This window comes from Triticum aestivum, chromosome 3A (genome assembly GCF_018294505.1).
Source record: "Triticum aestivum cultivar Chinese Spring chromosome 3A, IWGSC CS RefSeq v2.1, whole genome shotgun sequence".
NCBI lineage: Eukaryota > Viridiplantae > Streptophyta > Magnoliopsida > Poales > Poaceae > Triticum > Triticum aestivum.
This window is the reverse complement of record NC_057800.1, coordinates 86,012,300-86,084,388: the sequence shown is the minus strand read 5'-3', so window position 1 is coordinate 86,084,388 and position 72,089 is coordinate 86,012,300.

The window sequence follows — 72,089 nt, the reverse complement described above, 5'->3', positions numbered from 1 at the left end:
TCTTTTATTTTCTTTCGCTAACGGAGCTCACGAGATTTTCTACTTTAAGTTTTGTGTTGTGAAGTTTTCAAGTTTGGGGTAAAGATTTGATGGATTATGGAACAAGGAGTGGAAAGAGACTAAGCTTGGGGATTCCCATGGCACCCCCAAGATAATCTAAGGACACCTAAATGCCAAAGCTTGGGGATGCCCCGGAAGGCATCCCCTCTTTCGTCTACTTCTATCGGTAACTTTACTTGGAGCTATATTTTTATTGGCCACATGATATGTGTTTTTCTTGGAGCGTCTTGTATTATTTGAGTCTTTATTTGTTAGTTTACCACAATCATCCTTGCTGTACACACCTTTTGAGAGATCCATACATGATTTGAAATTTGCTAGAATACTCTATGTGCTTCGCTTATATCTTTTGAGTTATATAGTTTTGCTCTAGTACTTCACTTATATCTTTTAGATCATGGTGGTGGATTTGTTTTATAGAAACTATTGATATCTCATGCTTCAGTTAGATTATTTTGAGAGTCTTAAAAAGCATGGTAATTTGCTTAAAATCCTAATATGCTTGGTATACAAGATTAATAATAAAACTTTCTTATGAGTGTGTTTGAATAGAATACTATGAGAAGTTTGATACTTGATAATTGTTTTGAGCTATAAAGATGGTGATATTAAAGTTGTGATAGTTGAGTAGTTGTGAATTTGAGAAATACTTGTGTTAAAGTTTGTGATTCCCGTAGCATGCACGTATGGTGAACCGTTATGTGATGAAATTGGATCATGATTTATTTTTTGATTGTCTTCCTTATGAGTAGCGGTCAGGGACGAGCGATGGTCTTTTCCTACCAATCTATCCCCCTAGGAGCATGCGCGTAATACTCTGCTTTGATAACTTGTAGATTTTCGTGACAAGTATATGAGTTCTTTATGACTAATGTTGAGTCCATGGATCATATGCACTCTCACCCTTCCACCATTGCTAGCCTCTCTAATACCGCGCACCATTCACCGGTATCATACACCCACCATATACCTTCCTCAAAACAGCCACCATACCTACCTATCATGGCATTTCCATAGCCATTCCGAGATATATTGCCATGCAACTTTCCACGTTTCCGTTTATTATGACACACTCCATCATTGTCATATTGCTTAGCATGATCATCTAGTTGAAATTGTATTTGTGGCAAAGCCACAGTTCATAATTCTTTCATACTTGTCACTCATGAGTCATTGCATATCCCGGTACACCGCCGGAGGCATTCATATAGAGTCATATCTTGTTCTAAGTATCGAGTTGTAAGAAAATAAAAGTGTGATGATCACCATTATTAGAGCATTGTCCCAGTGAAGAAAGGATGATGGAGACTATGATTCCCCCCACAAGTCGGGATGAGACTCCGGACAGAAAAAAAGAGAGAAAAAAAGAGGACAAAAAAGAGAAAAGGCCCAAATAAAAAAATGAGAGAAAAAGAGAGAAGGGACAATGCTACTATCCTTTTACCACACTTGTGCGTCAAAGTAGCACCATGATATTCATAGTAGAGAGTCTCTAATGTTATCACTTTCATATACTAGTGGGAATCTTTCATTATAGAACTTGGCTTGTATATTCCAATGATGGGCTTCCCCAAAATGCCCTAGGTCTTCATGAGCAAGCAAGTTGGATGCACACCCACTTAGTTTCTTTTTGAGCTTTCATATACTTATAGCTCTAGTGCATCCGTTGCATGGCAATCCCTACTCACTCACACTCATATCTATTGATGGGCATCTCCATAGCCCGTTGATACGCCTAGTTGATGTGAGACTATCTTCTCCCTTTTTGTCTTCTCCACAACCACCACTCTATTCCACCTATAGTGCTATATCCATGGCTCACGCTCATGTATTGCGTGAAGATTGAAAAAGTTTGAGAATGACAAAAGTATGAAACAAGTCGCTTGGCTTGTCATCGGGGTTGTGCATGATTTAAATATTTTGTGTGGTGAATATAGAGCATAGCCAGACTATATGATTTTGTAGGGATAACTTTCTTTAGCCATGTTATTTTGAGAAGACATAATTGCTTTGTTAGTATGCTTGAAGTATTATTATTTTCCTGTCAATATTAAACTTTTGTCTTGAATCTTTCAGATCTGAATATTCATACCACAATTAAGAAGAATTACATTAAAATTATGCCAAGTAGCACTCCATATCAAAAATTCTGTTTTTATCATTTACCTACTAGAGGACGAGCAAGAATTAAGCTTGGGGATGCTTGATACGTCTCCAACGTATCTATAATTTTTGATTGCTCCATGCTATATTATCTACTGTTTTGGACATTATTGGGCTTTATTATCCACTTTTATATTATTTTTGGGACTAACCTATTAACCGGAGGCCCAGCCCAGAATTGCCGTTTTTGCCTGTTTTAGGGTTTCGAAGAAAAGGAATATCAAACGGAGTCCAAACAAAATGAAACCTTCGGGGACGTGATTTTCTCAACGGACAAGACCCGGGAGACTTGGACCCTACGTCAAGAAAGAAAAGAGGAGGCCACGAGGTAGGGGGCGCACCTACCCCCCCCCCCCAGGCGCGCCCTCCCCCCTCGTGGGCCCCCTGTTGCTCCACCGACGTACTACTTCCTCCTATATATACCTACATACCCCCAAACGATCAGATAAAGAGCCAAAAACCTAATTCCACCGCCGCAACTTTCTGTATCCACGAGATCCCATCTTGGGGCCTGTTTTGGAGCTCCGTCGGAGGGGGCATCGATCACGAAGGGCTTCTACATCAACACCATAGCCCTTCCGATGTAGTGTAAGTAGTTTACCTCAGACCTACGGGTCCATAGTTAGTAGCTAGATGGCTTCTTCTCTCTTTTGGGATATCAATACAATGTTCTCCCTGTCGGTGTCAAAACCGGCGGATCTCGGGTAGGGTGTCCCGAACTGTGCGTCTAGGCGGATCTTGGGGTAGGGGATGTATCGTTCGGGCCCTCTTGATGGAGGTAAAACCCTACGTCCTGCTTGATTGTTCTTGATAATATGAGTAGTCCAAGAGTTGATCTACCACGAGATCAGAGAGGCTAAACCCTAGAAGCTAGTCTATTGTATGATTGTATGTTGTCGGTCCTACGGACTAAACCCTCCGGTTTATATAGACAGCGGAGGGGGCTAGGGTTACACAGAGTCGGTTACAAGGAAGGAGATCTATGTATCCGTATTGCCAAGCTTGCCTTCCACGCCAAGGAGAGTCCCATCCGGACACGGGACAAAGTCTTCAATCTTGTATCTTCATAGTCCAACAGTCCGGCCAAAGGATATAGTCCGGCTGTCCGGATACCCCCTAATCCAGGACTCCCTCAGTAGCCCCTGAACCAGGCTTCAATGACGACGAGTCCTGCGCGCAGATTGTCTTCGGCATTGCAAGGCGGGTTGCTCCTCCGAATACTTCATCGAAGATTTTGAACACGAGGATCATGTCCGGCTCTGCAAAACAAGTTCCACATACCACCATAGAGAGAATAATATTTCCACAAATCTAATCTGCTGACGTACCCCGTAGCATGACATCACACCATAGCCAGGTCTTTATTCGAGTTGTTTTTCATAACCCATCTCAGCGTGTTTCGCGAGGCGGTTTCCTTGGCACGTCTTGTCGAAGCAGAGATCGTGTCCCCGTTATTACGGGATTCTCATCAATACGGACGTGGGTAACCCAACCATGCCTATTGGTAGGACTCCTAGATCTTAGGTAAGTCCCAAACGTCCACGAGGAGGACGCTTGATATTCACCCTCTTTATAAAGGGGACACGGCCTTTTTCTCTCGATCTTAATCGAATCCGCCTCCCGCTTAGAGTTCCAACACCCAAAGCTCAGGTTTAGGCACTTCGGACCTTGAACTATGTCCGGATCCAACCTTCAAGGTTGGTGGATGCCTTCCTCCGTCACGGAGGAGGACATCAAAAAGTTGAGAGAGGCTAGATATCTGACCGTCGAAATTTTGCATCGGCTGCCTGCCCGAGGGCAAGTCGTCCCTACTCCCGAACCCAACGAGAGTGTCGTGTTCATCTCCCACTTCCTCCGAGGACTAGGCCTCACTCTGGATCCCTTTGTTAGGGGTCTTATGTTCTATTACGGGCTAGATTTTCACGATCTGGCCCCGGATTCCCTTCTTCACATCTCGACATTTATTGTCGTATGTGAGGCCTTCCTCCGCATTACCCCTCACTTCGGCCTATGGCTCAAGACCTTCGATGTGAAGCCGAAGATGATCGAGGGGCAGCAGGCAGCATGCGGAGGCGCTTTAATAAGCAAAATCGCTGACGCTCCATGGCCTGAGGGCTTCTTCCCAGAGGTGTCTGGATTGTGGCAGCGGGAGTGGTTCTACATCACAGCTCCCCGAAGTGCCAAGTGGGTAGGTGCCCCCACCTTTCGCTTAGGCCCCCCACCACAACTGATGTCATGGATCAGCAGGGGGCTGAGCTGGGGTCCAGCCAAGGACGTGCCAATACTGCAAAGCCGCATTCGAGATCTCTTTGAGAGAGATTTCAGTCTGGTTATGGTAGTGCAAGTTATGTTAGTTCACCAAGTCCAGCCTTGCAAACGCTGGCCCATTCGCATGTGGGAATTCAACCCGGAAGGACCGCGAGCTATTCAACATTTCCTCGGCATGACGCACGGATAGATGTACAAATTGTTCTTCAGACCACTAATAATGTGTCCGGACATTACTGAGGATGCAGGTCTGAGCTGCAATCGCCCGGATACCCAAGTAAGTAGCCCCGCATCCGAACACACTGTCCGTTTATTTGTCGCAACATTGCCGTGAAAAAACCGCTCTTTGACCCAGGATTGGATAGCGAAGGCAAATTTGATCAGGTGTTCGGCCCCCCTCCTTGAGACCTCATCAAATCCCGTGCTAACCAGGATGCTGGAGATCGCGCCTTATCAAGCGCCCTCACGAGAAGATAAAGGGGGGAACAAGGAGGCCAGCGCCTCTGCGAAGGAGGTTAGCCGGGGAAGAGGAACTGAAACTTCCTCTCCCCAGGGAAGGAAGAGAACCTCCTATGAGGACCCGGAGACAAAGGTCTCCAAATGGGGGAAGAAATCTCCGCTGGAGGGTCCTCCCTGGGGGATACCCTGGCAGCACTATGCCCTCAAGGGGACCAGCCCTCAACCGAGCTGTAAGTAAAAGGGTACTTAATAATGAAAATATCTCTCTTTACCTCTAAGGAAAATAACCGAGGCATTTATCTTGCAGTTCGGATCTTAGCCCTTCTCGGCAGAGCTCGTCTTCAGGGGATCTTCTTCCAGAGATGATGTAGAGCGAAACGCCTCCCCCTGCCATACCGCCTCATGAGGTGGGCGACCAAGAGCTATCGTCGCTGAGGGTTTCTCTTGATCCGGCAAGGCCAGAAGGTAATCCTATGGCCACCCGAAGTCCTCAGTATCTAGCTCTTGAAGAGAGCAATCAAAAGAGTCCGGCACCATCTGGTGTGCGGTCTGACGTACTAAGGGATCTGCTAGAGCAAGCGGCTATCTCAGAAGAGCACCACACATTGATGGGTACGGTGATTGAAAGGATTTCGTCTGCCGAAAGCGGGTTGCATGAAGCCTTTATGAGTCTACTAACGGGTTTTGAGGTACACGAAATGATGTATATTTTTGACAGTACCACACATTTTTAGATGTGCCCTGTGTAGATAGTAGCCCCTGAGACTCTGGTTGTCGTTGAAAACGGCAGCAAACAGAGGATCATAGTCCCAGGTAATAACCAGACCGCCTTTATGTGCAGGTGGTCGAAGCTCCGGTGGCTAGCCGGACTGATGGGTTTGCCAAACTAAGGCGACAACTGGATGTGGCAAATGTCGACATCGTGCTTGTTAACAAGCGGCTTGACGAGGCACAGGGTAGGTGATTTTTCTGGTGATTGTCACATAGTAAGAGCAGCATGATGCCCGTATCATTAATATGTTGTGACTGCAGATGGAGCTGCCACCGTGGAGACCCTTCGGGCAGAGCTTGCCTGAGCCAAGGAGCAAGCAAGGAGTAGTAATGCGGCTGCTTTAAAGGCGGCCAAAGAGTTAAGGGCCGAACAGGCCGCGCATTGCGAGAGCAAAGAAAAAATAGCCAAGATGGCTGTAGAGTTAAAAGATGCTGCTGACCGTTAACGGCTTCTTGAAGAAGAAAACCGAGTGAAGGCGACAGACCTGGAGAAGGCCCGGGTGGCTGCCAAGGAAGCCCGCTCCAAAATTAGAGCGATGAACGAGGAGCTGAATCAAGTTGTGGATATCATTTCTGGGAAGCCCTTTTGTTGCGGACTAAGTTCGGAGATCCGAAATATGCTCCTCTGGACCGGCTATGGAGTTCTGCTGACGAGAACATGGATTTGGCTGGATGTGTTGCTGATGCGGCCGAGTAATTCAAGGATTAGAAAGGTCCTGAAGTGGAGAAGCTGTTCTGGTCACAGTTTCATGCCCCAGTCTGTCCGCTGTTGCTGAATGAGTGAATGACCGGTTGGGCCGAGCTTCATAGATTATCCAGACTTGCCATGAGGTCCATTGTGGATCATCTGTGGCCAGGAGGGCCAAGGCCGAATAACTACTTTAGCTCAGTGCAACAATTCCATGGTGCTGTGCCACGCATTGATGCTGTAAAGAGGTCGGCGTGCATAGAAGGCTCGCGGATGGCCCTTGCCCATGTCAAAACATACTGGGCGGAGATGGATGCCACCACTGTTGTGGCACAGGGTTCGGCCATAGGCCGAGTGGCTGTCGAGCACTACTTTGAAGAAGTTCTTCAAGGCGCTCGTTTGATAGAGGCTCATTGCTCGAAGAATATTATATTTAAGTGACAGGTATTCCCATTGTAAAAAACAATGTTTTATTGAGTTTATCATGGTTGTATTTATACTTTTGCCCAAAAGTACTATGATGCCTCTTGTGTGGCCGTTTATGTATATATGTATATAACCTGAAAAATGGCAGTCGTCGGCTTCAGCCCCCACGCATATAATGCGGGGGGGGGGGGTCGCAGAAAACGCATGTGCACACTTGATCCAACGTCGTGGTCCACTAAGTAGGTGATAGCGCATCAAACTAGGCAATCGGACTATAATGCTTTAACACTTTCACTTAGCCAGAGGAGTTTGACAGTGGGGCTACTATATAGCCCCTGGTGGCTCCGTGCTCATCCGAATTCGGGGCACGTACATGCCTAGCCGGGAAACGGCCCTTCGTTAAGGCGGAGGAATCCTGAAGATTCCGCTAGGTCATCCAGTGGTTGACCAGTCTCGCGCTATATCATGACAGTCAGTTTTCGGCTTTCTCTACTGAGGTGCTCGTCCGGATGAACCAGGGCACAATCGCAGTAGTTCTCCTGGTGCCGCCTTAGCCGATAGAGCGGAACGTAAGGCAGCAAAACACAGGAGCCGGGCAAACCCAACATTTGACCAAAGACATGATTCGGAGCTGATGCATATAAGGCAAAACTCGCGACGCCGAACACTTCCTAAGGTATTCGGTCTTTATGATGTAAACTGGGCTAAACGGTGCCCTTTCTAATAAGCCCCTGGTGTCCAGGTTCGTGCAATATTCTGACGTGGCCACATGCCAATACGTCAGCATCCTTCTCAATTGTACTGAGAATCCGAGGGATGTGTATCAACAAGAGAATGTAAAAAGGTTTACGCAGGGTCTTAATCTAAAAAGAATCCGTGGAACGGGTCCCTGCTGCACGTCTGTGCCTGTGTCTCCGTTGTGCCGTATCCTGGACGGGTGTTGCATGATGGTCATCTATAAAAGAGAGGAACTTAGCTAAAAAGTTGTTGGGCAAAAGGTAGGTTATACTAAATAAACCATGTACAGTTCAAGATGAGTAAAGTTGAGCCTAATTGTCACTTGTTTACACGCGTTGAACCCCTTGTATTGTTATAGGGGTATAGCCATCAAACCTGTATCAATTATATATAGTTGCACCGGACTCATCTAACCGCGTCAGTGGTCTTAAGGCAACCCCACGGTCTTCCGCGCACAAGGAGCACTCAATATTTCCATTTACTGTAATGATGCCACGTGGACCGGGCATCTTGAGCATGAGGGAAGCGTAATGCGGTATTGTGTTAAAGCAAGCGAAAGCTTCGCGTCCGAGTAGTGCTCGATAGCCACTTTGGAACGGAGCGATGTGGAAGGTTAACTTTTTGCTGCGGAAGTTATCGGGAAAGCCGGATATAACCTCTAGTAGCAGGGAGCCCGTGCAATGGGCTTCTGGGCCTGGCATTACTCCTCTAAAGGTAGTATTGTTATGGCTAATTTTTGTTGGGTCTATCCCTATTTTGCGGACTGTGTCCTGATATATCAAGTTTAAACTACTGCCGTCGTGTGAAATGGTATCCGTCAATTATCGGGTCTAACACCAAGGCAGCCCATCCTGCATGTCGGATACTTGCCGAGTAATCCTGATGATTAAAGGTAATTGATTGGGACGACCAGTGGTAGAACTCTGCGGTGATAGGCCCTGGGGCACGTGTCTCTAGGAGTGCCCCTTTGTTTCTCCCCTTTATCACGTGTAACACGTTTACTGTTTTGATTTCTGGTGGGAATTTCTTCTGTTCCCCAGTGCTTTGCTTGCGAGGCTCGTCCTCATCTTCGCTTGGTGTATCCTGCCCTTGTGTTCGGCGTTGAGCTTTCCGGACTGCTTGAAGACCCAACATTCTCTATGGGTATGATTTGCAGGTTTATCGGGGGTGCAGTGGATCTGGCATATTTTGTCCAGAATCTTCTTGAGGCTGGACAGTTCGTCTCTGTTGCCTTTGGAGGGCAGCTTTTGCAGACCTGGCCGAGAGCTTCTGAATCTGGCGTTGACCGCCGTGATCTTCGGGCTGTGTTCTTTATTCCGGTGCTTGTTTTTGCTGCGTCGTGGTTTCCCGTTTTCGTCCCTGAGTTCGGATGTACTTGGGTCGCTGGTGCTGCATCGGGCTAACCAGCTGTCCTCGCCCGCGCAAAAGCGGGTCATGAGGCTTGTTAATGCTGCCATTGTTCTCGGCTTTTCTTGGCCGAGGTGTCTGGCAAGCCATTCGTCTCGAACGCTATGCTTGAAAGCTGCTAAGGCTTCGGCGTCCGGATTATCGGCTATTTGGTTCTTTTTAGAGAGAAACCTGTTCCAAAGCTTTCGGGCTGACTCTCCGGGCTGTTGAGTTATATGACTTAAATCGTCTACATCCGGTGGTCGGACATAGGTCCCTTGAAATTTTTCCTGAAAAGCGTCTTCGAGCTCTTCCCTGCTTCCAATGGAGTTTTCGGGGAGGCTTTTAAGCCAGTGCCGAGCTGGCCCTTTGAGCTTGAGGGTTAAGTACTTGATGGCATGGATATTGTCTCCTTGAGCCATGTGGATATGGAGGATGTAGTCCTCAATCCAGACCCTAGGGTCTGTCATTCCGTCGTACGCCTCTATGTTTACGGGTTTGAATCCCTCTGGAAATTCATGGTCCAGCACCTCATCGGTGAAACATAGGGGGTGTGCGGCCACCCTGTATTTGGGTGTACCATGGTGTTCGGATTTTTGTTGTGTTGCATTGCGTGCTGGAGCGCGCTTGCTTGGCCCGTAGATGGATCTGGTTGCGCCATCCTTTTGATGCGAGCCCTCATGTGGATCACGTACTGGCTTGTGTGTGGCGCCGTTTGCCGCTCTATGTTGGCCACGAGGTCGTCTATCCGACCGGATGGCTGTTTTGTTTTTTGATTGCGGGGGATCTAAGGCCTCCTCATCGAATTCAGGTAGCAGCTTTCGCTTCGGGTAGCTCTTTGTGTGGTGAATACCGTCGTATTTTGCTACAGTGTTGAGTACTTTACTCCATCTAATTCTGAGTGTGTCTTGTGTAGCCCTGAGCCTTTGTTTCTGCTTTTTTAGACTCCTCGCAGTGGCAACAAGCCTTTGATGGGTATTCTGTTGCTCCGGGTGCTTTTCCAGTGTGATGTCATCCGGACTGTTATCTTCGCTGGAGTTGGGTTGTTCGGTTTGATTCTCCGTGTTGCCGTGGTCGGACGGTGGTTCAATGTCGTGTTTGTCGTCCGCTGGCTCACCCTGCTCTATCGTTGGGTCTATATGATCGATGTTTCTGCTGAGGCGGGATTTGGAGCGGCGCTTACGCTGCCGCTTTGACTGCTTCTCGAGGGAACGATCCTTCGCTGCGTCCTTCCGTTCCTTGTCATCATTTTCTTTCGGTGTGTCCACCATGTATACATCATATGATGAAGTGGGTGTCCAGTGCCCTGTGGGTAGTGGCTCCTGTTCGTCTCCTGCATCGTCGTCCATACCGTCGATGTCTTCGGATTCGAAGTCGAGCATGTCGGTCAAATCGTCGATAGTGGCTACTAAGTGGGTGGTGGGTGGGTGGCGAATTTCTTCATCATCCGCATCCAAATCCTTCCAGGCATAGTTCGGCCAGGACTCTCCTGACAAGGAGAGAGACTTTAATGAATTCAGTATGTCGTCGAAGGGCGAGTGCTGAAAGATATCCGTGGAGGTGAACTCCATGATCGGCGCCCAGTCGGATTCGATAGGCACGGGCGTGGGCGGTTTGGAGTCCGTGGCCGGGGAAGAGTCCGACAGTTCGGTGTCACGGCTCCCGTGAAGGGTAAGGTCGATACTCGGCTCGATCGCCGCTGAGAATGTGGCCTCCGTGGCGGGGTCTATCCACCCGTCCATGGATGGCGCAATTGGCTCAAACTGAGGGTCGTAGAGGTTGCCGGAGCGGTCTCCTGAACATTGTCCGATGGCAGAGCTAAATCATGCTCATCGTGATCGTGCGGCGCACTCGGCAGGGGATCGAATCCGTTGAAGATCAAGTCTCCGCAGATGTCGGCCGTGTATTTTAAGCTTCCAAACCTGACCTGGTGGCCAGGGGCATAACTCTCGATCTGCTCCAGATGGCCAAACGAGTTGGCCCGCAGTGCGGAGCCACTGGATACAAAGATCTGTCCGAGGAGAAAAGTCTCTCCCTGGACTGCATCGCTATCAATGATTGAAGGAGCCATCCAGCCTAATGCTGACGACACAGAGGAACTCTCAATGAAAGCACCAATGTCGGTGTCAAAACCGGCGGATCTCGGGTAGGGGGTCCCGAACTGTGCGTCTAGGCGGATGGTAATAGGAGGTAGGGGACACAATGTTTACCCAGGTTCAGGCCCTCTTGATGGAGGTAAAACCCTACGTCCTGCTTGATTGTTCTTGATAATATGAGTAGTGTAAGAGTTGATCTACCACGAGATTAGAGAGGCTAAACCCTAGAAGCTAGCCTATGGTATGATTGTATGTTGTCGGTCCTATGGACTAAACCCTCCGGTTTATATAGACACCGGAGGGGGCTAGGGTTACCCAGAGTCGGTTACAAGGAAGGAGATCTACATATACGAATTGCCAAGCTTGCCTTCCATGCCAAGGAGAGTCCCATCCGGACACGGGACAAAGTCTTCAATCTTGTATCTTCATAGTCCAACAGTCCGGCCAAAGGATATAGTCCGCCTGTCCGGATACCCCCTAATCCTGGACTCCCTCACTCCCCCTCTCTTGTGGAGAACTATTCTATGTAATCTTCTTTTTGTGGTGTGTTTGTTGAGACCGATGAATTGTGGGTTGAGGTAACATCCCAAATTTTCAATTTGGAATGTTATACACTAGATCATCATTGCATATCATATTTATTGCATTTTGGTTGATCCTAGAAATTTTTCGCAACTCAAGGACCCTCGGAGAGAGTTGGGGATATCGTTATTTTCATAATTGAGTTGTCTCCAATTTTGAAAATAGGATCATTTGATTTTATTTATTTTATCTTCAATAATTTCTACTACAAAAATATGAGAGAGGGAATAAAATGACTTTCCCAAAATATAGAAATATTGAGGGTTTAATAATAAAATCAAATAAGATTTTATCCCAGAATTTTTCGCTATTTTATTTGAATTCAGGAAAAATGCACGTTTTTCAAAATTGCATTTAGGCCCCAAATAAATGTTCACTTTATCCGGCTTGATTTTAGAAGTCGGGGAAAATTTATTTCGGGATTTTTGGAGTCCGTTTAGTATCTCTTTTATTTGTTTTTCTGCGCGTTATTATAAAAAAACGCGAACCGACTCCGGGCCGTACCCGAGCGGGCTCCGCCCGGGGAAGCCCTTATAAGCCGCCGCCCGGGGCCCGAGCCAGCCCAGCCCGAGCCGCCCCAAACCCTAGCGCCCGCCCGCGCCACCGCCGCCGCCCTCGCCGCCGCCTCGCCGCGCCGCCGCTGCCCCGCCCGCTCGCCGGAGCCGCCCTGCCGCCTCGCCGGACCCGCCGCACGAGGTAGCTGTCGTCGCCGGCTGTTTTCTTTAGAAAACTGCCCGGTTTTTTAAAGCCGCGGTTTATTTTTTTATCAGATCGGTTTTATTTTGGTTTATTCTATTTAGCAAGGGTTCGCTCGATTCGTGCGTTTTAACGAACGTGTTCGTCGTTTAGATCCAGTTAATGAACGTTCGTTCGTTAAACTGTTTGTCGTTTTTCTTTTTCTCGGATTTAATCCGCGATTTTTCTGATCGCGATTTCTGATCTGATTTTCGTTTTAGTTTATCTTTTCGCTCGTTTATCGGAATCAGGCGATTCAAGCGCCTGGAGTTTCGTCTCGAAACCCTTTTTCCGTTTAACCAACTTAAACAACTTTTTCTTCTGTAAAAAAATTTCCTTAGATCCAGAATAGTAAACGAAGCCTGTTTCTTTTGCCGTTTGTTTTTCGTTGCTTCGTTCGATTTGATTTTTTTGCCAACTGGAGTTCTTAAGTTGAACTTTCTGGTTAGATCTCTTATTTGAGTTTTACCTGTGGATTAGTTGAGTACTTATTGTATGCTTGTTTGTTTGCGATAGAGTACTCGGAGTGCGCCGCTTGTTACTTGGAATTGTTAGGTTTCCCGGATCATCGGCAAGGCAAGTAACACTTTGATCATACCTTCTACTACCCAGTTTTATTGCATTAGATCAATCCTTACACACTGCATGATTAGGATCTAATTAAATTGTGGGATTCGGAAGTAGTTGAGGTAGTACCTATTACCTGTTTATTATTAAACCTTTGGGAGTTACTTCTACGTTTGCTTATTATTGCTATGCTAGTAGACGTGGAATGGGTGAGTGATATCCATGACAGATGTGAGATTTTAAAATCAATGGTTTATATAAGGTGGCAACTTAAATACACATCTGGGTGGATTGAGGCACCTGGGTATTCCAGAATTGCCTGTCTTTTGGACCGCCACCCAGGTTCAAAGGGATCATGAGATTATTCATGCTAGAAACTTCTGTGTGCAGCCACAAGCTACGATGGGCTCTAGCATAGTTCACTAAGTCGTGTGAACTCTTACAGTGGTAGACTAGCAGATGTAGGGGATGTAGGTGGTACGGTCTACCCATCGTAAGGTGCTAGTGCTTCTAAAAGACTATGTCTCGGCCTTCCGTTTCTCAAACACCGTGTAGTGCGAGAAACCATATAAATCATCTGACTAACATGTCAGCCAAATAAACAACAAGAGACACCCGTGACAGTGTGGACACTCTATAAACAAAGAAAAAGTGAGGCCAAGCTAGTGGATCTATGACAGTTTTCGTGACGGTTCCTTGATGTCCATCATGAAGAGGCTACCGTTTTGGCGGTCGTCCGTCTCTTGCTGACCGGTGACGGTTTTCGTGACAGTTTTCAGGATCGGCATCAGAAATCCATCATGGATTAACAGATTTCTTGTAGTGTTTAACTGTGTCGTGTTTAATTATTTCAGTTATGCAAAAATGTATTGTTCAATAGGTCTACGTGAGGTTTAAGTATGAATTGTCCACTTCAGTTTCACGAATGGCTATATTGGGTTGTTTATATTGAGTAGATGCCTTGTTTATCTATATTTGGTTGTTAGGTTGGTTGGAGTGAGCATTTTTTTAGCTATCAAGTAGATGCCTTGTTTATCTGTATTTGGTTCTTAGTTTGGTTGCAGTGAGTATTTGTCAGTTATCAAGTAGATGTCTTGTTTATCTGTATTTGGTTGTTAGGTTGCTTTTCTAGCATTTGTCCAGTTATCAAGCAGATGCCTTGTTTATCTGTATTTGGTTGTTAGGTTGCTTTTTTAGCATTTGTCCAGTTATCAAGCAGATGCCTTGTTTATCTTTATCTGCTTGTTAGGTTGGTTGAAGTGAGCATTTGTCCGATTTTCAAGCATATGCCCTGTTTATCTGTATTTGCTTGTTAGGTTGGTTGAAGTGAGACTCTATCCAGTTTTCAATGGCTATATTTGGTTGTTATACTGGTCATTTATGCCTTGTTTATTTCAGTCATTCACAATGTGTTATTCATTATGTTCAAGTCGGAACTGTGCCGCTTGACTACATCAATACCAGTTTGAACGGCTATATTTGGTTCCAGTTATTCCTGGTTTAGTTAACAAATGCCCTTTATTTCAGTTTTACACATTTATCCAGTGTGATGTTCAAGCATTACCTACGTTCTAGTCATTTTCAACAATACTAGTTTGAATTGCAATATTTGATGGCTATTAAGCCTGCTGTCAGTAACATTGCCTTCCATTTTATATTTGCTTTAACAACATGCTGAAACCAACACATTCAAGCTATCATTTGGAGATGATGTTGTTTACCTTTGCTATATTTGCTTGATGTTAATATTTCTGTACTTAGCATGCCTTTCCACTACTTATGCAGGACAACAACGGGAGTGGCCACCATTTTCCGCCGAGGTTAGTTTCATCCCTCGGCTTGTAGCCCCCCCCGTCGTTCCATAATATAGTGCATATAGATCCAGGCCTGGACACTAGTTAGCTTTTAATATTGACTTGTTGCTTATAGGTACATATGCCCTTGGCAAGGATCCACGCATTGACCCTTTTTGCGTATGGGGCAATGAGATATTGATGAACAAGCATCAAGTGAGGAAACTGATAAGGATTATTAGCAAAAAGATACGAATGGTGGGAAGAAAATTATTTGTTTATGCTCTATCCAACACAACAGTGAGCTGTAGGATGGTAACTACAAACTCCGCAGCCTTCTCTTTTTACTGCCCATAATGAGTTGTTAGACAACAATGTCTGAATCTTTTTTTTCCCAGTAGTTCCTAATGTAGTTCACTCAAGATTACCTCGCAAAGTACATGATTGGTGGACACACAATGAAGGTTAAAGTATTTCATCCAGACTACAATGAGCATTGAGAAGTCCTAATGAAGACAGTGAAGGATGGACGGGCAGCCATCAAAAGGGGTTGGCCTAGAGTCGTGTGCGCATTACGCATGGAGGAGGGCACAATATGGGCATTCCTCTTCACCTTCTCCAGCAACTAGAATTTCTTTCGCATCTCTCTTTACAGTCTTTAGTACAATTGTGGTTCATCATTCTATATTTGCTGCTTCTGTTGTTCTTCAGTATATGTACCTGTGCATCGAATTATGGATTCGTGGTTGAACCTATATTTGTAATAAACATGATTGGATATGAAATAAGTGATTGCCTACTTTCAAATTCAAAACATGTGATTTTTAAATTAGGGATTAATTAGGGATTACATTGCACATGGTTTGCAAAAGAGAAACGTCTGCGATATATGTGGAGATCAGAAAATTTTCTAGGATCCACTATGTGTGCGATCAATCTCCACTACACACACGACTTTCTCTTGAAAATTCTTTGCGTTAGGCCACCTTGCGCAAACGTTTACCAAATAAAAAGTATGTGTGATGGACAACCTTTGCTACACAGATTCTTCTACCCATCGTGTGTGATGCATTCAATAACGCAAACGATAAAATTATTAATATCGTGTACAATGGCAATGCTATCACAAACGATTTAACAGGAAAAATTGTGTGTGATGTACCTGTGAACAGAAACGTTTTCCTTGGAGCGACTGTGTGGGATGTACATATGAACGGAAATGTTTAGCGGGGACTGACTGTGTGGGATGTACTTGCGACCGGAAACAATTTGTATTTTTTAGCTCTACTGTACGTATTTCCATATTTGAGCGCTCGCCGGTCCCATACGACCTCATTTTGTCGAGCGTGTGTGCCAGGAGGGCGTATCCCCGATGGTTTCTCGGTCGTGTGGGAAGGACCCGCCTATTGCCCACACTCACTTGGCGATGGTTCCAAATGCCGTCGCGGAAAGGGGTTAAAACCGTTTGTTTAGGACCACGCGTACGAGTGATAAACTTTCTTGAAAACTTACAAAGCATGTTCTTAGTCATCAAACAATTATTATTCATCTTATTTTCAGGAAGGGTCTATGTAAGAGATTTGATTTAGCAAATTCCACATAATCAACTATCATTTAATCTTTCACAATTGCTAACACCGACGTGATATTTATGGGTTCAAAGTTTCAATCGGACACAGAGAAAGATAGGCGCTTATAGTTTCACCTACCAACCTTTTACCTCAAGGGTAATGTCAACAACAATACTTGATGGAAACCAACATCTGAGTGGATATAAGTATCCAGATCGCTCCAACACATAGTGTTTGCCAAAAGAAAACGTGTAAAAAGGAAAGGTGATGATCACCATGACTCTATTATAGGGGTAGAAGATAAAAGTAAAAGATTGGACCTTCGCAGAGGGAAGCAAAGGTTGTCATGCGCTTTTATGGTTGGACGCACAAAATCTTAACTCAAAAGAACGTCACTTTATATTGCCGCTTGTGATAAAGACCTTTATTATGTAGTCCATCGCTTTTATTTCTTCCATATCATAAGTTCGTATAAAGCACATCTCTTCGCATTTTCTGGTTGTGCATGTTGGCCGAATCTTAGGCCATATAATACACGCAAGCTTGCATTTTGTTCAAAAAATATGTCTTTCTAGGATATAGCCCTATGCACCTAAGGGGTTAAGTGCCTTGACATCTCTATTGGCAGGGTCCACATCTCTAGAGATGTTAGCTTTGATGAATCAGTCTTCCCTTTTGAGTCTCTTCATCCTAATGCCGGTGCCCTTATTTGAAAATGAAATACTTCTTCTTTCGGATTTTGATCAAGGGGGTGATAATAATTATGCTAACCAATTTTGTAATATTCCTTCCTCTATTCCTAGTGTTATGCCTGTGCAGGTGCCTGGAGAAAACGGTGGCCAAAATGAGCAAAATCATGATATGGATGACCCATTATTTCATGTCAATGGAGAAGATAGGGCTAGCGCAGGACACGAGGAAGATCTGGCGCCTGACACGCCACCCGTGCGCGTACTAGCCTCGTATCATAGGGGAGAATCTCCCTCGGATTGCAACCCTGCAGGCAGCAGCAATCAGACTACCCATAGTGGGAGTAACATAGGTGGTAACATCACACTTATCTAGGCAAAATAGATGATGTGGCATGTAATTAATGAAGAAAGAGAGGAATGTGGTAACATAGCTAGTTACTGTAACATCACACATATCAAGAGAAGATGAGTCTACAATGTAATAAATGAAGTGATGCATGACACAACACATATGTTACTACCCAGTATGGAGGTAGTAACATAGACTAATAACATATGCATGTTACTACTCTAAGTTACTCCCCACTGTGACTAGTCTCAGGCGGGCCAGGCCGACCAGGCAGCAGCGGGCCACTCCGTGGGCACCGTGTCACTGCATGGGGTGCGCAGGCCACATGCCTACAGCCCAGGGCAGCGACAGCTGCGCCTGCGCACATGAAGTCGACAATGACCACACGGTCTTCTGCGGGATCTACTACGGGCAAATTTATTGTGGCCGAGGATAAAGCCATCTCAGGATCAGCCACACAAGTGATCACATGATCGTCTACATCCACCTAGTCTGCATGTTTGGACAGATCCTCTGTATCATCTGCGGACAATCAAACTGTTCAATCTCCTATGTGATCACAACGTCAACCTGCTGCTACTCCAAGGGCAATAACCCGACTACAACAAGGTATAAGAAATCCAAAATAAGGACGGATGGTACTATACCGTATGGCATGTTGTGTATTTCAGGTGAACCAACAAAATTAAGTGAAGCACTTGGAGACCCTAAATGGAAAAAGGCTATGGGTGAACAATATGGTGCACTCATGAGGAATAAAACTTGGCACTTGGTACCAAGTCAAAGAGGTAAAAATATTATTGACTGTAAATGGGTGTATAGAATCAAAAGAAAGCAGATGGCTCCATTGATAGTACAAGGCACGTCTAGTTGGTAAAGGATTCAAGCAACACTATGGTATTGATTATGAAGACACTTTTTAGTCCTGTTGTTAAAGCTGCTACCATAAGACTTGTGCTAGCCATTGCTATTTCCAGGGGATGGAGCCTTAGGTAGTTAGATGTTTAGAATGCATTTTTGCATGGTGTTCTGGAAGAGGAGGTCTATATGAGGCAAACACCAAGGTATGAAAACAAACAAGCACCTAACTATGTTTGCAAACTCGAGAAGGCTCTTTATGGTCTGAAACAGTCCCCTCGTGCATGGTTCTCAAAGCTGAGCTCACAATTGAAACATCTTGGTTTTGTGGCATCCAAAGCGGATACTTATCTCTTCATTTATAACAAGGCAAATACTATCATGTTTGTGCTCATTTATGTTGATGACATCATAGTTGGAAGCTCCTCACAAAATGCCACTAATGCTCTTTTGCATGACTTAAGTTCGGAATTTGCTTTGAAGGATCTCGCTAATTTACACTTCTTCCTAGGTATTAAAGTTAAAAAGATTCAAGATGGCATTGTGTTGAGTCAAGAACAATATGACATTAAACTTTTGGCTCGTATGGGAATGAAAGACTGCAAGTCATCTCCCACACCATTGTCTTCTTCAGAACAGTTTTCAGCACATGAAGGAGAATTACTTAAGGAGGAAGAGAGTACAAAGTATAGAAGCATTGTTGGAGCTCTACAGTACTTGACTTTGACGCGACCAGATATATCATTTGCTGTAAACAAGGTATGTCAATATTTGCATGCTCCTACCACCATTCATTGGATAGCTGCAAAAAGCATTGTACGATACATTAAGCACACTATGATTTTGGGACTTCAGTTCGGACGTTCTAGTTCTTCACTTGTTAGTGATTTATCTGATGCTGACTGGGCAGGATGTATGGATGACAGAAAGTCAACTGGAGGATTTGTGGTATTCTTTGGTTCAAACCTTATATCTTGGAGTGTTCGAAAACAAGCTATAGTATCAAGGTCAAGTACAGAGGCTGAGTACAAATCACTTGCAAATGCCACTCCTAAAATTATTTGGGTGGAATCATTGCTTAATGAGTTTGGAATTAAGCAACATCATGTCTCATGTTTATGGTGTGACAATTTGGGAGCCACATTTCTCTCTGCTAATCCAGTCTTTCATGGTAGAACTAAGCATATTGAAATTGATTTTCATTTTGTATGAGAAAGTGTGGCAGAGAAGAAGTTGGGCATAAGATTCATTCCATCCAAGGATAAAATAGCAGATGGATTCACTAAAGCCTTGCCGATTAAACCCTTTGAAGAATTCAAGAGAAATCTTAACATAGGATAGTTTCGATTAAGGGAGGGTATTAGAGTTTGAGAAATGTTCTCCATGTATTTTAACTATCTCAATATCTTATATCCTGTATCTACTTCTATCGGGAGCGGCTAGATGGCAGTCCACTGAAAACAATATTTAGGTCAGTCGACTGACCACATTTTGTTTCAGTCAATCTGTGTACTAGTGACGCTTTCCTTGGGTAGTAGTAGACCAGCTGGTGCATGCTTTAATATTGACAAAACTATAATGACATGCACCGCTAGGCTGCTAGCTGTGGTGTGGCTAGCGGTGGTAGTGAACCAGTCCAGTGGCGGCCATGCAGGCCAACTAATAGTAGTAAAGCTGACTCGTTGAATCTCTAATCTAGTTTCCGCAAAAAAAAGAATGTTTAATCTGGTACTATTTCATAAGCAAGCGGTGCTATGACGAGTTGTCCTACGTGTGTGTATAATGAGATGAGTTGAGCCCGACTGGACAAGACATGATTAGATCTAGCACCGATTGGTGCACGGTATGAGCTGATAATATGTATGTACAGGAAGATTGCTAGTACGATTGTTTACAATATGCAAGAATAAGCATATAATAGAGCAATTATTGCAAAATGAAATTTCTCTAGGATGGAATGAATTGATGCCATTAGTATTACCCATAAAGAAGTTTATTTTTTTAATAATACATTCATATCATTAGTATTACACTCTAAGAAGACAAAATTTAAAAAATGACAACATTTGCACACAATTTACACAGAAAATGCACTTTAAAAAATATGCAGGAATAATTATATACTAGTGGAATTTTGTGAAAAAAGGTATCTAAGAATGAATTGCTGACATTGGTACTAACCTTAAATATGACAGAAAGAGATAACTAAAACAAATAATGACAAAAATTGCAAACCATTTATAATGAAATTGCGCATTTTCATAAATGCTAAAATAAGCATGTAATAGTGGATTTTCTTGCAAATAAAAGTTTTTTAAAATGAAATGAATAAGTCCCATTAGTACTACCTTTTATAAGGCTTTTTTTGGAAGGTATCATTGGTATTACCCTTAAAGAAAAAAGGAAATGCAAACAATCAAAAAAATAATGATAAACTTTGCACACAATTTACACGGAAAATTGCACTCTTTAATATAGAAGAATAAGCATATAATAGTGAAATTTTTCTCAAAAGGAATTTCCAAACAAGTAATAAATAACTAGCATTGGTATTACCCATAATGAAGAATGAAAATGAAATAAAAACTCAAACAAAATCAAAATAATGAAGTATTCTAAGTAAGAATGAATTAGCGGCATTAGTATTACCCTCCAGAAAAAAGGAAATGAAAAAGAAACTCAAAGAAATAATAACCAAATTTGCACATAATTTACATAGAATTTGCATCTTTTGTAATATGCAAGAATAGCCATGTAAAAGTGCAACTTTCACAAAAAAAGTTTTCTAATATGAAATGAATTAGTGTCATTGGTATCACCCTTAAAAGAGAAAGAAAAATTAAAAAATGCACACAATTTACGCACGAATTGTGCTTCTTATAATATGCAAGAATAAGCATATAATAGTGGATTTTTTGCAAAAAAAAATTCTAGTAAGGAATGAATTTGTGGCATTAGTATTTATATATGCAAGAATAAGCATATAATATTACACACTAGAGAAAAATGAATATATATATACATATATATATACATCTGGGCTATTCTGTTACGCGTAACAGAATATTATTCTGTTACCCTTCTTGAACTGACGTGGTTTACAGGTTGGACTGGCATGGTTTTGTACTTGAACTAATCTTCCTGCGTGTACGATGGACGGAAACAGGGGATGCAACGTGGAGCTTCCGGGCGTTCTCCGACACGATGCTGCGGGCCATTCGTTGCTAGAGGAGACATGTAAGGGGTTCCACACGTGCGCGCGCTCACTTGGTTGTGTTTTGCAATCTGTAGTCACCGGAGGTGACGGCGTGGGCATTTGGTGGCGGACGTGTTTTGGGCGTTGGTGTTTACCGTGGTGTTCGTAGGCCTCAATTTACGTCATGTTTGTTGTTTTGGATGTGAGAATGATCTGTGGGTGAGAGTTTCACTACTAGAAAAAGGCCTGTTAGAGGTGCACCTATTTTTGCCATTAATGGCGCACTATAGGTGCGCCACTATTACCACGCCACTAGTAACAAATAGTAATGGCGCACATTTGGTGCGCCATTACTATCTGTGCGCCATTACTATGCCTAGAAGTGCGCCATTACTATCTGACTTAGTAATGGTGCACCACATAGAAGTGCGCCATTACTAACATTTTTTTTCAAAAAAAATCAGAAATTATTTTTTTCAAAAAAAAATTCAAGAAAATAATTTCATTTTTTTCTTAATCTCGGGTCACTATGGCTTAATCTCGGGTCAATATGCTTAATATCAAGTCAAATCGCACTAAGTGGTCAAACTTCCCGGAAGGTCACCCATCCTCACCTAGCAAATGATGCGCCATTACTAAGTTTGAAACTTTTTCCATTTTCCCCCTCTAGATCTTAAAAGCCCCGTATCTTTCGTTCTGTTAGGTTTTTGGGGATTTTGAAAATCTTCAACGGGGTTCCGAGTAGATGATATTTCATATAAAAAACTTTTTAATCCGAGTTCATATGCAAAAGTTATGCCCATTTTACTAAATTCCAGAGAGATTTTGCAAATAAAGTCAAAATTCATATTTGTAAATTTTCCCAACAACTAGACCACATATCACATGGGAAACTTATTTTCTTTTTATTTTTTGACATTTCCATCATTTTCTTTTATTTTTTACAAAACTGAAAAGGCAGTCCACTAGGGGGTGCATTTTGTCAAAGTTAGTAATGGCACACTTTGTGTATGTGCGCCATTACTAAGTCTGACATAGTAATGGTGCACCTATGCAAAGTGCCCCATTACTAAGTTTGACCAAGGTTTGACCCTAGTCATACACATAGTAATGGCGCACTTTGTACAGGTGCGCCATTACTATGTCAACTAGTAATGGCGCACTATCCCCTAGTGCACCACTGCTAACAATTTTTTTAATTTTTTTTCAAAACTAGTAATGGCGCACCACACACCAGGTGCGCCATTAGTAATATGTCAATAATGGCGTACCTGTATCTGGTGCGCCACTGCTATATAGCAGTGGCGCACCACATACATGGTGCGCCATTAATGTCCATATTAGCTATAGCCATTTTCCTAGTAGTGTTTTTCGAGATTATTTGACTGTGATTTCTGATTAGAAGTTTTGGTGTTCTTGGTTGTTGGCCATCGCCGCCATGGAAATGTGTTCTTCTTTTTTTGATGTTTTATTTTTGAATTGGCGTTGCAGGGAGATAGTTGAGGATTGTCTGATTAGATTTTTGTTGTCAACTTTGCTTCTTGAGTTGTTTCCACCCCGAATTCCCATGTGATTTGTTCGTTGGTGGAGGAGGTGTTTGGTGGCTGACTATAGCCTACGATTTTTTTGTAATCTAGTCAAATTGCGTAATTAAGTTGTGTGTTTTTCAGTGTTGTTTTGAATTGCTGCCGTATGTGTAGTTGGACTGCTCCGTGTCAAAGCTTGTATTACTGTGCGTTGACATCGGAGCAAGTATTTTGTACTGGCTGCCTACCCCATACCCTCTGCACTTTGAGTATAAAGCCCGAGCCCTCTGTCACTTTCGTTCCACCAGCTGCAACCAAAAGAAAAGCCAGATGGATCCTGAGCTAGGACAGGTCACATAGGAGGAGGGGGAAGCCGTCGATGTGAGGGCTGCAGCAGTGGAGCAGAGGAGGAGGAGGAGGCGCAGGCAGATGGCAGGACATGTTGCCGAGGAGGAAGTGGATGCAGAGTTCAACAAACGCCTTGCGCGCGAGGTGATGGATACTTGCAACTCCAATGAACTGGAGCTTCTTTTCCTAGATGGCAGGGGAAGGAACCATGTTCAGATCATCAGTTGGGCTAGGGCGAGAGTAGCCACGGCTCCACATCCATCCACCAGGGCTAAATGGCGTCATTTCTTTGATCGTTATGACTGAAGTAGTGAATGTTATGTTTTTAAGATTTATGTTGTGAGGGAGCAGATGTTTGAATGAATAAATGAATTCAACTGTATCCCTCTGAATGTGTTGTTTTATCTGCATATGGTTGTCATGTGCAGTTTTGAACTGCTGTTTTATCTTAAGTTGAACTGATTTGCGGTCAAAAGTTGCATGGCTTGTATAATAATTATTTTCTACCAGCTGGATGCCCACCTACCTATTTATTATCTTTATAATCAGCGAGTCTCCCTGGCTATAAATTCCATCCATCTATGTGTGGTGTGTGGCTCAGTCTCCCCATCCTTTTTCTTCCTTCTTCTAGAATTAGATCTAGGTTCCTCCCTCTTATCTCTGTTGTTTGCTTCCCTGTTCTTGTGTTTTTCAAGGAGGAGTGTTCATGCAGATGCCTGGCAAAGATGGCGCGCATAGCTGAAGGCTGTGTGTATGAATCTGGTTTGGAGCTCACCCAGAATCAGCGTCGTAGCCAACTTTCTTGTCTTATGTACAGCAACCATGGTTTTCGTGCACCCTATGTTTGTTGTCTGACGGTTGGTGACTTGAAGGAATCATGGGTATGTGTTTCTATTCGTTTTATTTTCTAATTTTTGTAGGTTTGTTTTTGAATTCCATGGAATAAATCTGTAGTTTAGTTTTATGAATAGTTTGTCTATATTTTTTATTTGGTTTTGTCAGAATTTAATAGTAGGGATTTATGTGTGTATTTGTTCATTACTTAACAGTATTTTATCCATTTTTGTATAATCCTTTATCTGTTTTTGTCAGATGTTTTTACTGTGGGGGTATTGATATGTATATTTCTTCAGTTTTAGTCAGTTCACATGACTAGTTAGTTTTGTGTTATTGTTTTGGTTCAGATTTTTTCTTTTCAGTTTTGTTATGCAAACCATTACTATATCTGTCTAAAAATTTAGTTATGTCAGATGTTCACTTTGTTTTGTACTCCCATGCTGATTTGCAGAAAATGTCACCCAGGATCAGGATTGTTGCTCCTAGTTCCGGTGTTCTGAAGATGGAGACTTCAGACAAAAATGGGTATCAGTTGATTGAAGTTGCCTACCACATCGACTTTGATGGTTGCATTAACCTAACTACTGGGTGGAAGGAGTTTGTGGCAGAGTCTGGATTTGAGGATGGTGATGTGGTTATGGTTATGTTCTCCAGGGAAGATGACTCTCTGACGTTCAGAATTTATGTGCTATAGGTTTAAATGTGGCAAATCACGCCGGTTGTGAGATTTGTGTGTGGTTGATTATGTTGCAGTATTTTTTCTTTAAAACATTTGCATGTGAGATGGTTGAATTCTATTGTATTATCAGATGGTTTGGAACAACATATGTAATGCTTTTCCTATTGTTTTGCTCAAGTATAATTGTTTTATTTATATATTCTTTATATTAGTACTGGAACAATTCAATTTTTGAACTGATGGGCATCCTTTGTTTTGACTGGTATATTTTCATGTACATAGCTCGCAGACGGAACTATACGTTGATGATGTTTGTAGAACCCCTTTTTGGGGTTTGAGTTTGCTGAACTTACATTCTGTTAATAATAGTACTAAACTATTTTAGGTTGTCAATTACCAATCAATTTTTGTTGTTTTATAACATTTTTTCTTACTTTTTTACATGAAATTTGAAGCACATTTTTCCTTTTTTATACTTGAATAATGATAGTTCTAGTATTTTTTAAAATTAAAAAAATTAATCTTTGCTGCCCAGTACTTTTTTTACTTGAAACTTATGAATTGTAGTAGTTGAACTTTTTATAAATTGGTTTCTGAAATTTTTATTTGCAATCGTAGTAGCTATATTTATTTACAATCGTAGTAGTTATATTTATTTATGAATTGGTTTCTGAAATTTTAATCTTTGCTACGTTTTATTTACAATCTTTGCTGCCCAGTTACACTTATTTCTTGTGAGGTTGTTTTCAAATTATCTGCATTTTTTGTCATGTGTGATCGACTGGAATTTTGTAATGGGGCAAAGTACTGTGTTGGGCCATCTGCCTGAGTCGTTGTTTTAGGCCCAGATAGCTCGTCCGCGCAGCTGTGCAGTGCAGCGTGCGCGTGCGCTATGGGTTTAGTCCCACCTCGGTAGTCGAGGGAGCTCTAGACCTGTTTATAAGCGCAACCAAGGCTCACCAGTCAAACTCCTCTGAACACTTACCTGAGTGCTTATACACGACGCTTTCTCTCTCTCATGACCTGTGGGCCCTGGTCGGCGGGCCCTGCATTGTGCGGATTACTAGGGATTCGCCAACGGGCTTGAGTTCAAGTATCTAGCATCATCAGGGCTTGCGCCTGTCCTTGGGAGGTCATTTTTTTTCTTTTTTTGTTATTTGAATCTAGTACTTGACTGTACCAGTAACTCGGACTGATACTTTTTTGTCCTTGGCCGGTCAATTTTTCCTTTTTTTGTTGTTTAAATCTAGTACTTGACTCCACCAGTAACTTGGACTGATACTTTTTTTGTTCTAGTTCTTGTGAGTTTTGTTCTAGGGATGAGCCGTAACATGACTTGCCCCCGCACCGCACCGCACCAAAGGGCATAGTTGTACTGACACATCTTCCTTGTATGGACTTGCCCCCATTATCTATCTTAGGGGTGTGTGGGGGTGGGGGGAACAGAATAACCGCACTGCACCTGTCGAACGAGCGCACTGTCGCGTTAGCGCAAGACCAAGCCGGGGGGAGGGGGTCGGGACCCCCCATCCCCCATCCCAGCGAGGCCGAGCCAGGAACGAGCCATAGCAGGCGACGAGGCGGTGTGCTGCAGTGTCGCATGCGGAGGCGAGTCCGTAACATGACTTGTCCCCATTATCTACCTTTAGGGGTGTGTGGGTTTGTGGGGGGGACAGAATAACCGCACTGCCCCTCGGTGCATAGTTGTACTAACACATCTTCCTTGTATGGACTTGCCCCATTATCTATCTTTTGAGGGGTGTGTGGGTGCATGTGGGGGGGGGGGGGACAGAATAACCGCACTGCTCCTCGGTGCATAGTTGTACTGACACGTCTTCCTTGCATGGACTTGCCCCCATTATCTCTCTTAGGGGTGTGTGGGTGCGTGTGGGGTGGGGGGAAACAGAATAACTGCATTGCGCATGTCAAACAAGTGTATTGTCGCGTTAGCGCGAGGCCGGGCCGGGGGGGTCGGCACCCCCCTCCCCCATCCCGGCGAGGCCGAGCCTGGAATGAGCCGTAGTAGGCGATGACACGGCGTGCCGCGGCGTCACATGCAGAGGCGAGTCTGTAACATGACTTGCCCCCAATTAACTATCTTTAGGGGTGTGTGGGTGCGTGTGTGGGGGGGGGGGACAGAATATCCGCACTGCCCCTCGGTGCATAGTTGTACTGACACATCTTCCTTGTATGGACTTGCCCCCATTATCTATCTTTTTAGGGGTGTGTGGGTGCATGTGGGGGGGGGGCAGAATAACTGCACTGCCCCTCGGTGCATAGTTGTACTGACACATCTTCCTTGTATGGACTTGCCCCCATTATATATCTTATTAGGGGTGTGTGGGTGCAGGTGGGGGGGGCAGAATAACCGCACTACCCCTCGGTGCATAGTAGTACTGACACATCTTCCTTGTATGGACTTGCCCCTATTATCTATCTTAGGGGTGTGTGGGTGCGTGTGGGTGGGGGGGGGAACAAACTAACCGCAATGCGCCTGTTAAACAATGTACTGACACATCATCTTCTTCTTCCAGCGCTAGGGATCGCGCCAGGCGGTCGATCCGATGGCAGGCGTCGTTCTCGCCGACTCCTTCACGGCGACCTAGCTGGCCGCTGAGAGTCGGATGCGCAACAGGCGGTGGGGTGGGATATCTCTCTCCATGGGGCCGAGGCGGAGGCGGGTTGCCCCGCCACTCCACGGCCCGGGGGTGGCCTTCTGCGTCTCGCTTGATGGAGATTCAGGTTCGGCTTCGGCTGGCAGCCGGCTCTTTCTCGCGGCGCACGCGGGTTTTACCCGTAGTCGGCGTCCGGGACGTCGCGCCATGATCTCGGCGCGGGGGAGGGCTTTCCGCGAAGGCGTCGGCTTCGTGCCGCTGCGTGGCTGCATCGATTAGCTGCTGGATGCGTCGGGTCATGTGGTGGAGTTCTTCAGCCCCCAGTCCGTCTAGCTCGTCTACGGCCGCCTGGGCGGCGCGCAGGTTCTCGAGTGGAGTGGCGTAGACTGGGCGGTCAACTCCTAACGTGTCGGCGACGACAGCGCCGCGCTGTCTGACAGCGTCGGCCCGGCTGGGCCCGCCTGGGGGCGGCGTGCCAAAGGCGGCGCGGTCGGCTTCGCGTCGGTGGGCCTCAGCGAGGCATCTCATGGAAACCAACTTCCGGCCCTCCGCGAGGAGGGCGAGGCGGCGAGCGTCCAGTGCTTCAGCGTCGGCATCGGCTGGGAGGGGGATGGACAAGTCGTGGATCATCGTGTGCGGGGCGTCGCGGGCGCTCTCGTCAGAAGCGCCGCCGTGGCCGATGACCATCGCCTCGGTGGTGACAGCGTCGCCGCCATCGGCCCGGGGAAGCGGGTCATTGTAGATCGTGACGTCGGTGGGGAAAGTGTCGAGTGAGGCCGTGTCGGAGTCGACAGGCTTCGGGTCGGTGGAGCCAACCGACTCCAAGTCCACAGCAGGCTCGTCGGAGACGTGGAGCTGGCCAAGGAGGTTGACGAGGTGGTCGGTGCCCGCGTCGGAGGCGAGCTCGTCGGAGATGAGGGTCTTGTCAAGGAGATCGGCGAGGCCGCTCGCTGTGCAGACATTGATGACGTCTTGCAGCGCGTCGTGGCAAGCGCCGTCGGGCGTGCCGGGCTGGCTACGCTTGCGGGGGAGGAAGAGGGTTCCCGTCCAGAACAGGTCTCCGGACGATGGTGCACCTGGCCCCATAGTGGGCGCCAAATGTCGGGTGGTAGGTGCGACATATGCCAACGGGTGGCTTATCATTGTGGGAGCCAATAAGACGTCGCCGGTGCCTGGAAGCGGGATGAGGCGAGGACATGCACGCCGGCGAATCTTACCCAGCTTGGGGGCTCTCCGTGGAGATAACACCCCTACTGCTGCTCTACGGGGTCTCCGCATGATCACTAGATGAACAAGTAGCTACACGATGCTTCGTGAGCTGTTTGGCGAGAGGAGGAAGAAGGGCACTACTCTCTCTCTTCTCCTCCCTATGTGGTGTCTAAAACTAGCAAGGATCAACCCTTTGCATGGGTGTCCCGAGGGGTTTCTATAGGCCTACCCCCCGGGGATACAATGGTAATCCGGCTGGGCGTGGGGCCCAGCCGTTTGTGTCTACACTCGCCGGCTTCTGCGCCAGCTGCTGGGGCCCGCCGGCTGGTGGGTCCCGCCGGCTGCCGGCTCCTTGGTCGACAGGCAGGCCCCACTGTCCAGGGCCTTGTCGGTGGCTGGTTACTGTTGCTCAATCCTGGTGACAAGGGCTTCGCCGAGGTGGGCGTGGCTACAGTGCCGCCGTCCAGTGGGTGATCGCTGTAGCCTCGCCGCGTCTTGTCTCCTTAATGGGGCATCTCCTTCGAGGGAGGTGGCAAGCCGGCTGTGGGGAGCCGGCTCTGTCTTGGGCCGACTGGGGGAGGCCTGGACGCCTTCGGGTGTCTCTCTGCCCGAAGGGGCCCACCGCCCGTGGGCCGCGCTGGCAGCCCGTCGTGGATGACATCAGGGTCAACGTGGCAACAGTGCCGCGCCGGACGGGTCATGGCCACCCGTACGGCGCACTGTGCCAGGCGTGCTCCGGGATTCAGGACTGGCAGGCTTTACTGTAGCCACGCCCCGTCACATCGCCGTTATGTGGATGCAGACTTCGAGGGTACGATCTTGACCGCTTTGTGGGAGCCGGTTTCTTAGAGTCGGCCTTTTCGCGGCCGGCTTCTCGGAAACGGCCCTCCCGCGGCTTTCTTCATGAGGGCTAAAGTCGAGTTGCCTTCCGATAGCCGGCCTCGGAGACAACCGGCAAGGGGAAGGCGGCCCCATGTCTTGGATTCTTGAGGGCCGGATCGGCTCGTAATTTTTTCAGAAGGGCCAGGGGGAGCCGGCTAGGCTACCCATGGTTATTTACTCCGACAATGGAGGCTTCAGTATCTTCTGGTCGTGGATCAGCAATGGCAGCTTCTGTAGTTGGATGAGAAGATTCTGGTTGTTCTTTCTCCGGTTCAGATGGATTGGCATCATCGACCGACTTATTCAGCTTTGCTTTCTTGCTGGGTTTGGCTTAGCCCCTGAAAACAGGAAGTAAAAAGAGGTCAGTATAATGATCAGGCATAAGATTTGAAAGCCGGAATTTGAGTTCCCATTGACTCGCTAGATGAGGAATGAGAAGTCCCCTGATAGTTTAAATCAGACGGGTTAAGAGGTTGTCAGAAATAACCCGCCTTGGGATAAAGTGTATCAGAAATATGTAAGACCTTTGGGCAGCGTTTGCGAACTGACATGTTTGTTAAGCCAAAGGAAGTAATTACACCACCACTATGTCGGGTGGTGCGGCGAGCTTCGCGTTGCTGTTTCTTCAAAAGAAAGTTGGGATCCAAGTGAGCTAGAGGGTGAGAAAAGCTTACTTTCTGGCTTGCTTGTTGGGTTTTCTATGTTGGCTGAGGTTCTGAGCCAGAGGAAAGAATAATTACCTCTACGTCTCCTGCATGGTTGGATTCGGCGTTAGCCTGATAACAATCATTGTCAATGAGATGTATAAAAAATGAGCCAAGTGAATCAAGTTCTACCTCTAATTCATCATCATCAGCGTCATCATCGATATTTAAGCCGGCTGTCTCAGCAGTCTTCTTCTTAGCAGGTCTTTTGGTGACATAGGTTTTTGTATGAGCCGGCTTGACCGGCTTGTCTTGAGGTTTCTTCTTCCAAAATGGGGAGTTGGCCTGTGGAAGTCAAAAAATATTATAAGTAGGCATAACTGTTGCAAACATGATGGAACGGAAGGTGTGCAACACTTACAGCTGGCGGCTTGTTGAAGGTACATAAATGACTAAGTCCTGTTTTACTGCATTCCTTTGCAGGCTCGTTCAACAATTTCTTGGTGGCTTTTGTAATTTCCATGTCAGTCAGTTGAATGTGGCAGTGGCGCTGGGGATCTTTTAAGTCACCGGTGTGTTCACACATTAAGCCGGGGCGACGGCTTAATGACAAGATGCTCCATGACACCCAGCACCGAACAAGGTCAATGCGAGTTAGGCCATTAGCAATGAAGGCCCTAAGCTTGGAGAAGGCTGGTGCATATTTGGCCCGCTCCTTTGCGTTCATTTTTTGGGGAAGTGGATGTGTGTTGCCAAGCCGGTGGACGCGGTAACCCAGCAGAGAATTCTCATCTGATGGAGAGGTGTCTTTGAATAAAACTAAGTTTGGTTTCAATCTTTGGGGTGACTCCGCGGCTTGGCATAGGGAAAGTTGACTTCTTTTCTCTTCTAAATGGAGATCCCATCAAGTTCCAAGTTGGGTCCGTCAGTAAACTCTGTCTGACGATTTAAGTAGTAAAATTCTCTGAACAATTCAACTGGGGGCTCTTCTTGAAGATAGGCTTCACAGAAGACTTGGAAATTGCAAATATTGGAGACAGAGTTAGCCCCAATATCTTGAGGGTGAAGTTGAAAGAAATGAAACACGTCACAGAAAAACTTTGAGCCGGGCGGGCTGAACCCCCGGCTCAGGTGGTCCATAAAAACAATCACTTCTCTGTCGTTGGGTGTAGGAGGGTTTTCTTCACCAGGGACCCTCCAATAGATATCCTCTTTCTTGGCTAGGGCGACAGTTGTAACAAAATTCTCCAGGTCATCTTCAGTGACCTAGGATTGGACCCAGTTGCAAGAGGTATATGTCTTGGCCATTTTTTCAATGATCTGAAAGGAAGATTTTGCCGGTTTAAGGTTATATGGTCAAGCAGGTTGTCGGCTTAAAAGCAAAAGTTAATGAAGCATGCATAGATGTTAAATCATAGGATGGTATTGACGGTACAAAGATAAGCTATTGGCGGCTTAAGATGGGACTAATGGTAGCTGTTGGGTTACGGTTTACGAATTAAGCCGCCCACATAATTAGTTGTCTACAGATCTGAGTGGAAAAATTGCTAAGTGCTGGAAAAACAGATTCCACAGATCAATGCTTTAATTTTGGATCTACGACACTTCAGATAATAGAAAAATATCTAGACCTAAATTGGTAGTGCTTGAGCAGTTCATGTATCCAGATTGGATTTTTTTACACAAAAGGAGATGCCCTAATAGCAAAAATGAGTACTATAGCTACCTCTACGCAGGAGAGGTATCAAAATGAGTCAAAAAATTGCAAGATATAGGGAAGGGCAAAGATGAACTCCGACGAACTCGTAAAAACCCTAAGTGAGATCTATGGGAAAAGGAAAGATTAGAAATTACCAGAGCTGTTGAACAGCGGAGGTGCATGAGCGAACTCTGATTGGTTCAGGTTGATGCAGCGGCCGTTGTAGAAGAAGGGGCAAAGGTCGATGGTGGCGGAGCTCGGGCTCTAAGGCGACGCGAGGAAGAAGAAAGAGACAAAGAGGCAAGTGGGGAAAGTGAAAGGGATCTCTGGCCCTATTTATATGGTCGAAAGGATAAGCAGCATGTGCGAGAATCGAGGAGGACAAAAAATGGATATGTGACAACACAGACGCCTCGATTTTCGAAGCTTATTAAAAGAGAAGATATATAAAGATTTGTGTCTTGTGTAATATTAATGACAGGTGACGTCACAGCGGGTTACGATGATCTGAGAAGATGATGTCACGGCGGCTTACAAGGCCTCTCATGAATAAATGAAGAAGGATTTTTCTAAGTGTTGAAGATTGATATGAACAAGTTCAAATCAACCTAGGCCTAATGTTGGGGATATAACTATTGGGTATGACCCGCCCAGGAGGGGCCGAGTTGTACCGCTGGTGTCTTGTTATAAAGCCCATGAAAATGGCAGTTCACGAAGCAGGCTTACCGGAGGCCCAAAACTCAAAGGTGACTTAAGGCACGAAGGTGTAAACCGCCATATATGTATGACTTGTAGTATAAGGCATGTGTAATTAGTCACCGAGCCGGACACGTTGTGTACAAACCAGCCGGGATTCTATGAGCCGCTGGGCGTCAACCTGTGTATATAAAGGGAAGACCCGGCGGCGGTTCCGTACAAGAAACAAGAGATCGAAAGCTAGGTCAAGCGTATTTGCTCCCTGGTAAACGAAACCCAACCAATACCACCTCCACTGGATTAGGCTTTTACTTTCTTAGCAAGGGGCTGAACCAGTATAAACTCATGTGTCCTTTGTCCCATTTAACCCCTTTAAGCTAACCTAGTTGTGATGGCTCCATGACTAAGTCCTTCTGCTAGGACATCTGCCGTGACAATTCCACGACACATCTGCTCTTCCAAGGGGAAAGCGCCCGTCTGCGACATCAGGGAGGGCACCCTACAGCCATGATCTTCCAAGGGGAAGGAGCCCATCTGCGACAACATGGAGCACATCCAGGGTCCGTCCTCTTCCCACGGGAACGAGCCCATCTGTGACAAGTGAGGAAACCCATGATTTGTTTTGCCGCCCCTCTTCACAGGAGGAAACCCATGATTTGTTTTGTCGAGTCCCTTTTGTAGTGTAGTGAGAATATGTCCAGTTTTAATTGCTATATCAGGTTGTTTGCAGTATGCCTTGTTTATTTCAGTTGTTCACAATGTGATGCTCTATATGTGCAATTATTTACTATGCAGTACATTTCATCAATCCAGTTTTAAACATACCGATATGGATGCATATATATGCTTGTTGTTAAGCCTATTATATCTAGCATATGCCTCTTTTAAAGTTATTTGATTGTTCGGTTGTTTGTAGTTAACATATGTCTAGTTTCAAATGCTATCATTGGTTGTTCGTAGTATGCCTTGTTTATTCCAGTTATTCACAACCTGATGTTCTATATGTGCAAGTATGAACTATGCAGTTCAATTTCATCAGTACCAGTTTTAACAATACCACTATGAATGACTACATTTGGTTGCTGCATCTTGTAGTTAACACACCTTTCCATTTTTATTTAACAATAACCAGTGTACTTAGACCGGCACAATACCAGTTTGAATGACTATGTTTCCTTGTTTTTAAATGTTAGGCCTGTTGTAGTTAGCACACCTTTCAACTTGTTTTGCTTTACTAGCTTGCTTAAACCTACACACTGAAGCTATCTTTTGGAGATTATTTTGTCTGCCTTGTATAATTTCGGTTGATGTTTAGCCTATTGTGCTTAACATGCTTCTCGATGTACCTACACAGGACAATTCTGGGAAGGACTATTGTTTTCCATCGAGGTTAGTTTCATCCCATCGCTTATATCCGCTCACTGTTCGGGATATCGGTAGCTGGTACCATATAGGTCGACGGCTGATTAGGGACTAATCGGTGAATCGGACTTTTAACTGAATATATCTGCAACCCATTTATTGTTAGGTTAACTAGGGCCATATGTAATATATCTGAGGCTACATAGCAACATGCACTGTACTTAATGTCTAAATATGCAATCCTAGGCTACATAACAATAAGGAAGAGTGTTACATTAATGTTCTAGTGATGTCTAGATATACGTAGAAGAGCAGCAACAGAAACAACAATAACACAACCCTATTTGGATAGTCAACTTAGCTAGAGGTTTGAGTTAGTTTCTAGCTCATTACTAACCCGTAACTAACTCGATCCAAAGAGTTGTTTGGATGGCAGGGTTAGATTGATAATAAATGCACTAGGAGCTAGTTCAGCTCCAATTATCACCTCTTGGGTTGGATAGTTTTTCTGGGTGGGTTATAGATCCAACTAGCTCAAACTATCCCTCATGATTAGATATACTTTAGGGCTATTTGAGCCCGAAGTAGCTCAAACTAACTGTAACCCCTGGATACAGCAGAAGTTAATCAGCCGATAATTTGTAAGAATGCACTAAACTCCTTCCGGCCCATAATATAAGATGTTAATTCATCTAATATGTGAGTATATTATATGTTATAAGATACTCCCTCCGTTCCTAAATATTTATCTTTTTAGAGATTTCAAATGGACTACCACATACGGATGTATATAGACATATTATAAAAGAGTGTTGTACTGCATCATTGTGCAATTGCTGTTTAGCTTCTAATATTAACTTGATGCTTTTAGGTACATATGTCATTGGTAAAGATCCGCACTTCGACCCTTTTTGTGTAAGGGGCAATGAGATATCGATGAACCAGCATCAAGTGAGGAAGCTGATAAAGATTGTTAGTAAAATGGGTGCAAAGATGGCAATTGAACTATTTGTTTACAACTTTATCCAAGACAACAATGAACTGTGGGATGGTAAGTAAGAACTCTGCAGCCTTGTTTTTACTGCCCATAATGAGTTGTGTTAGATGATAATGTCTGAATCTTTTTACTTTGCAGTGGTTGCCAAAGCAGTTTACTCAAGATTACCTCTTAAACTACATGATTGGTGGGCATGCAAAGGTTAAAGTATTTCTACCAGAACACGATGATTATCTAGATGTTTTCACGAAGACCATGAAGGATGGGCGCTCGGCCATCACAAGGGGTTGGACTAGAGTCGTGCGTGCCTTCTGCATGGAGGAGGGCAGAATATGGGCATTCCACTTCACCTTGTTCAGCAACCAAATATATTTCACCTCTTTCTTTACCGTCTTTAATAGTACAAGTATACAGCTGTGGTTCATCATTCTTTATTTGGTTCTGATGTAATTCTTGAACATATGTACTTATGAATCGAATAATGCATTGGTTGTTTGAACCTGATTGATATGAATAAAGTTGTAGCATATATATTCAAATTCAAATTCATATCCGGTACAATTTGAAATAGCAGCAATTAAATTACGGTGAAATTACACTCTCCGGGTTGTTACGGCACACACGGTTGGCAAAACACAAATGTTTGTGATATACACCATAATCCGAGACAGTTCCCAGAGAGGAAGCGTGTGCAAGCATGCACACAGTTGCCGTTTCCAAAGCGTGTGCGATGTCAGACAATATCACAAACGGTGCGGGCAAACTAAACATTTGTGTTAGTTGTCTTATCGTACACGATTCACAACCATGAACTGTTTCTGATGAACTATGCATAGTAAACATTGCACCACAGAATAGCGTGTGCGATAGTTGTCGTGCACGACGATGTTATGATGGTCTGACGTTTCGTAATCATGTCCGACACTTGTACGACGATTAGGTAATCTTCTTAACAGTGAATCGTTTGTGATGGGCCACGCATCATACACGTTCTATAATGGTGAGCCGTTTGTGATGGGCCACACATCGTAAATGTACCACCACAGAATACCGATTGCGATGGCAATGCGAGTAGAAACGAGTAGCAGTACTGTAGTGTCCCTATCCTCGATGGTTTCTGGGTCGTGTGGGAAGGACCCCCCTATCGCCCACACTCACTTGGCGACGGTTCGAAATGCCGTCACAAAAAGGGGTTAAAAACTGTTTGTTTAGCACCAACGCACCAGAAAAGAGCTTCGTTGACGGGGTGTGAGTGCCGCTTACATAGCCTCCCCGGCAACGGCGCCAGAAAAGAGCTTGATGTCTACTACGCAACTTTATTCTTGTAGACTCGTGTTGGGCCTCCAAGTGTAGATTTTTGTAGGACAGTAGCAATTTTCCCTCAAGTGGATGACCTAAGGTTTATCAATTTGGGAGCTGTAGGATGAAGATGGTCTCTCTCAAACAACCTTACAACCAAATACAAGATATTTCTTGTGTCCCCAACACACCCAATACAATGGCAAATTGTATAGGTGCACTAGTTCGGCGAAGAGATGATGATAAAAGTGTAATATTGATGGTAGAAATATATTTTTATAATCCAAATAAATAAAAATAGCAAGGTAGCAATTGATATAACAGAGCAAAAACAATATTGTAATGCATGAAAATGAGTCCTAGGGTCCGTACTTTTGCTAGTGTAATCTCTCAACAATGCTAATATAATTGGATCATATAACCAATCCTCAACGTGGGATGAAGAATCACTCCAAAGTTCCTATCTAACAGAGAACATAAGAAGAAATCATTTGTAGGGTTACGAAACCACCTCAAAGCTATTCTTTCCGATCGATCTATCCAAGAGTTCGTACTAAAATAACACCAAATAATTTCATATTCATAATACTCAACCCAACACAAAGAACCTCAAAGAGTGCACCAAGATTTCTACCGGAGAAACAAAGACAAGAACGTGCATCAACCCCTATGCGTAGATTACCCCAATGTCACCTTGGGAATCCGCGAGTTGAGTGCCAAAACATATATCAAGTGAATCAATATGATACCCCATTGTCACCACGAGTATTCATATGCAAGAAATATATCAAGTGCTCTCAAATCCATAAAAGTATTCAATCGGATAAAACAAAATCTCAAAGGGAAAACTCAATTCACAACAAGATGGAGAAGGGAAAAGACCATATTATCCGACTATATTAACAAAGCTCGCGATACATCAAGACCGTGATATCTCAAGAACATGAGAGAGAGAGAGAGAGATCAAACACATAGCTACTGGTACAAACCCTCGGCCCTGAGGGAGGAGTACTCCCTCCTCATCGTGGTGGCCGTCGGGATGATGAAGATGGCCACTAGAGATGATTCCCCCCTCCGACAGGGTGCCGGAATGGGGTCTAGATTGGCTTTTGGTGGCTAAAGAGGCCTGCCGCCTATGGAACTTTTGATCTAGGTTAACCCCGAGGGTTTTCGGAATATTTGGGAATTTATAAGGTAAAGATGGGGTGCGGGAGGCCACCGAGGTGCCCAGGCGCACCCTAGTGGGTTGTGCTCCCCTCAGGGCACCCCGCAGGTGCTGCTCTGGCCCATTGGTGGTCTTCTGGTCCATAAAAATCCACAAAACATTTCGCGGTGTTTGAACTCCGTTTGACATTGATTTCCTGCGATGTGAAAAAGAAGCAAAAAACAACAACTGGCAATGGGCACTGGGTCAATAGGTTAGTTCTAAAAAATGATAAGTTACTATAAAATGATTGTAAAACATCCAAGAATGATAATATAACAACATGAAAACTTCATAAATTATAGAGTTGGAGACGTATCGGGGGTATGAACCAGGGTGGAGGGCGCACCTGGGGGGGGGGGTAGGCGCGCCCCCTACCTCGTGGCTTCCCTGTTGGTTGCTTGACGTAGGGTCCAAGTCTCCTGGATCATGTTCGTTCCGAAAATCACGTTTCCTAAGGTTTCATTCCGTTTGGACTCCGTTTCATATTCTTTTTCTGCGAAACTCTGAAATAAGCAGAAAACATCAATTTTCTAGGCTAGGCCTCCTGTTAATAGGTTAGTCCCAAAAATAATATAAAAGTGAATAATAAAGCCCAATAATGTCCAGAATAGAAGAAAATATAGCATGGAGCAATCAAAAATTATAGATACGTTGGAGACGTATCAAGCATCGCCAAGCTTAATTCCTGCTCGTCCTCGAGTAGGTAAATGATAAAAACATAATTTTTGATGTGGAATGCTACTAGGCATAATTTCAATGTAATTCTTCCTAATTGTGGCATGAATATTCAGATCCGAAAGATTCAAGATAAAAGTTTAATATTGACATAGAAATAATAACACTTCAAGCATACTAACTAAGGAATTATGTCTTCTCAAAATAACACGGCCAAAGAAAGTTCATCCCTACAAAATCATATAGTTTAGTCATGCTCCATTTTCATCACACAAGAATTCTCTCATCATGCACAACCCCGATGACAAGCCAAGCAATTGTTTCATACTTTAGTATTCTCAAACTTTATAAACCTTCACGCAATAGATGAGCATGAGCCATGGATATAGCACTGTGGGTGGAATAGAGTATATTGATGGGGGTTATGTGGAGAAGACAAAAAAGGAGAAAGTCTCACATCAATGAGGCTAATGAATGAGCTATGGAGATGCTCATCGATTGATGTTAATGCAAGGACTAGGGATTCCCATGCAACGGATGCACTAGAGCTATAAATGTATGAAAGCTCAACAACAGAAACTAGTGGGTGTGCATCCAACTTGCTTGCTCACGAAGACCTAGGGCACTTGAGGAGGCCCATTGTTGGAATATACAAGCCAAGTTCTATAATGAAATATTCCCACTAGTATATGAAAGTGACAAAACAAGAGACTCTCTATCATGAAGATCATGGTGCTACTTTGAAGCACAAGTGTGGAAAAAAGGATAGTAGCATTGTCCCTTTTCATTTTTTGGGCCTTCTTTTTTTATTTGGCCTTTCTCTTTTTTTATTGGGAGAATGCTCTATTAAATGATGATCATGACACTTCTATTTATTTACAACTCAATGATTACAACTCGATACTAGAACAAGGTATGACTCTATATGAATGCCTCCGGTGGTGTACCGGGATATGTAATGAACCAAGAGTGACATGTATGAAAGAAATATGAATGGTGGCTTTGCCACAAATACTATGTCAACTACATGATCATGCTAAACAATATGACAATGATGAACGTGTCATGATAAACAGGATGGTGGAAAGTTGCATGGCAATATATCTTGGAATGGCTATGGAAATGCCATAATAGGTAGGTATGGTGGCTGTTTTGAGGAAGATATAAGGAGGTTTATGTGTAAAAGAGCGTATCATATCACGGGGTTTGGATGCACTGGCCAAGTTTGCACCAACTCTCAATGTGAGAAAGGGCAATGCACGGTACCGAAGAGGCTAGCAACGATGGAAAGGTGAGAGTGCGTATAATCCATGGACTCAACATTAGTCATAGAGAAATCACATACTTATTGCAAAAATCTACAAGTCATCAAAAACCAACCACTACGCACATGCTCCTAGGGGGGTAGATTGGTAGGAAAAGACCATCGCTCGTCCTCGACCGCCACTCATAAGGAGGACAATCAAAGAACACCTCATGTTTCAAATTTGTTACATAACATTTACCATATGTGCATGATACGGGACTTGCAAACTTCAGCACAAGTATTTCTCAAATTCACAACTACTCAACTAGCAAAACTTTAATATCACTACCTCCATATCTCAAAACAATCATCAAGCATCAAACTTCTCTTAGTATTCAAAAGACTGATAAGAAAGTTTTTACTAATCTTGAATACCTAGCATATTAGGATTATTTAAGAAAATTACCATGCTATTCAAAACACTCATAAGAAAGTTTTTACTAATCTTGAATAATCTAAGTGAAGCATGATAGATCAATAGTTTCTATAAAACAAATCCACCACCGTGCTCTAAAAGATATGAGTGAAGTACTAGAGCAAAACTATATAACTCAAAAGATATATGTGAAGCACATAGAGTATTCTAATAATTTCTGAATCATGTGTGTCTCTCTCAAAAGGTGTGTACAGAAAAGATGATTATGGTAAACTAAAAAGCAAAGAATCAAATCATACAAGACGCTCCAAGCAAAACACATATCATGTGGTGAATAAAAATATAGCTCCAAGTAAAGTTACCGATGGAAGTAGATGAAAGAGGGGATGCCTTCCAGGGCATCCCCAAGCTTTGGCTTTCTGGTGTCCTTAGATTATCTTGGGGGTGCCATGGGAATCCCAAATCTTAGGCTCTTGCCACTCCTTATTCCATAATCCGTCAAATCCTTACCCAAAACATGAAAACTTCACAACACAAAACTTAAAGTAGAAAATCTCGTGAGCTCCGTTAGCGAAAGAAAAGAAAAAACCACTTCAATGTACTGTAATGAACTCATTATTTATTTATATTGGTGTTAAACCTACTGTATTCCAACTTCTCTGTGGTTTCTAAACTATTTTACTAGCCATAGATTCATCAAAATAAGGAAACAACACACGAAAAACAGAATCTGTAAAAAACAGAACAGTCTGTAGTAATCTGTAGCTAGCGCAAGATCTGGAACCCCAAAAATTCTAAACTAAATTGCTGGACGTGAGGAATTTATCTATTAATCGTCTGCAAAAATAATTAACTAAACAGAACTTTCCAAATAAAAATGGCAGCAGTTCTCGTGAGCGCTAAAGTTTCTGTTTTTTACAGCAAGATTAACAAGACTTTCCCCAAGTCTTCCCAACGGTTCTACTTGGCACAAACACTAGTTAAACACAAAAAACACAACCAAAACAGAGGCTAGATAAATTATTTATTACTAAGCAGGAGCAAAAAGCAAGGAATAAAAATAAAATTGTGTTGCCTCCCAACAAGCACTATCGTTAAACGCCCCTAGCTAGGCATAAAAAGAAAGGATAGATCTAGGTATTGCCATCTTTGGAAGGCAATCCATAAGTGGCTCTCATAATAGATTCATAAGGTAATTTAATTTTGTTTCTAGGAAAGTGTTCCATGCCTTTCCTTGACGGAAATTGGAATCTAATATTTTCTTCCTTCATATCAATAATTGCACCAATCGTTCTAAGGAAAGGTCTACCAAGAATAATAGGACATGAAGGATTGCAATCTATGTCAAGAACAATAAAATTTACGGGCACATAGTTCCTATTTGCAAAAATAAGAACATCATTAATTCTTCCCATAGGTTTCTTAATAGTGGAATCCGCAAGATGCAAGTTTAAAGAGTAATCATCAAAATCACGGAAACCTAACAAATCACACAAAGTCTTTGGAATCGTGGGAACACTAGCACCCAAATCACACAAAGTGTAATATTCATGATCTTTAATTTTAATTTTAATAGTTGGTTCCCACTCATCATAAAGCTTTCTAGGAATAGAAACTTCCAACTCAAGTTTTTCTTCATAAGATTGCATCAAAGCATCAATGATATGTTTGGTAAAAGCTTTATTTTGACTATAAGCATGGGGAGAATTTAGCACGGATTGCAACAAGGAAATACAATCTATCAAAGAGCATCTATGATAATTAAATTCCTTGAAATCCAAAATAGTAGGTTCATTAACATCTAGAGTTTTGATCTCTTCAATCCCACTTTTATCAAATTTAGCATCAAGATCTAAAAACTCCGAATTTTTGGAACGCCTTCTAGGTAAAGGTGGATAATATTCAGTCCCATAATTATCAAGATTCATATTGCAAAACAAACATTTAATAGGGGACACATCAATAACTTTTAGATCTTCATCTTTATTATCATGGAAACTAGAAGAACACGCTCTTATAAAGGAATCTTTCTTAGCATGCATCCTAGCGGTTCTTTATTTGCACTCATCAATGGAAAGTCTCATGGCTTTGAGAGACTCATTGGTATCAGTCTTAGGAGGAATAGATCTAAGTTTTAAAGAATCAACATCAAGAGAAATTCTATCAACGTTCCTAGCCAAATCATCAACTTTAAGCAATTTCTCTTCAAGCAAAGCATTGAAATTCTTTTGTGAATTCATAAATTCCTTAACACTAGTCTCAAATTCAGAGGGAATCTTATTAAAATTTCCATAAGAATTGTTGTAGGAATTACCATAATTATTAGAGGAATTACTAGGATAAGTCCTAGGATTAAAGTTTCCTCTATACGCGTTGTTACCAAAATTATTCCTACCAACAAAATTCTCATCCATAGATTCATTATTATTCTCAATCAAAATAGACAAAGGCATATCATTAGGATCAGAAGAAACACTCTTAGTAGCAAATAAGTTCATAAGTTCATCCAACTTTCCACTCAAAACATTAATTTCTTCTATCGTATGCACTTTTTTATTAGCAGATCTTTCAGCATGCCATTGAGAATAATTAACCATAATATTATCTAGGAGTTTAGTAGCTTCTCCTAAAGTGATTTACATAAAAGTGCCTCCTGCGGACGAATCTAAAAGATTTCTAGAAGCAAAATTCAATCCGGCAAAAAAAATTTGTATGATCATCCACAGATTCAAACCATGTGTTGGGCAATTACGTATCATTAATTTCATCCTCTCCCAAGCTTGTGCAACATGTTCATGATCAAGTTGCTAAAAATTCATAATATCATTTCTAAGAGAGATGATCATAGCGGGAGGAAAATACTTAGAGATAAAAGCATCTTTGCACTTATTCCAAGAATCAATACTATTTTTAGGCAAAGACAAAAACCAAGCTTGAGTACTATTTTTAGGAAACAACTTCAATTTAACAATATCATTGTCCACATCTTTCTTCTTTTGCATATCACACAAATCAACGAAGCTATTCAGATGGGTAGAGGTATCTTCACTAGGAAGATCAGAAAACGGATCTTTCATGACAAGATTCAGAAAGGTATCATTAATTTCACAAGATTTAGCATCGGTAAGAGGAGCAATCAGAGTGCTAATAAAATCTTTGTTGTTGGTACTTGTAAAGTCACACAATTTAGTGTTATCTTGAGCCATCGTGACGAGCAGTCAATCCAACACACAAGCAAACGAGGAACGGGCAAAAAAGAGGCAAATAGAGAAAGAGAGGGAGGATAGAGAGAGAGGGCGAATAAAACAGCAAGGGTGAAGTGGGGGAGAGGAAAATGAGACTCAAATGGCAAATAATGTAATGCGGGAGATAAGGGTTTGTGATGGGTACCTGGTATATTGACTTTTGCGTAGACCTCCCCGGTAACGGCGCCAGAAATGGCTCATTGTCGGGACTCAGATCTTGACTTGACTTGCGTGAACCTCCCCGGCAACGGAGCCAGAAATCCTTATTGCTACCTCTTGAGCTCTGCGTTGGTTTTCCCTTGAAGAGGAAAGGGTGATGCAGCAAAGTAGCGTAAATATTTCCCTCACTTTTTGAGAACTAGGGTATCAATCCAGTAGGAGACTATGCGTGAGTCCCTTGTACCTACACAAAGCAAATAAATCCTCGCAACCAACGCGATAAGGGGTTGTCAATCCCTACACGGTCACTTACGAGAGTGAGATCTGATAGATATGATAAGATAATTTTTTTGGTATTTTTATGATAAAGATGCAGAGTAAAATAAAAGGAAATGAAAATAACTAAGTGTTGGAAGACTAATATGATGGAAAATAGACCCGGGGGGCATAGGTTTCACTAGTGGCTTCTCTCAAGAGCATAAGTGTTTTACGGTGGGTGAACAAATTACTGTTGAGCAATTGACAGAATTGAGCATAGTTATGAGAATATCTTGGTATGATCATGTATATAGGCATCACGTCCGAGACAAGTAGACCGACTCCTGCCTGCATCTACTACTATTACTCCACACATCGACCGCTATCCAGCATGCATCTAGAGTATTAAGTTCATAAGAACATAGTAACGCTTTAAGCGAGATGACATGATGTAGAGGGATAAATTCATGCAATATGATAAAAACCGCTTCTTGTTATCCTCGATGGCAATAATACAATACGTGCCTTGCTGCCCCTACTGTCACTGGGAAAGGACACCGCAAGATTGAACCCAAAGCTAAGCACTTCTCCCATTGCAAGAAAGATCAATCTAGTAGGCCAAACTAAACTGATAATTCCAAGAGACTTGCAAAGATAACCAATCATACATAAAAGAATTCAGAAGATCCAAATATTGTTCATAGATAAACTTGATCATAAACCCACAATTCATTGGTCTCAACAAACACACCGCAATTGAAGATTACATTGAATAGATCTCCACGAGAGAGGGGGAGAACATTGTATTGAGATCCAAAAAGAGAGAAGAAGACATCTAGATAAAAACTATGGACCCGAAGGTCTGAGGTAAACTACTCACACATCATCGGAGAGGCTATGGTGTTGATGTAGAAGCCCTCCGTGATCGATGCCCCCTCCGGCGGAGCTCCGGAACAGGCCCCAAGATGGGATCTCCTGGATACAGAAAGTTACGACGGTGGAATTAGGGTTTTGGCTCCATCTTCGATCGTTTGGTGGTACGTAGGTATATATAGGAGGAAGGAGTCCGTCGCTGGAGCAACAGGGGGCCCACGAGGTTGGAGGGCGCGCCTGGGGGGGGTGAGGGAGTCCTGGATTAGGGGGTGTTCGGGTAGCCGGACTATACCTTCGGCCGGACTCCTGGACTATGAAGATACAAGATTGAAAACTTCGTCCCGTGTACGGATGGGACTTTCCTTGGCGTGGAAGGCAAGCTTGGCGATGCGGATATTCAATATCTCCTACCATTGTAACCGACTCTGTGTAACCCTAACCCTATCCGGTGTCTATATAAACCGGAGGGTTGTAGTCTGTAGGCAATCAACTCCATACAAAACAATCATACATAGGCAAGCTTCTAGGGTTTAGCCTCCTTGATCTCGTGGTAGATCTACTCTTGTACTACCCATATCATCAATATTAATGAAGCAGGAGTAGGGTTTTACCTCCATCGAGAGGGCCCAAACCTGGGTAAAACAAAGTGTCCCCAGTCTCCTGTTACCATCCGGCCTAGACGCACAGTTCGGGACCCCCTACCCGAGATCCGCTGGTTTTGACACCGACAGGGGGGTAGGCGCGCCCCCTACCTCATGGCTTCCCTATTGGTTGCTTGACGTAGGGTCCAAGTCTCCTGGATTATGTTTGTTCCGAAAATCATGTTCCCGAAGGTTTCATTCCGTTTGGACTCCGTTTGATATTCTTTTTCTGTGAAACTCTGAAATAGGCAAAAAAATAGCAATTCTGGGCTGGGCCTCCGGTTAATAGGTTAGTCCCAAAAATAATATAAAAGTGAATAATAAAGACCAATAATGTCGAAAACAGAAGATAATATAGCATGGAGCAACCAAAAATTATAGATACGTTGGAGACATATCAAGCACCAACAGCATAATAACTAGCATCACACATGATTTCAAAAGGCAAGTTCCTATCAAGTGGCTGAACAATAGGGGCAAAAATCGAGGCTTTCTTAATTATTTCAAATGCTTCTACACAATCATCATCAAAAACAAAAGGAACATCTTTTGGTGAGAGGCCTAGAAATTTTAGAGAAGTCTTTAATAAACCTCCTATAGAAACCAGCATGACCAAGGAAACTTCTTATACCTTTGAAATCTTTAGGACATGGCATCTTTTCAATAGCATCTACTTTAGCTTTGTCAACTTCAATACCTCTTTCTGAAATTTTATGCCCCAAGACAATACCTTCATTAACCATAAAGTGGCACTTTTCCAAATTCAAGACGAGATTAGTTTCTTCACATCTCTGCAAAACTCGATCGAGGTTGCTTAAGCAATCATCAAAAGAAGTTATGTAAACGGAGAAATCATCCATGAAAACCTCAGCAATCTTTTCACAAAAGTCAGAGAATATAGCAGTCATACATCCTTGAAAGGTAGCAGCTGCATTGCATAAATAAAAGGCATATGTCTATAAGCAAAGGTACCGAAAGGGCAAGTAAAAGTGGTTTTCTCTTGGTCCTCTTTTGACACGGGTATTTGAGAGAAACCAAAATAACCATCTAGAAAGCAAAAATGAGTATGTTCGGATAGTCTTTCTAGCATTTGATCAATAAAAGGTAGAGGGTAATGATATTTTCTAGTAGCTTTATTCAATTTGCGAAAATCAATTACCATTCTATAACCTGTAATAATTCTTTGTGGAATCAATTCATTCTTATCATTATGAACAACAGTAATACCTCCCTTCTTGGGGACACAATGAATAGGGCTTACCCATTGACTATCAACAATAGGATAAATTATACCTGCCTCTAGAATTTTTAGTATTTCATTTCTTACCACTTCATTCATCTTAGGATTTAACCGTAGTTAATGATCAACAATTGGTTTAACATATTCTCAAATTTTTATTTTGTGCTGACATAGTGTGGGACTAATGCCCTTAAGATCATCAAGAGTATATACAATAGCGGCACGGTGCTTCTTCAGAGTTTTCAATAATTTCTTTTCCTCATGCTCTGAAAGGTTAGAACTAATAATAACAGGATATATCTTCTTTTCATCAAGATAAGCATATTTCAGAGTATCAGGTAATTGTTTAAGCTCAAACACGGGGTCACCCTTGCGTGGAGGAGGATCCCCAACGATTTCAATAGGCAAATTGTGTTTCAAAATAGGTCCCTGGTTAAATAATACTTATCTATTTCCCTTCTTTCATTCACAAACATATCATTTTCATGGTCTAGCAAATATTGTTCTAAACGATCATTAGGAGGCACGCCAATAGAAGCAAGACCAATAATTTCATCTTTACTAGGCAATTCTTTATCATGAAGTTGTCTATGAAATTTAGAGAAATTAAAATCATGAGACATATCTCCTAAACCAACAATAACAATACCTTTCTCGTAGTCTATCTTAGCATTAACATTATTCAAGAAAGGTCTACCAAATATAATGGGACAAAAATTATCTTGTGGGTAGGCGAGAACAAGAAAATCAGTGGGATATTTTATCTTCCCACACAAGACTTCGACATCTCTAACAATCCCAATTGGTGATATAGTATCTCTATTAGCAAGCTTAATAGTAACATCAATATCTTCTATCTCAGCAGGTGCAATTTCATTCATAATTTCTTTATATAAGGTATAAGGAATTGCACTCACACTAGCACCCACATCACATAAGCCATGATAATAGTGATATCCAATTTTAACAGAAACAACTGGCATCCCAAGACATGTCTTTGTTTATCTTTAGTATCAGGTTTAGCAATTCTAGCAGCTTCATCACAGAAATAAATAACATGCCCATCAATATTATCAACCAAGAGATCTTTAACCACAGCAATACTATGCTCAACTTTAATTTGCTTAGAGGGTTTTGTCGTTCTAATATTACTTTTGTTAACCATAGTTGAAGCTTTAGCATGATCCTTTATTCTAACAAGGAAATGTGGCTTCTCAATATAAGCAGTAGGCACAATAGGATCAACATTATAAGTAATAGTTTCTTCTTCAATTTTAATGGGTTCAACTACTTTAACTTCAATGGGGGATGATATTTAAACCACTTATCCTTAGGGAGACCAACATGAGTATCAAAAGATTCACCAAAAGAAGCTACTATCTTAGAGTCAAGTCCATATTTGGTGCTAAAATCTCGAAAAGCATCAGTATCCATAAAAGATTTAACACAATCAAACTTAAGGTTTATACCTGACTCCTTACCTTCGTCAATATACCAATCTTCAGAGTTGCATTTAATTCTTTCCAATAAATCCAATTTGAATTCAATATCCTTCTTCATATAGGAACCAGTACAAGAAGTATCAAGCATGGATCGATCATTATAAGAAAGCTGAGCATAAAAAATTGAATAATAATTTCTCTTGAAAGCTCATGATTGGGGCATGAATATAAAATTGACTTAATCCTCCCCCAAGCTTGAGTGATACTTTCTCCTTCACAAGGACAAAAATTATATATATAATTTCGATCGCAGTGAACCGGATGCATAGGATAAAACTTTTGATGAAATTCCAATTTCAATCGGTTGTGGTGCCATGATCCAATATCATCCAATAGCCTATACCATGTCAATGCATTTCCCTTCAAATATAAAGGGAATACCTTCTTCTTGACAACATCCTCCGGCATACCTGCAAGCTTAAATAATCCACAAACTTCATCCACATAGATTAGGTGCATATCGGGATGTAATGTTCCATCTCTTGCCTAAGGATTAGCTAGCAATTTCTCTATCATACCCGAAGGAAATTCATAATAAATATTTTCAGTACGTGCAGTAGGTTGAGGAGCAACTCTTTGCTCTTCCGATTGAGGTGAAGATACCCCGAACAAGCCCTCAAAGGATTATATTCCATAGTAACAAGTGACACTAAGTTTGACCACACTATATAATTGTTTCCTTACCGAATTACACTTACCAAAGGCGCTTCACTCCCCGGTAATAGCACCAAAAAAGAGTCTTGATGACCCACAAGTATAGGGTATCTATCGTAGTCAAGTTAGTTTTCATCATGCTCATATGATTCGCGTTCGTTACTTTGATAATTTGATATGTGGGTGGACCGGTGCTTGGGTGCTGCCCTTACTTGGACAAGCCTCCCACTTATGATTAACCCCTGTCGCAAGCATCCTCAACTACGAAAGAAGAATAAGATAAACCTAACCATCGCATGAAACATATGGATCCAAATCAGCCCCTTATGAAGCAACTCATAAACTAGGGTTTAAGATTCTGTCACTCTAGCAACCCATAGTCTACTTATTACTTCGCAATGCCTTCCCCTAGGCCCAAATAATGGTGAAGTGCCATGTAGTCGATGTTCACATAACACCACTAGAGGAAAGACAACATACGTCTCATCAAAATATCGAACGAATGCCAAATTCACATGATTACTTATAACAAGACTACTCCCATGTCCTCGGGAACAAATGTAACTACTCACAAAGCATATCCATGTTAATAATCATAGGAGTATTAATTATCATTAAGGATCTGAACATATGATCTTCCACCAAGTAAACTAACTAGCATCAACTACAAGGAGTAATCAACACTACTAGCAACCCACAGGTACCAATCTAAGGTTTTGGGACCAAGATCGAATACAAGAGATGAACTAGGGTTTGAGAGGAGATGGTACTGGTGAAGATGTTTATGGATATTGACCCCCACTCGATGAGAGGATCGATGGTGATGACGATGACGATGACTTCCCTCTTCGGGAGGGATGTTTCCCCGGCAGAACAGCTCCACTGGAGCCCTAGATTGGTTCTGCCCAGGTTTTGCCTCGAGACGCTAGCGCTTCGTCCCAAAAGCTTCCTTTTTATTTTTTGCAGGTGAAAACACACCATATAGCCAAAGATGGGCACCGGAAGCCTACCAAGGGGCCCACATGGATGGGGGCGCACCCCCCGACCTTGTGGCTGGCTGGTGGCCCCCCTCTGATTCTTTCTTCACCCAATATTTTTTATATATTACAAAAACATGCTCCGTGAATTTTTAGGACTTTTGGAGTTGTGCAGAATAGGTCTATAATATTTTCTCCTTTTCCAGTCTAAAATTCCAGGTGCCGGCATTCTCCCTCTTCATGTAAACCTTATAAAATAAAAGAGAAAAGGCATAAGTATTGTGATATAATGTGTAACAATAAATATCAATATAAAAGCATGATGCAAAATGGACGTGTCAATGCTCAACTGTCTCTAGTGTTAGTTGGTCATGTTTGCTCGGCCATGTAAACCTTCTGTCAAAGAGAAACTTCAATTATGGCAAGAGATTATTTATGGTGTTTTTAAACACGTTTGTTTTTATTTGATGGAAGGATGCATTGTTAATATAAAAGGGCCGTCTCATAACCTTGAAATCCCCTATTATGATCTACTGCGAGTTTGGTTGTGAAGAGGTTGAGGAGGGAGCTCATCTAGGAAGTTTTGCTTTGGCACGTGATCTGTTGGAGCGTAAGCATTGGTGGTGGTTATGGATGATAGCAAGGCAAAGCGAGAGGTTGTGATAGTTTAGGTGTAAGCCAGGACCATCTCTTAGGATGGATAATTGAGAAGAGGTGCCAACACCTTTAGAATTTCACCAGCATGGGCTGGGGTGGGTCTGGAAATGGTATATATTGAAATGGTATAGGTTGAGATGAGTGAACTTTAAAGTTGGTTTGAAGGTAGATCCAGGCAAAAGGAGTAGAGATCCGTTAGAATTTTAATCTTGACAAATTATTGATCACTTTTGAATAAGAGTGGTGGTTTTATTATGGCATAGCCAGATAGAGGCACGGGTGTAGAAATAGAAGTGTTTTTGGCTCCATCAAGTGCAACTTTTATTTTGCCACGTTGCACCCATATAATGGGCATTTATAGGAACATGAGCTCCAGAACCCTGATAATAAATTACCTAAGCGATAGTTTAGGGTTGGAGTTGAAGCGTCTCTCTTCTTACGCCACACTATAGGGTCGATCGAGTTCATTTAAGTGTGACAACCAGCGAGAGGGCTTAGTTTGGACCTACCTAGGCCGAGACTTAGGTTTGTAGGATATCCAGCTATAGGATGGTGAAAGTGCAATTATCCCTGGGTGGTTTTGGTAATTATTAACAACATATAGCTCGTTGAGCTAATGCTATTTCAAGATAAATATTTTAGGAAAGTTCAATAATTGGCATGGCATGGATTAGGATTGTGGACCCCTCAAAATGCTAAGGACACATATTGGCTCAAGCTCAAGACTCTACATTTTACCTTTAGTGATCCAAGATCACATTGAGTCCATAGGAAAAGCCAATACTATTAAAAGGGGATAAGGTGTTGCTTAATGGCTTGCTTGCTCAAAATTCTTAGTGATATGCTCCAAAAATCCTCAACCACTTTCTCATATCCACATATGTCCCAAACCAAAAATCAAACTCGGCCCCACCGAAATGTTCCATCCGACGCCACCGAGTTCACTTGACATAGCCATTGCCACAAACCCTAGTCACTTCAGTCTCACCAATAGGGACCTCGATCTCACCGAGATGGGATTGCAAACTCTCTGTTTCCTTTCATAACATTTCGGTCCAACCGAGATGAGCGATCGGTCCCACCGAGTTCGCAATGGAAACTCTCTATTTCCCTTTTGTAACGTTTCGGTCTCACCGAAATGAGCGATTCAGTTATTACCAAAATCGGTTCCACCGAGTTTGTGTAATCGGTCTCACCGAGATTACGCTATGCCCTAAACCTAATGAAATCGGTCCCACGAGTTGACATGTCGGTCCCACCAAAAATCCTAACGTTCACATTTTGAACTGAATCAGTCTGACCGAGTGTTCTGATTCGGTCCCACCGAGTTTGGTAAATTGTGTGTAATGGTTAGATTTTGTGTGGAGGCTATATATACCCCTACACCCTTCCTTCATTAGAGAAGGAGAGCTATCAGAATGTGCCTACACTTCAGCATTGATTTTCTGAGAGAGAACCACCTACTCATGTGTTGAGACCAAGATATTCCATTCCAACCATTTGAATCTTGATCTCTAGCCTTCCCCAAGTTGCTTTCCACTCAAATCATCTTTCCACCAAATCCAAATCTGTGTGAGAGAGTTGAGTGTTGGGGAGACTATCATTTGAAGCACAAGAGCAAGGAATTCATCATCAACACTGTTGGGGAACGCAGTAATTTCAAAAAAATTCCTACGCACACGCAAGATCATGGTGATGCATAGCAATGAGAGGGGAGAGTATCGTCTACGTACCCTCGTGGACCGTAAGTGGAAGCGTTATGACAACGCATTTGATGTAGTCGTACTTCTTCACGACCGACCGATCTAGTACCAAAGATACGGCACCTCCGCGATCTGCACAAGTTCGGCTCGGTGACATATCACGAACTCACGATCCAGTAGAGCTTCAAGGGAGAGCTTGGTCAACACGACGGCGTGATGACAGTGATGATGTTGCTACCGAAACAGGGCTTCGCCTAAGCACTGCTACGATATTACCGAGGTGGATTATGGTGGAGGGGGGCACCGCACACGGCTAAGAGATCAATGATCAACTTGTGTGTCTATGGGGTGCCCCCTCCCCCGTATATAAAGGACTGGATGAGGGGGAGGGGCAGCCTCTCTAGGCTCGCCCCAAGGAGACGTACATCCACCGGGAGTAGCATTCCCCTCTTCCCTTTGTTGGTTTTAGGAGAGAAGGAAGGAGAGGGAAGAAGGAAGGAAAGGGGGCGCCGACCCCCTTCCCAATTCGGATTGGGCTTGGGGGCGCGCCCCCTACTTTGCTTCTTTCCTCTCTCTTCCACTAAGGCCCAATAAGGCCCATCTACCTCCCGGGGGGTTCCGGTAACCTCCTGGTGCTCCGGTATACTCCCGTTTTCACCCGGAACCATTCCAATGTCCAAACATAATCTTCCAATATGTCGATCTTTATGTCTCAACAATTTCGAGACTCATCGTCATGTCCGTGATCAAATCCGGGACTCCGAACTACCTTCGGTACATCAAAACACAAAAACTCGTGATACCGATCGTCACCGAACGTTAAGCATGCGGACCCTACAGGTTCGAGAACTATGTAGACATGACCGAGACATGTCTCCGGTCAATAACCAATAGCGGAACATGGATGCTCATATTGGTTCCTACATATTCTACGAAGATCTTCATCGGTCAAACCGCATAATGATATACATTGTTCCCTTTGTCATCGGTATGTTACTTGCCCGAGATTCGATCGTCGGTATCTCAATACCTAGTTCAATCTCGTTACCGGCAAGTCTCTTTACTCTTTTTGTAATGCTACATCCCCTAACTAACTCATTAGCTACATTTCTTGCAAGGCTTGACCCATGACAACTACCGAGAGGGCCTAGAGATACCTCTCCGAAAATCGGAATGACAAATCCTAATCTTGACCCATGACAACTCAACAAACACCATCGGAGACACATGTAGAGCACCTTTATAATCACCCAGTTCTGTTGTGACATTTGGTAGCACACAAAGTGTTCCTCCGGTATTCGGGAGTTGCATGGTCTCATAGTCATAGGAACATGTATAGTTATGGAGAAAGTAATGACAAGAAATTAAACGATCATCGTGCTAAGCTAACAGATGTGTCAAGTCAATCACATCATTCTCTAATGATCTGATCCCGTTAATCAAATGACAACTCATGTCCATGGTTAGGAAACATAACCATCATTGATTCAACGAGCTAGTCAAGTAGAGGCAAACTTGTGACACTCTGTTTGCCTATTTATTCACACATGTACTAAGTTTCTGGTTAATACAATTCTAGCATGAATAATAAACATTTATCATGATATAAGAAAATATAAATAACAACTTTATTATTGCCTATAGGGCATATTTCCTTCAAACACACCTTCTACTACCTTTTGGAGAGTGGTGTCTCCTAGATTGGTTAGGTGTCACTTGGGAGCCTCCGTCAAGATTGTGGAGTTGAACCAAGGAGTTTGTACGGGAAATGAGATCGCCTACTTCATGAAGATCTACCCTAGTGTCGCAAGTCCTTCGTGGGCGATGGCCATGGTGAGATAGACAAGTTTGCTTCTTCGTGGACCCTTCGTGGGTGGAGCCCTTCGTGGACTCACGCAACCGTTACCCTTCGTGGGTTGAACTCTCCATCAACTTGGATGTACGATAGCACCACCTATCGGAACCACACCAAAAGTCTCCGTGTCTACATTGCATTTGCTCCCTCCAAGCTCCTCCCTTTACCTTCATGTGCAATGTTTTACATTCCTCTGCTATACTCTTAGACTTGCATGTGTAGGTTGATTGCTTGACTTGTGCTAAGTTGTTAAAATCTGCCAAGACTTAAAATTGGGAAAAGGCTAGATTTTATTTGGTCAAGTAGTCTAATCACCCCCCCCTCTAGACATACTTTTGATCCAACAAGTGGTATCAAAGCTTTGGTATCCATTTTCCTTGATTTCCATAGCTTTTGGTGATCATAGCCCTGTTTTCACAACCTAGGAGAGTATGGCGTCTAGCGAATGAAATTACCACCGTAGAAGTCCTTACTTTGATGGTACTAATTTTGCTAGTTGGAAGCATAAGATGAACGTGCATATTCTTGGACATTACCCCTCCATTTGGGCTATTGTGTGTATTGTCTTGCAAGGTGAATTCTTTGATGGGAGAGAACCAAACCGTGAAGCTACCGCGCAAGAGTTGAAGATGCTGCAATACAACGCTCAAGCTTGTGATATTCTCTTCAACGGATCGTGCCCCGAAGAATTCAACAAAATCAGCTGTCTTGAGAATGCAAATGAAATTTGGGATACTTTGATTGATATGAACGAGGGTACCAACATTGTTAAGGAATCCAAATTGGATGTGCTTCAAAGTCAGCTTGACAAGTTCAAAATGAAGGATGGTGAAGGTGTCGTTGAAATGTACTTTGGGCTCGCGCTCATCACAAATGAGATTGCTGGCTTAGGAAGTGAAGAGATGACTGATAGATTCATCATAAAGAAGCTCCTAAGGCCTTGGTCAAGTGGGTTCCCAAGACTACATCAAGTTCTACTACATCAAGTATGACTACAACTCCAAGGATTCCCATCAAGTTGATGTGGATCCCGAAGAAGAATAACTAGAAGGTTCTTGTGGGTGACTCCGCCAACATACTTCACTCATATCACTTTGGCGAGAACAAGTGTAATCAACTTTCACATCTTGCACTAGTTCAAGGAGTCACAAACCCTCTTGTTGGTAAGACAAGGGACAAGGTAACCTAATGCTTTCATCGACATCACACTAGTAGAAAAGGGGGCAAAGGTCCAGGCCGGGTCAGCCCATTAGTCCCGGTTCAGTCCAGAACGGGGACCAATGGTGGCATTGGACCCGGTTCGTGAGCCCAGGGGGCCGGCCGGGCCACATGGGCCATTGGTCCCGGTTCGTCGGGACCTTTTGGTCCCGGTTGGTGGGACGAACCGGGACCAATGGGCCTCGCTCCTGGCCCACCACCATTGGTCCCGATTGGTGGCTTGAACCGGGATCAAAGGCTCCCCTTTAGTCCTGGTTCATGCCACCAACCGGGACCAATGAGGTGCCTATATATACCCCCTCGCGTAAGAGCAAAGCACACTGCTCTGTTTTTTCTGGCCGAGGGGGAGAGGGCTTGGTGGTGCTCTAGCTCACCTCCTATGCACACAAGGTGTCCGATGGAATGCCCGGGCCACACTACTTAAGCTTTCTCCTCTCCAAGCTCGACCTCCAAGCTCCATTTTCCTCAATATTTGTCTAGGTTTAGCAGTCCGTCATGCCCTGTCCCCGTCTTCACCGCCGTCGATCACCCGCTCCGAGCTCATCGCCGGCACCACCGTGGTGCGCCTCTTGTTCTTATCTTCTTTCTGAAAGGAAAAAATATTCTTACTTGTATGTTTACATATATACTTGTATTATTTTCTTACTTTTATTGTTGCATCTTATATAGTGTGATGGTTTTGGTATCCGCCCCCGTCGGCCCTCGTCCTGTCTATGATTCGGATGTGGTATATATATTATCTTTATAACTATTGGTTCATTTATTGTTTATGAAAATTATGCCGACCAACGTGACATAGAATTTATTTATGTAGGATGTATGTGAATCGGAAATTCCAACCGACCCTATTGTCGAGAGGTTAAATTTAGTTGAAGAAGAAAACAATTCGTTGAAGGAAAAAATAAAAAAATTGAGGAGGAGAAGATGATATTGGAGTTGCACGTTGCGGATGTCGTCGATGATCACAAGATCAAGATGGATGCAATGCGCTTGAAGATTAGAAAGATTAGAAAATATGCCATTCATACCGAGGCTTGGTATCATTATGCCGTTGCATCAATTGTTACCTTGGTTGCGATTATGATCGCTTTTGTTTTCGCATTGAAATGTTTTACATAGTTTCAATGTATGGTTTAATTAATTAGATGCTCTGGAGAGATATATGTTGTTAGATGAGAACTATGTATGTACTTTGGTTTTAATGTGATGATGAACTTCTATTAATTTGGACACATAATTATATATAATGCACGCAGATGAACCGGCAATGGATGTACGGTGAAAGACACACCTCCGAGTACATTAAGGGCATGCATGAGTTTCTCGATGCGGCTGAGGCAAACAAGCAGAATGGTTTTGTGTGTTGTCCATGCACTGAATGTGGGAATACGAGGTCTTACTCTAACCGGAAAATCCTTCACTCCCACCTGCTTTACAGGGGTTTCATGCCACACTATAATGTTTGGACGAGGCATGGAGAAATAGGGGTTATGATGGAAGACGGCGAAGAAGAAGAGTACGATGACAACTATGTGCCCCCTGAATACGGTGATGCTGCAATGGGGGGGAGCTGGTGAAGATCAAGAGGAACCAGATGATGTGCCCAATGATGCTGCAACGGGTGAAGCTGCTGAAGATCAAGAGGAACCAGACGATGTGCCTGATGATGATGATCTCCGCCGGGTCATTGTCGATGCAAGGACGCAATGCGGAAGTCAAAAGGAGAAGCTGAAGTTCGATCGCATGTTAGAGGATCACACAAAAGGGTTGTACCCCAATTGCGAAGATGGCAACACAAAGCTCAGTGCCATACTGGAATTGCCACAGTGGAAGGCAGAGAATGTTGTGGCTGACAAAGGATTTGAGAAGCTACTGAAAATATTGAAGAAGAATCTTCCAAAGGATAACGAATTGCCCGACAGTACATACGCAGGAAAGAAGGTCGTATGCCCTCTGGGATTGGAGGTGGAGAAGATACATGCATGCCCTAATGACTGCATCCTCTACCGCGGTGCATACAAGGATCTGAACGCATGACCAGTATGCAGTGCATTGCGGTATAAGATCAGACGAGTTGACCCTGGTGATGTTGACGGCGAGCCCCCCAGGAAGAGGGTTCCTGCGAAGGTGATGTGGTATGCTCCTATAATACCACGGTTGAAACGTCTGTTCAGAAATGAAGAGCATGCCAAGTTGATGCGATGGCACAGTGAGGACAGTAAGAAAGACGGGAAGTTAAGAGCACCCGTTGACGGGTCATAGTGGAGAAAAATCGAGAGAAAGTACTAGGATGAGTTTGCAAAGGACCCAAGGAACGTATGGTTTGCTTTAAGCGCGGATGGCATTAATCTTTTCGGGGAGCAGAGCAGCAATCACAGCACCTGGCCCGTGACTCTATGTATCTATAACCTTCCTCCTTGGATGTGCATGAAGTGGAGGTTCATTATGATGCCAGTTCTCATCCAAGGCCCTAAGAAACCCGGCAACGACATTGATGTGTACCTAAGGCCATTAGTTGAAGAACTTTTACAGCTGTGGAATGGAAACGCTGTACATACGTGGGATGAGCACAGACAGGAGGAATTTAACCTAAAGGCGTTGCTGTTCGTGACCATCAACGATTGGCCCGCTCTCAGTAACCTTTCAGGACAGACAAACAAAGGATACCACGCATGCACGCACTGTTTAGATGACATTGAAAGTATATACCTGGACAAATGCATGAAGAATGTGTACCTGGGCCATCATCGATTTCTTCCGACCAACCATTTATGTCGAAAGAAAGGCAAGCATTTCAAAGGCGAGGCAGATCACCGGAAGAAGCCCGCCATGCGTACCGGTGATCACATACTTGCTATGGTCAATGATTTACACGTAATATTTGGAAAGGGTCCCGGTGGACTAGCTGTTCCGAATGACGCTGAGGGACACGCACCCATGTGGAAGAAGAAATCTATATTTTGGGACCTACCCTACTGGAAAGACCTAGAGGTCCGCTCTTCAATCGACGTGATGCACGTGACAAAGAACCTTTGCGTGAACCTGCTAGGCTTCTTGGGCGTGTATGGGAAGACAAAAGATACACCTGAGGCACGGGAGGACCTGCAACGTTTGCACGAAAAAGACGGCATGCCTCCGAAGCAGTATAAAGGTCCTGCTAGCTGCGCTCTTACGAAAGAAGAGAAAGAAATATTCTTTGAATGCCTGCTTAGTATGAAGGTCACGACTAGCTTCTCATCGAATATAAAGGGAATAATAAATATGCCAGAGAAAAAGTTTCAGAACCTAAAGTCTCATGACTGCCACGTGATTATGACGCAACTACTTCCGGTTGCATTGAGGGGGCTTCTACCGGAAAACGTCTGATTAGCCATTGTGAAGCTATGTGCATTCCTCAATGCAATCTCTCAGAAGGTGATCTATCCAGAAATCGTACGAAGGCTAAGGATTGATGTGGCGCAATGTCTTGTTAGTTTCGAGCTGGTGTTCCCACCATCCTTCTTCAATATCATGACTCACGTCCTAGTTCATCTAGTCGCCGAGATAGTCATTCTGGGGCACGTATTTCTATGCAATATGTTCCCCTTTGAGAGGTTCATGGGAGTCCTAAAGAAATATGTCCGTAACCACGCTAGGCCAGAAGGAAGCATCTCCATGGGCCATCAAACAGGGGATGTTATCGGGTTTTGTATTTTGCTTTTTTATAAAAATGTATATATGTTTGTATGTTCTCTGTGTATATATGTTCATATATGCAAAAGTTAGATTTAAATATTTAGAAAAGGATTATCTATAAATGTTCTCTAATTTCGTACATTTTAGGTTAGTTTCATTTCTAGAAAAGTTTTATATATTTGGGAGAGGAAAAAGGAAAATAAGAAGAGGAAAAAGGATAAGAAGAGGAGAGGAAGAAAAGGAAGAGGAAGAGAAGAGGAGAGGAAGAAAAGGAAGAGGAGGAGAGGAAAGGAATAGAGGAGAAGAATTCTTCTTCTCCTCTATTCCTTTCTTCTTCTCCTCTTTTTTTTCTTCTTTTTTTTCTTTGATCTTCTCCTCTATTCCTTTCTTCTTCTCCTCTTTTTATTTCTTCTTCGTATTCTTATGTTTTATCGGGTCTGTCGTTGATATACCCCTCCCGATAACTTCAACACGAGGGGGGGTCAATATACCCCCTCCCGATAACTTCAACACGAGGGGGGGTCGATATACCCCCTCCCGATAACTTCAACACGAGGGGGGGTACGATATATATACCACCTCCCGATAACTTCAACACGAGGGGGGTCGATATACCCTAAATAGCAAGTATCGTCGGTGTGAGATACATGTGGCCGTCGGTGTCGGACACTACATCCACGTCCCACAAGTGATGCGGGCTTCGACGCCCACGTCACTTGTGGGACGTGGATGTAGTGTCCGACACCGACGGTCACATGTATCTCACACGCACGATACTTGCTATTTAGGGTTTCCTCTACCGCTCGGCGACCCTCGACGACCCTCATTCCCGATAAAAAAATAGGAAGAAGAGAAAAAAAGAGGAGAAGAAAGAATAGAGGAGTAAGACTTCTCTATTCTTTCTTCTCCTCTTTTTTTTCTTCTTCCTCTTCTTTTTTTATCATTGAAGCGTTGTCGAGGCCACCCCAAACCCTAGAGAAGCAGCGTCGAGGCCACCCCAAACCCTAGAGAAGCAGCATCGAGGCCACTAATTAATATTAGTTCTACGTTTGCCACTAATATATCCATCTGTCATGTTTGAATAATAATTGCCATGTTGTAAATATTTGTGGAAACTATGGACACCGCCCGAGACGAAGTACAAGAAGAGTTGTTGGGGGACATAATCGCACGAGGAAGTGATGTCGTCTGCTCGTTGTTTCTCAACAACACCAATGGTCTGGAAGCAGCTGGCTATGATTATGATGGCTCCGGTGACCTAATGCCGGTGCAAGAAGGAAACCGTGAGGACGGCTCTTCTGACCCAATGCCGGTGCAAGAAGGAGACCCTGATGACGTCTCCGATCACCGAACCGAGTCCGGCCAGGTATATATATTAGTTAAGCTTGTGCTAACTAGCTAATTGATGCATTCATTGTTTTGGTATGTACATAATTAATTAAGTCTTTGTTCTTTTTTCTAGCCCTTCGGATCTAGCACAACGTCGGTAAAGAGACGAGGCCCGAAGATAAAGTTGAGCTCGGACGAAAGGTTTGAGATCATAGCAATTGCGCCCGACGGCCAACCGATTGAACCCATCTGGACAAAGAACGCATTTGTTGCTCAGTGCGGGGTTCTGGTTAGGGACAAGATCCCGATCAGCATCCAGCAATGGTTAAAGCCGGCTACAGAAGACCCTGAGGTGTCTTATGTCAATGATATGAAGAAAAATGATCTTTGGACTGAGCTGAAGTCAAATTTCACCCTACCGGCAGAGGATGATCCGGAGAAGCCAGTTAAATAGCAATTAATCAAGTCTTTTGCTCTCAGGAGGATGGCAGAACTATTCAGGAGGTGGAAGAAAGAGCTGAAAGTTTGTCGAAAATAAAGAGACACCAGAATTCAAGGGCAGATATGAGAAGATCAGAGATCACTGGCCCGCATTTGTGGCCCACAAGACATCGGAAAAGAGTAAGAAGATGTCGGCGACAAACAAGAAAAATGTTGCGAGCAAGAAGCATCACCATGACACGGGGTCAGGTGGCTACCTCGCAGCCCGGCCTTAGTGGGCCAAGACTGAGAATGATCTGGTTGATAAAGGGATCGAACCAGAGACAATTAACTGGCAGACCGCTGCCGGACTTGGTTCTTCAGGGCTAGCGGCAACTTGGACCCTGTGTCAGGGAAGTGCATTTGGACGGACGAGCAAATGGAAATACCAGTCAAGAGGCTTAAGCACTATATCGAAGCAGCGCGGCAAGGGACGTTCGTTCGAGACAGAGAGAACGACGAGCTCACAATGGCCCTCGGGAGTCCTGAGCACCCTGGATGGACACGAGGCACGCCAGGCTCCATTCCGTGGAAGGCTGGGTTTCTGGACGCATGCGGTTACAAATGCCACGAGAGGAGGAAGAAAGTGGAGCAGACCCAACTACAGGCGCTACACGCTAGGGTACAAGCGATAGAGGAACGAGAAGCAAATCGCAGCAAACGAACTGCCGAAGCTTCCCCCGAAGCTACCCCGCCATCTCAGCGAAGAAGCAGTGTGGCTTCCACCGAGCTGCTTCAGCCGGAGCATGTCTTGACGGCTCCTGCCAGCTATCCCGTGGATGCTATCACTGAGTCTCGAAATTGCCACCTTATGATGCAATGGATTAATATGAAGGTCAAGGCGGCTGTTGGCTTTCGTTTTCCTACTGAACCCGGCGCAACTTTTCACTGCCGGCCGATTCCAGAAGGATATGCTAGGGTGATGGTGGATGAAATAACGGAGGGATTTGAGGACCTCCAGCTTGACCACCCTACCGTTGAAGGGGAGACTCGGCTGGGTTCTGCTCTAAAGACTCCATGCCTATGGCGGAAGGAGCTCATCAACCTTCCGAACTGGACGCCTCCGCCTCCTCCTCCTCTGGCGAGTCAGGGCACTCCGCCTACTGTCGTGGTTCTAACTCTGACAGTGATGTAGGGGGGTGAATATGGAGAGGCTAGATCTTAGCTATTGGGAAGTTGTTACACGCGAGGTTTACAAGTTCAGGCCCTTCTCAGAGGAAGAAATAGCCCTACGTCTCGGAGCCCGGAGGCGGTCGACTGGATTATGCGTGTATGGATATAGGGGTGCGAACCCTTCATACCGAGGAGGGGGGTGGCTTATATAGAGTTCGCCGTCCCCCTCCTGCCCTCAGTAATGCAGGGTTTAAGGTACATTTAAGGTTGGGCATTACTGGTAACGCCCCTAATAAAGTGCTATAATGATCATAAAGACTACTTAACAGCCGACCGTTTGCCTGCGGAGTGACTTTAGGTCTCCTGGCAGTCGAGTGGTTGGCTTCATGGTCGAGTGATAGCTTCTTGGTCGAGTGTCTTGAACCCGTCGAGTGGGATACCTTCAAGTCGATTGAAAGGTGACTTCTTCTAGGGATGTCCTTGGGTAGGGCTCTTTGGATGGGTCCGTGCCCCTACCCTAGGTACATAGCTTCATCATTAGCCCCCGAATGGATCGAGGTTAGAGTGGGGAAAGAGTTGGGGATCTTTCCGACTGGTTCTTCGGGCTACACGAGTGCCTCGTTTCGGGCCGATCATCACGGATGACGTGATCAACCTCTTTCAGTCTCCTTGATCCATTCTAGGCCTTTCGTCGAGTGAATTTCTTTGCTTGTGACATGCCGAGTGTTGGCGCGAGTGAGGTCTTCTGTTTTTGGCAAGTTGTTCTGCGGCCCGCGGATGTCGCGGGATTCGGATTTTGGGAAGCGCGCGGGACGGGAGCAGCCGCAATAATCGGAAGCGATAAAGCGGAAGTTCCTCGATCTCCATGTCACCTTTTTCGCCACGTACTGCATGCGCGTCTGCTGCGGGATTTGACTGGATGCCTGGGCCTACCAGTCAGCCACTCGGGAGCGGCCCCTTAAAAGTTGCCGGCTCGGGGTTTCCAAGCCGTGCGCTCTCTTCTCCTTCCCTCTTCCTCTCTCCCTTCGCCAGTCCTCCCGCTACCTCCGCTCTCACCCTAGCGCCGCGAGCCCGTGTGAGATCTCGCCAGCGACGATGGTGAAGGGCAAGACCACTGCTTTGGAGCGCGCGAAGAAGGCGGCAGCGGCGGCGAAAGGGAAGAGGTCTGCTCGGGGCGGATCCTCCTCCAGGACCGTTCTGCCCAAAGGTTGGATCCAGGGCGACTGGATGCCATCGGTGCTCCGGCAAGAGGATCTCGATGACATGGTCGAGGGGGGGGGGTCATTCCCCACGAAGCTGCGCGTCTTCCGGGGGGAGAGATCGAACCTCAACCCCACGACGGTGAGTGCGTGCTCCTAGCCACCCACATCGACCAAGGGTTTTCTCTGCCGCCCCATCTTTTCTTCCGGAGTTTCCTGAATTTCTTCGGAGCACAGCTCCACCACTTCACTCCCAACTCCATTGTCTACCTTGTTGCTTTCATCTCCATGTGTGAGGCTTTCTTGGGTTGTCGACCCCATTGGGGACTCTTCAAACACATCTTTACCTGCCGTTCTCAATCGGTTAAGAAGGCTAAGTCGAGTGACGAGAGGACGCAGGTGATCCAGCTGCGCGGGGGCCTAGCGATCCAGACGAGGGGGAAGAGTTGTTTTCCATCTATCACCTTCCCGGAGTCAGTCCGTGGCTGGCAGTCGACCTGGTTCTACTGCAAGGACGAGGTGACCCCAGGATAGTCGACTGGTCTTCCTCTTTTTTCCCTTGACCGAGCCGAGAAGCCTGCCTCTCTGAAAGTCGCGCCGGAGGAAAAGGCCCAAGTCAAGGTGCTGGCAGGTCGAGTGGTTGAGCTTGTCGACGAGGGCGTGACTGGTATGGACCTGCAGGAGGTCTTCCTTCAAAGGCGCATCCAACCGCTCCAGGCCCGCGACCACCCGATGTGGCTATATTCGGGTCTTGACGACACCACTCGGGTCCACCCGGAGGAGGTCACCGACGAGATGGTGGAGGGGTGGCTATCGAGCATCACAGGGAACAAAGACAACCCCCGAGGATCCAGGAGGGTAATCCCACTCGACAACTCGTATGAGGTGGACCAGGTATGTCTTTGTGCTCCCGACTGATATCTTGTCTTCTGTATTGGTCTTCTTTGAATAAGTCGATTGACTTTCGTCTTGTCTATTGTTTTCCAGGCGACCACCGAGATGTACTCGACGCCCAACGGGGCATAGGGGTCGACTAAGGAAGGGGAGGCGAGCGGAGGCGAGAGCGGGGACGACCAAGGCGAGTGGGAGTCCGACAGTGAGGGAGAGGGAGGCGACGACATCTTCTCCAGCGAAGGGGAGGAGGAGGAGGTTGAACCCCCCCGCCCGGAGGGGCGATCCAAGCTCACCCACGATCCAGCGCGGGAACGTGGCAAGGCGACTGCTCCTGTTGGGCAGTCATCGAAACACCCTCGGACTTCTTCTCCTCCGTCGATTGGGAAGGCTCCCAAGCATCCACGAGCGACGCCATCCAAGCCCCCCAAGGCTCTACCCAAGATGAAGATAGCTGTTCCTACCATTTCCTGGTAATAATAAGACTTGCTTTCCTTTGTCGGCCGTGGACGGATCCTTGGTAGATTCACTGAGCCAACTGATTGACTTTTGAGATTTACAGCGGTGCTACTTCTGAGGTCTCCGCCAGGAACGACGACCAAGAGATGGAGGACGCTGTTACCTCCAACCCTGGTACGATTGCTGACGTCCTGCCTTTGAGTCGACTGAACCTTTATTGCTACTCTGGTCGATTGAATGTTTTCCTTGTAGCTCCTTGTCAGGACCCCGACTCAATGCCACATAGATCTAGCATGTAACACTTCATATCACTTTGCGGCCTCACGCACGGTATTCCCACGGGTGTCGCCTTACCTTTACCCGGGACCGTTTGCGCCTTTTGGCACACGTATATGACAGTGTCGCTAGCATCCATATGATAAGGAGCCCGGGCTGACATGGCTAGTCGTAAACCCAAAGTGGCACAAACTTACAGGGACAGGCATCCATGACCCAGCATCGAACGTGTCGGTCATCAGCGAGTGAATCCAGGCTGTAGCACTGGGCTAGCAGGACTCCGGTGAACCGGGCTGTAGCGGCTAACAGGACTCCGGTATTCATCGCGTGACATTTCCCCGAAGGGACAGACACAGGAACGAAGAAGGACACATGCCGGCCAGCCTAAGTGTTCCGGAGCAGTAGCAAGCTACCATGGCTCGGTGGAAACACTAGGAGACATTTCCCGGTAAGAGAGGCTACTAAAGATAAACAACTAGATGGTCAGATCCCACACATACCAAGCATTTCAATAGCATACACACAATATGCTCGATATGTGCAGATACAACATGGCATCACAACATGACTCTACGACTCAAGTAGTTTATTCAATAGGCTCCGAGGAGCGAGACATTACAAACATGGGTCTCATGACCCAACAATCAGAGCATACAAGTCAAAGCACAAGCGGAAGCTATCATGTCTGAGTACAGACATCTATAAATGAAAAAGGCTGAGAAGCCTGACTATCGATCAGATCCTGCCGAGGGCACAAGATCGTAGCTGAGGTATCAAGCTAAACGTCGAAGTCCAAGCGGAACTACTAGTGAGACTGAAGTCTCTCTGCAAAAACATAAAATATGCAAACGTGAGTACAAATGTACCCAGCAAGACTTACATCAGAACTATCTACATATGCATCATTATCAACAAAGGGGATGGTGGGGTTTAACTGCAGCAAGCCAGCTTTGACTCGGTGGCTATCCTAAACTACGACTGCAATGTAACTCTTTTGAGGTGGCGCACACGAGTCCACATATTCACCATATCAATACACCACTATGGATCCGCTCTCGTTCCCCTACGAGAACGCCATCCATAGCACTCACGCTTATCTTGCGTATTTTAGAGTATCCACTTTCACTTGTCTATGAACTGATATAAGCAACCCAGAAGTCCTTTACCGCGGACACGGCTATTCGAATAGATGATGATAACCCTGCAGGGGTGTACTTCTTCATACATGTTTCCACCACTTAGCGTCTGCACACGACATGTGCTCGGCAGACTTCAAGCGAAAACCGACGTGGGTGTAGACCACGACCTACCTAAACACTCAAGTCTCTAGTCCAGGTTTATCGCCTATTCGGGTTCCATCCATGAGGAGATCCGGCCGGAGTTTCGCTCACAGCCCCAAACGATGTGAACAGGGTTCCGTGACACCAAACGGGCGCCCGGTATACCCGGCCACGTGCCTACCGCATCACAGCCCACCCCTACGGTCAGCGCTGTCCACGGCCTCCAGCATACTACAAACACCAGAAACTACTTGCAACTCCTGGACAGAGGGCGAGGGTGAATAAGAAGTCGAGCGGGGTCATATTTCAGGGCCCAATGTATGGTAGTAGCTGAATCATGGATCACAAACGCAGAACTCAGTTCCTGAGGACGGCTGCAATGAGACAACCCACCATGTACTCCTACATGGCCTCTCACCGCTACCTTTACCAAATCGTGTTCACACACTTAGCTCACACACAGTAGGACATGTTCACACGCCTCTGATTCATCCCCGATGAATCAGACCTGACTCAACTCTAAGCAGTAGCAGGCATGACAAACAAGCATGAATGAGTAGGCACAACAGGGCTCAAACAACTCCTACTCATGCTAGTGGGTTTCATCTATTTACTGTGGCAATGACAGGTCATGCAAAGGATAAAGGGGTTCAGCTACCGCAGCAAGTAACAGATGAATCGGTGTTGTCCTAATGCAGTAAAAGAGAGCAGGAGCGAGAGAGTAGGATTGTATCGGAATGAACAAGGGGGTTTGGCTTGCCTGGCACTTCTGAAGATAACATTGAGTCTTCATCAGTGTCAACGATGACATCATCGGTATCACGTCTATCGAGAGGGGACAAAAACCGGCAACACAGAAGGGAACACAATCAATGCAATGCACAATATGATGTATGATCATGACATGGCAAAATGAATGTGTTTTGAGCTAATGCAACTAAACCAGATTAAATGAGTTGGTTTGAATACAAGATTCAAATTCAAACTCCATATGTGGATATTTAAATGCCCTTTATTGATTTGTGCTAAACAGCAGCTATAAGTTGTTCTAACATGCATGAAAATGGTACAGATGGATTCCTTGAATTTTTCTGATAATTTTTCATATATAAATTATTTAATTTGGAGTTACGGTTAATTTTCTATGATTTATTGAAGTTTTAGCTATTTTCTGGAATTTTCTGATTATAATAAATCCAGAAAATACTTATTGCGTCAGCATTGCGTCACTATGACGTCAGCGGGTCAACGGGCTGGTCCAGGTCAATCCTGACCTGTGGGTCCCATCCGTCAGTGACTAACCTAACTAATCTAATTTAGTTAGTGGCCTGGGGCCCATTGTCAGTGTCTATTAAACTAACTAATATTTAGTTAACACTAATCCTAGCCTAATTGACAGGCCGGCCCCACATGTCATGGACACAGGGGGGGTCCCGCCGTGGTCAAAGTGGGTCAAACCCACCGGCGTTTAGCCGCCGGCGGGGTCAAACGCGGCGGAGGAGCTGCGGGTTTCGCGCTCCGGCGTCCAAACGGACGGAGGAGACCACCTACGGGCAGCTGGTGATCCAGCGCGTCGAGTGGTCCAGTCAGTTATGCCGGGGGCGACCTACATCGACGGCGGCGAGCTCGGTTGCGGCCACCGGAGTTCGGGCGTGGGTGCGGGCAGCGTTGCGGTGTGCGAGCAAGCGAGCTGAGGCACTAATGGTGGCCTACGTGATGCGGTGAACAAGATGGACGGGTTGACTGAGCTGTTGCGTGGCCGGAGTCACGCCGGCGGTGAGCACAGGCGGCGGCGGGTGCGGGTGAGCTCGGTGCAGCAACTACGGCGTGCGAGAGAGGGAGCGGAGAAGGGGAACAGGGGCAGGAGCTCACTGCGGTGGCGACGAGGCGAACGACGGGCTCGGGGAGGGGCTGGTGACGACGGGAGGTCGCCGGCGATCTCGGTGGCCCGAGGAGGAAGAAGATGTCGGGGACGGCGCTCCGAGGCTTCCGGCGTCACATGGGTTGGTGGAGACGAAGAAGAAGGCGCGGCGGTTCTTCTGGAGGCATCGGCGAGGCGAGGGGTGGCCGGTGGCCGCGGCGAACAGCGTCGGTGGCGACGGCTGCGCTCGGCACGAGAGGGAGAGAGAAACAGAGGAGGGGGAGAGCTCGGGAGAGAGTGAGGGGCGGTCGGGGAGGCCGCGTGTCGATGTCCAGGGCGTCCAGAGCGTCGGGGGAGAGCGGTAAGCAGGAGCTGGCGAGGCGCGTGGCCAGCGCGCGGCGGGCACGCGCTCGTCCTTCTGTCCAGGGAGGAAGACGACAGGGAGGCTGTGGTGGTGGGCTGGGCCGGCCACTTGGGCCGCCAGGTAAGCCCAGGTGAGATTCCTTCTCTCTCTCTGCTTTCTGTTTTATATTTCTGTTTTCTATTTTGTTCTGTTTTGTTTTGGTTTAGTAAAAATACTAAACCATTTTATAAAATCCTGAAAATAATTATGTGGCTAGAACTAAAATATACCAAACCACATAAAATGTTCCAGTAATTATTGGACATATATTATTTATATATCAAATATATATCCAATGCAAATAGCTATTTATTTAATTCAAAGGCCCAAAATAATTAACTCTGAGATACCAAAAATATTGTTTTGAGTTTTACCTCTTTGCAATATTTTCAGAGACTAAGAGGAACATTTTCTTGGACTTCTTTGAGGAGATTTTAATGTTGATCATTTTTAGAAGGTTTCTGAGGCTTTAAAAATTCCTCAATTCAAATTTCATTTGAATTAAAACATGATACTCACATGAGGTCTAGCTTAGTGCATAACAGGACCAGGGATGTGACAACTCACCCCCACTAAACAAAAATCTCGTCCCGAGATTCAAGCGTAGGGTAGGGTGAAGGGGAAACGCAAACTAGCACAATCTTCACGATCCAGGGTGCACTTTATCAAAGCGTTGATTCGATCACCATCTTTGTCTCGAAGTCTTGCTCTGAGAACTCCAACTAACATGACAACGAGAGGAAAGGAAAGATCCTAAAGAATGGTTCTTCTCGAAGGTCGAACAACTCAGGATTAACTCACGGAATGAGACATAGCAACATCTCTCGAGCTGAGAGGCGAAGCACACATCCATAGGAATGGAGTGAAGCAGATGACGAAGGTTCACTAGGTAGACCACAATTTCACGCTTAAGAAGGTGGTAATCGATTGTCAACGTAGCGAGGAGTTGAGTTGCCATGATACCATAACGATACACCTTAGGGAAGGTGACTCGTAGAGATATCCCCTTAAGTGGCAAAAAGAATTACTTTTGATTCAGAGATCATTGAGACTCTTTAAACCAGCCTAAGGCAATTCTCGAGCAATCGTTTGGAGGGGGTCGGTAGAATGGCATACTCGGACTTGGATGATGTGGACTACCTTGTTGAAGACAACGCAATGTATGATTTTGCTTATCACCGGAAATGGAAGAGACCCATGGTAGAATGGCACATTGGCGGTGCAAGCTGGGAACAAAATGCAAATGCTGGGAATGATTCTGGTAACTGGGGAAGAACCCAACAATAAAGAGTGAATTCACTGTTGGAGTGGTTATAGCATAACCGAGGAAATCTGGGGCAATCCCAGTTAGTGCCGATGATAACACGTAGCGCTTGTGCGTGCTCTCAAGAACTTGAGCATTTCATAATCATCAAGGTTTTACCAACATCCGTGTCAAGGATGCTGACAACACAACATACTACCATGATGAATAGCGATGGACGATGCAGATGCAAAGGAGGATAACACTTTCTCAGATTTCACCTTAGCGAGCCAAGGAACAAAATCTGGACGATCGACCGAGAGACATTTAGCACTCCGCTTCTAATGTTCTCCTTGATGTACTAGCGTATCCCATTCCTTGAAATGGTCTGGTATCTAGAACATCAAGTAAAGGTCGGACTTCGGGTGCACAAAAATCCATAAGGAACAACTAGGGAGTAGATCCTACGAAATCCTTATGGGGAGGTGGCCAACTTCTTCAATCAAGATACTACAATAATAGGTCTTTCGGCTGGGTGGTGCTGGCCACGACATCCACTTTACCAGTTATCGAGGAACCAATATTATAGTTCTTGGGAAATGTTCCAAACCATCATATCTGCCTGAGATTCAGATCTGGTTGGTGTCAGGATATTCCAGACTCATCGAGTCTAGGAAGAAAAATGAAAGTTTGCAACACAAATCGACGAGATAACGTTGCGAGATTCTCGGGAAATGAACTACGATAGCAAGCTCCAAAACATGAGCTGGTTCTGCTACGCACGTGTGAACATGTTGTCCCAGACAAACATGACCACGTGGTAGTCTTATAATAAAACACTACCGAGTTCAGGTGGGGAACCATCATTAATGACATCGAAGTCTCCACGCGTGGAAGTCCAAAGAGTTCACCTTGGACAGACTCCTTTATCTTTGAACAACTCAATCAGTGGCTTGGTGTGCTCGGAACACATATGGAATGAAGGTTGCAAGTCTCCAGACCACAGAATACTTCGCACGTATGCATGACTGACTTGGAATGATTCCAGAGGAAGCAAAACTAACTTTCTCAAATCCACGGCGGCAACTTTCACCAAATGCACGTGTATAAGAGGAAGTCACTCCTTTCATCAAACAAATACTTCATGAGTTAGCATGAAGAAATGCTTTCAAAAGTTTCCAACACTAGCTTAATGTTCAACAAAATCATGGAGGAGATAAGGATGTTGTCAATGGGCTCAACAACAATTCTTCCGGGTTTCCCTTTAAAAGGAATTCCATAGTTAAGAGAACAAGTGTTAGCATTGGTCAGACCCAAAAGATATAATGGTGTATGCTCGAGGGATCAACCACGAGTAAGACAACATTACGAATATCGTTGGTTCTGGTCTGATTGGATGATAGCCCATACTCAAATTATAGATGGGGTAAGACAATAGGTCCAACAACTGATCACAAGGACCAATTAATGAAGATATCATCTTTCTTCAACACACACATACACAGAAAGATATCCCTTAACATGAACTAAGTCAGACAAGCTTTTATCTTTCAACTCTCCAAGTTGTTGTCTAGCTTAACCAACTAGCTCCGGGATATCCATCACAGATTCTTGGAGAAAGGGTGGTTCACAAGAACCCGACTTGATCACGAGCTCAACATAGCAGTCAGGTGACAACCTGGTAATACTTCCGAGAAGATATTCGGAAAATCACGAACCACCGGTATGTTACTAAGCTCGAGAACAATCTTGCTTTTCAGGGCAAGATGATATGATCAAATGAGCGAGGACTTGACAAAATCCTAACTCATTAATCAAAGAGTGCATCAGGAAATAAGGACTAGGTAGCACGATCAATCTTAGAATGGTGATTCAAAAACCAAAACACTAAGAATGAAATTATTGTCCTTTAACTACCAAGCAATGGGGTTGCTAGGAGTATCGAGTTCACACATCATGATTCACTTGTCGGCACTCCGGCTGCAACAACACGGAACCGAGGAATGAAAAAGGATGGCGAGAAGTATCACTATGTCAAGAATTCACAAAAGGTGGTGCAATTCTCATGAAATTCCTGTCATAAAGAAGGTAATACTTCAGGGTAGAACAGACCAGAAGCTGGATTGCAACTTGATCTGCGGAATACAATTGCTTTGACCCAATCCTAGATATGGATGAGGTACTGGAGTTTGTTTCTCCAAGTCATTCGGGACAGAATGGCTTGACGGACCACAAGGGTAATAGGCATCGATAACACGAATGCACAATTACTCCTGACTATCAATTGATAGACGAGGGCCAGAAAACAACTAAAGAGGGACAACTCAAAGGAACATATGATTTTCTGAGTTGTGAATGCATAGATTAGCATGTCGAAAGAGTTCGACATATTTCTTCTGGACAATCCATGCAGGAAAATAGAACTGGCAGGGTCACAATATATAATGGAGAACTCATCTAGAGCACTCCTGTTGTGATCTTTTGATCCAACAAACTATTGCCGTAAGTGGTTCATGGTATTTGGAAGAAGGATATACCACGGACCTCAAGAACTACTGCAAAGGTTACTAATAACCTAAGGGAGCTAGCAATTACTATCAACATGAAGTAAGTAGGGTGAATCTCGGGTTCAAAACCCAGGAATAGAATACCTACTCCTAAGTAGCATCACGGAATGCTTTCGAGAATAAGGCCAGAATCATCACACTAGGACACAAATCATGGCTAGGCCACTAGATGATCCCCTGAGACACCTAGGGTCATAATAATTATTCCAACATAAAGGTCGAGGCAGTAGAATACCTCAACTCAACAATTAGTGTGATTGAGCTGGCATAAAGGAGCATCGAAACCAGAGGGAAAGGATTTTGCAAATGCATCAGACTATTTAGAAACCTGGAATGACGCGGACAGCATAACGGATGTAAATGCTCAGAAAAGATTTGAGACATTCACAAAAATGGTGGCATAACCACTCAGAAGCACAATATCAAGGTTTCGAGATCAACATTTAACATACGGAAGTAGAAACTGAACTGAGACTTAAATCCAACAATCTATAAGTCCACTGATTAGTAACACGTGTTCCTAATAGAAAGAAGAGATAGCCTAGTTCTTAATCCCCGTAGAAGAGAAGATGATAA